General features: G+C 39.5%; 5 protein-coding genes and 1 pseudogene across 5 annotated transcripts; 4 read left to right on the top strand and 2 right to left on the bottom strand.

The window, feature by feature from the left end:
- The first annotated feature begins 14,799 nt into the window (after positions 1–14,799).
- On the top strand, positions 14,800–17,522 carry LOC143888711 (uncharacterized). Its single transcript, XM_077393135.1, has 6 exons — positions 14,800–15,277; positions 15,359–15,776; positions 15,998–16,640; positions 16,906–16,956; positions 17,080–17,160; positions 17,244–17,522. The coding sequence occupies exons 1-6, from the start codon at positions 14,800–14,802 to the stop codon at positions 17,520–17,522; spliced, it is 1,950 nt and encodes a 649-aa protein (XP_077249250.1).
- Positions 17,523–28,236: 10,714 nt separating this feature from the next.
- LOC143887816 (junctophilin-like protein) lies at positions 28,237–39,563 on the top strand. Its single transcript, XM_077392009.1, has 7 exons — positions 28,237–28,426; positions 28,539–28,570; positions 32,430–32,527; positions 32,857–32,939; positions 38,127–38,204; positions 38,289–38,396; positions 39,061–39,563. The coding sequence occupies exons 1-7, from the start codon at positions 28,343–28,345 to the stop codon at positions 39,358–39,360; spliced, it is 783 nt and encodes a 260-aa protein (XP_077248124.1). The 5' UTR covers positions 28,237–28,342; the 3' UTR covers positions 39,361–39,563.
- A 5,582-nt stretch (positions 39,564–45,145) lies between these two features.
- LOC143887177 (uncharacterized) lies at positions 45,146–48,316 on the top strand. The gene is made up of 4 exons (XM_077391278.1): positions 45,146–45,703; positions 45,803–45,876; positions 46,144–46,992; positions 47,489–48,316. Exons 1-4 carry the CDS (start codon positions 45,523–45,525, stop codon positions 48,176–48,178), a joined length of 1,794 nt encoding a protein of 597 aa, XP_077247393.1. The 5' UTR covers positions 45,146–45,522; the 3' UTR covers positions 48,179–48,316.
- A 9,713-nt stretch (positions 48,317–58,029) lies between these two features.
- LOC143887176 (early nodulin-like protein 18) lies at positions 58,030–58,901 on the bottom strand. The gene is made up of 2 exons (XM_077391277.1): positions 58,676–58,901; positions 58,030–58,599 (listed from the first exon to the last, which is right to left on the bottom strand). Exons 1-2 carry the CDS (start codon positions 58,866–58,868, stop codon positions 58,160–58,162), a joined length of 633 nt encoding a protein of 210 aa, XP_077247392.1. The 5' UTR covers positions 58,869–58,901; the 3' UTR covers positions 58,030–58,159.
- A 4,005-nt stretch (positions 58,902–62,906) lies between these two features.
- Positions 62,907–64,139, bottom strand: LOC143888709 (uncharacterized). Its single transcript, XM_077393134.1, has 2 exons — positions 63,467–64,139; positions 62,907–63,379 (listed from the first exon to the last, which is right to left on the bottom strand). Exons 1-2 carry the CDS (start codon positions 64,137–64,139, stop codon positions 62,907–62,909), a joined length of 1,146 nt encoding a protein of 381 aa, XP_077249249.1.
- A 4,563-nt stretch (positions 64,140–68,702) lies between these two features.
- On the top strand, positions 68,703–69,393 carry LOC143888708 (putative E3 ubiquitin ligase SUD1 pseudogene; annotated as a pseudogene).
- Positions 69,394–72,089: the final 2,696 nt, after the last annotated feature.

Raw genomic sequence — 72,089 nt, 5'->3', positions numbered from 1 at the left:
AAGAAGATGAAAAAGTGATTGGGAGCATTGAAAAAAATGTGAAGCAACGTCGAAGGAAGTTACAACCTAGTAGAGCAGTCAGTTCACCGTATGTCATAAGCAACCAGAAAAGCATGTATGCTCTTCGCAATATCATCGGGCCTGCAGCGATGAAGGTGGATGCATTGGCAGCGCTAGAACCTAGGTAAATTTTCGTACAACCTACATTGTTTTGGAATTCTAATTTCTTCGATTAATTTCATACATAGGTTGATTCAGTACAATTATATGACCAAAGGTTCATAGAGGTAGGTGACTTTTTACTCGATTTGCAGTGAGAGAGTCATTCACAGTGATTGGTACCACATGTGTAAAGAAGACTTGCTTATACTAACCGATCGTAGAGGGTGGATATCATCTTCGGTAAGATGTTATATGGTTCAGTTAGTAACGTAAAGCGTGAATAATGCGTTGGTACACATATCTTCTTAAATTCCTTCTCGTTGTCCTATGCTCTGTTCTGTAGATTGTTAATGTATATACGGATTACTTAAACTTGCGGGACGAATGTTTGTGAACAACAGAAAAGGGATCATGCATTTGCCTTGCTACCCATCTACCTGTGAGATTAAATTCACTTATAAGTAATGGTTTTTGTTTTTGAAGCTGCGGGCAATTCTAACATTTCTTTTTCTGGTTGCAGCAACATATTCTTGACGAAAGATGTGAACGTCCCGATGCATGTTCCAGATTCGTAACTCGTGTAGAGAACACCCCTCTTCAAGAGATACGAAAAGTACTCATTCCAATTAACATTGATATGGTTCATTGGGTACTTCTCGTGTTGGATATGGGGCATCGTACCTTCCTTCTTTACGATTCTTTTTACAGTCGCACGGATTCTAGGAAGGTGCAACCCCTTGTGAGTACTACTCTTTACTTGATTCGTATGACAATTATTAATTAATTTTTTGTTACTAGTGCCCTAACGTGCGGAATTCTTGATTTATAGGTCGATTACCTTGTTAAATGGTTCAGAATGGTCAAAGACATTGATATAAGTGCATTCCCCATTGATGTAGTGGTCGATCGGCCCCTACAAGGTAACAGGTATGTTACGTGCAATTACTTCAGTTTAGGATACCTCCGTAAACGATTAATTCTTCTTCTCGGTTTTGCTTCATATTTTGCTGCCACGACTGTGGGCTGTTCGTTTTGAAAGAGATGGAATACATTACCTGTGACGCTAGCCTCGATTTCACCCAGAAAGATATTACGGCTATGCGAGCTTCCCTATTTTCGGAAATGTTGAATGGGGTCTATGGGAAAGTATCCCTATAAGTTGTTCACATTCTTACCTGGGAGTCATTGTTGTTGGTTGTACATGCATTAGACTTCAATTGCTTGGCGGCTGATCCGATACTTGGTCTCCTCGTTCCTGAAGTAGATGGGGGAAATCAACCTGCTAGGGTGAGTGGATATTTTGCAAACAATTGGGAAACATCAAAATGTTCTAGTTATTCATTATGATAATTGTGCTTGTTTGCAGGTAAGGCTTGTTCCAAATCCTGGCTCTCTTCAGCGTTAGTGCCAACTTGAAGAAGTCGTGGATGAGGAATGGCTTCAACATCTGCTCCTTCAATAGCATGCTTCTAAGTGACCAGGATCGGGAGAAGCGGAAGAAGTTGCAGGAAGAATGGGGGAGATGGGAGAAGCACTGGAGACAGTTGCATGAGATGGCGAAGGTAGTGATGAAGAGGAAGAATATGAAGCCAAAGAAGTGGAAGTTGAAGAAGTCGTGGATGTTACAGAAGAGATTGTCTCATATGATTTTTTAGTAGTAGTACTCATTGTTGACACTGAAATTTTTTTTCCTTTTAACTTCTACATGTTGATTGTATCTTTATTTTGAACCCATAACTGACACAGCTGGGACTTTTTGTTTCAGTCCCTATGTTCAATGAAAGCAAGAGGCAGGTGCTAATTTCCCCCCCGCCATTGGTCTCTCATGGGTCCATAAATGTAATCTGCAATTTATTATTTTCGCTGATATTGGCAGTACAATGTTTTGATATTAGGGCGAACTCCTCTTAAAAGTTTCATTTTCTATAAGGTAGTCCGACACAAAAGATATGTGCTTTTAAGATTAAGTTGTTCACATCACGAGTTTACCACCCAAATGATCATCATTAATATGTATTACACTTATGATCTTGGGCCACAAATGATGTACACATGTGATGAAGACCATTGAATTGGTAGATCCTCGTGAAATAACCTACATGAACCCGGTCGTACACCACATGCACACTCGGCCTTGTATATGATCAACTCCCACAAAAATATTAGGGCGAATTCCACCATATTCGATGTTATGGTGGACTTTCTTCGGAAGTTCGAACCTTCGTTCGGATGTCCGACTCAGAAATCCGACCAACCGTCCGGAAATCCGAAGGAACTCCAGTGTAGTTTCCATGGTACTGGACTTCCTTCGGAATGCCGAACTAAAATTCGGAGACGGAATTCCGAACATAGTTTCGGTCTTCCGAAATAAGTCCAGAACAATGTCAACTCTACTGGACTTCCGTCGGAAGTCCGGACGTTGGTTCGGATTTTTGAGTCGGAATTCCGAATTTTAGTTCGAAATTTCGAAGGAAGCCCAGTACCATGGCAACTATACTGGAGTTCCTTCGGATTTCCGGACGGTTGGTCGGATTTCCGAGTCGGACATCCGAACAAAGGTTCGGACTTCCGAAGAAAGTCCAGAACAATGTGTGCTTTCATTTGTCTCTCGTCGGACGTCCGAACACGTTATCGGACTTCCGACTGGAGACAAGTGATATTGCACTTCCGCTCTCATCATTCGGAAGTCCGACGCTGGGTTCGGACTTTCGAGTAATCGTACGTACACTTTGTTCGTCCACAGATGGAAGGATTACGATGATTCAATGGACCTGATTATTTGAGCACACCCTATATATGTGACGGCGCATCAAATGAACGATTTAGAGGATCCAAACAATGTGGGCCGACTGACGTTTCGGTAGTGAGTAAAAACCAATGATATTGCCAACACCAATGATACATTAATGATCACTTTTACAACAGTCACGGTCAGCTGTACAACCAATGTAATACTATAAGTCTATAATAACGTTTAATTTATACAAATTCTGTGTCAGTAAATATTTATGTGCAGTATGAAGAGTCCCAAAATCAATGTCACTTTGTACAAACAAACCAACAACTCCATCCCTAAACAAAGAAAGGAGGTGCGAATGAGACACCGGACCTACAAGAAAAACATGCAACAATCAATAAAATTATGGGTTTGATAGAGAAATCATATCGAGTGAGTAATAATGGAACATACGTATTTTCTGTAGGTGCGGATGGACCGATGGACGTCATATTTAACTTAAGATTTACAAGGGGGGATTTTTGCACGTTCTTTTGTTGTGTCCAGGTTCCCCACTTTTCTTTAGGAATCTCAGATATCTATTTCTCTGCTTTTGCGTTCTTCGCTTTAATACATTCTATCGTCTCCTTATAGTCTCTCTCCCTTAAAGCATATGCGGCTCTGGAAAAAAGTTTGCAAAGTATTTGGCTCTTAAAGGTCTTCAGGAAATTGGCATTGAGGTGACGAATACAGTAGCTATGATATGATCCCGGCAATGCTTCGTCTATAGCTCTAGGCAAACCCTTCATCCTATCAGAGGAAATAGTGAATTCGTTGTTGTTTTTTTCTGCTGGTATCACCCTTTGGCGGAGTAAACGAAGAAACCATAGCCAGCTCTCATACATCTCATTCTCAACCACTGCATATGCTAACGGAAATAATCCACCGTCACCATCTACTGCAGTGACAGCTAATAAAATTCCTTTATACTTGCCTCGCAAATGTGTCTCATCAATTAGTATCAGTGGTCTAATTATTCGACTGAAGGCGCGAATGCTAGGGCCGAATGACCAAAATAAATGACAAAATGTATTATCTCCACCCGTCCATAGCTGACGACTTCGATATACACACATAATGGTGCCAGGATTGCATCTCTCCATCTCTTCAGCATATGCAGGAAGGATGCGGTAAGACGCTTCGGCATTTCCACACATTTTTTCGTGTATAATGACCTTCGCATTGAAAGCTTTGACATAGCTTATGGTTATACCCCACTTATCCTTGATGTATGCTCTTATCAAAGTAGGCCTCACGTCTCCTGGGCAGGGAAATAACCCAAGACAGGTGTCTGCTGCCCAAGCTGCTGTGACAAGGGGATGGTCATTACCCCTCATAGTACCTGAGCATGTATGCTCTGGCACAAACTGTTTTACCATAACATGATCCAAACAAATTATCCCACTGATTCTGAAGGGGCAACTTTTATCCTTGCATCTAACAGCATACTTTGTAGGCTTTAAATCTACTGGGACGAATACAAACTTCCGTTCAATTGCGTACTCTTTCACTTTGTTCTTAAATACTTTCAAATTCGGGAAGATTCCCCCCACCTTCATCTCCTCAAGTCCTATACGTCCCTCATTTAATTCATCTACAACCATCTCATCTACTTCTAACCGCTCCCTTCTATATGTATTACACAACGGGTCGCCCACAACGTTCTGTAGACCAACGAGGGGGCGTACAGCTTCGCACTCATCTTCCTTACCAAAGTCACCTTCGCTTTCACTGTCCTCAACGAAGTCATCATCACCAAATGAATCATCACCCTTTATACTGTTACCATCCTCGCATTCAATGGCATCACTAACATGCATATCACTATGGAAATCCCTGCTGAACTCTACATCGTGCCTGCACAGTAGGGAGTACGTTACAATGCATATTGTATGAGAGAAACATAGAACTAGCAAAGTAAATGTAATTAGTAATTACAAGATTACATGGCAGTGCTCATATGTTGAGTTGTATTTTCCTCTGTCACATTAAAAATAGGGTCCTCATAGTCTTGGTTCAAGTCCACTGAATATCTTTTTGGATTTCGAGGAATATTGGTATCTTCTCGGTTTCTGCCCAATATTTGTATGTTCTTCGGAGCACCAACGTCATTTCGATTAGGTGTTGCTGACGCTGCACGGATGGATTTATTTAAGAGGTTCAATGGCGGTTCAAGAGGAGGAGAAGAAGGTTCACAAATATTTCCATCTAAAATAGGATCTTCATAATGTTGAATTCGATCCCTCATATTCCTGAGCAATGACAAATTTCACATCACCTAATAGTGTAATGGAATGAGAGTTCAAAGAATGAAAATTTCCACCTTACTGAATATTTTACCTCCGGATGGGGATCGGTGCAGAACTAATTCCTCCTACTCTGTAGTCTTTGGTTATGTACAGGCTCATACAATTGAAGAGGCTATTCTCAAAAAGCATCATCACCATAGCTAGGTCATCGTCATTTCGAATGTCGTACAACACGATTTGATATGGATCCACGACATATTGACATTTTATAGATTGTGAGATACCGGTTGCTGTGGTATGAATTTTTTGGTGAACTAGAGACTCAAATTCTGTAAATTTTATATTCCGATTCACAATTAAAGACATCTTCGTCCCGCCAATATACTCAAATGATACTTTATCCTTCAAGTACCCATCAACGTGTAACATAAAAGAAGCCCTTCTTTCCACCATTTTCGCAAACCCTATTAGGATAAGAACCAATATTAAACCCTCATAAAATTAGAATACAAAGTAATATATGAACAACCATTTACAATGATACAACCACAATTGGAACAATAAGTTACACTCTTGGAAGCACATTTTATTCCTTCGAACCACAGTGGATCCACATTTTATACCTCGGAACCACATTTTATACCCCGGGAACCATTTTGGATTCACATTTTATACCTCCGAACCACTACGGAACCACATTTTATACCCCACAACCACTATGGAACCACATTTTATACCACGTAACCAGTACGGGATCACATTTTCTACCCCACAACCACTCCGGAACCACATTTTATACCTCGGAACCACTACGGAACCACATTTTCTACCCCGGAACCTCTAGGGAACCACATTTTCAACCCTGGAACCACTTCGGGACCACATTTTATACTCTGGAACCACTAGGGAACCACATTTCATACCCCAGAACCACTAGGGATCCATATTCTCTACCCTGGAACCACTACGGAACCACATTTTATACCTCGAAACCACATTTTATACCTCCGAACCAGTAGGGAACCACATTTTATACCCCACAACCACTATGGAACCACATTTTATACCTCGGAACCATTAGAGAACCACATTTTCTACCCCGGAACCACTAGGGATCCATATTCTCTACCCTGGAACCACTACGGAACCACATTTTATACACCGGAACCACTTGGGAACCACATCTTATTTCCCGGAACCACTTCAAAACAACATTTTATACGCCGGAACCACTAGGGCACCACATTTCATACACCGGAACCACTAGGGAACCATATTTTATACCCCGGAACAACTACGGCACCACATTTTATACCTCAGAACCACTACGGAACCACATTTTCTACCTCGGAACCACTACGGAACCACATTTTCTACCCCGGAACCACTACGAAACCACATTTCATACACAAGAACCACTAGGGAACCACATTTTCTACCCCGGAACCACTAGGGAACCACATTTCATACACCGGAACCACTAGGGAACCACATTTTACAACCCGCAACCACTACGGAACCACATTTTATACCTCGGAACCACTACGAAGCACATTTTCTACCCCGGAACCACTACGGAATCACATTTCATACACAAGAACGACTAGGGAACCACATTTTATAACCCGCAACCACTACGGAACCACATTTTATAGCTCAGAACCACTAGGGAACCACATTTTCTACCCCGGAACCACTAGGGATCTATATTCTCTACCCTGGAACCACTACGGAACCACATTTTATATACCGGAACCACTTGGGAACCACATCTTATTTCCCGGAACCACTTCAAAACAACATTTTATACGTCGGAACCACTAGGGCACCACATTTCATACACCGGAACCACTAGGGAACCATATTTTACACCCCGAAACGACTACGGCGCCACATTTTATACCTCAGAACCACTACGGAACCACATTTTCTACCCCGGAACCACTACGGAACCACATTTCATAAACCGGAACCACTAGGGAACCACATTTTACAACCCGCAACCACCACGGAACCACATTTTATACCTCGGAACCACTAGGGAACCACATTTTATACCCCGCAACCACTACAGAACCACATTTTATACATCGGAACCACATTTTCTACCCCGGAAGCACTACAGAACCACATTCTATACCTCGGACCCACTGCGGAACCACATTTTCTACCCCGGAACCACATTTCATACACAAGAACGACTAGGGAAGCACATTTTATAACCCGCAACCACTACGGAACCACATTTTATACCTCAGAACCACTAGGGAACCACATTTTCTACCCCGGAACCACTAGTGATCCATATTCTCTACGCTGGAACCACTACGGAACCACATTTTATACACCGGAACCACTTGGGAACCACATCTTATTTCCCAGAACCACTTCAAAACAACATTTTATACGCCGGAACCACTAGGGCACCACATTTCATACACCGGAACCACTAGGGAACCATATTTTATACCCCGGAACGACTACGGCACCACATTTTATACCTCAGAACCACTACGGAACCACATTTTCTACCCCGGAACCACTACGGAACCACATTTCATACACCAGAACCACTAGGGAACCACATTTTACAACCCGCAACCACCACGGAACCACATGTTATACCTCGGAACCTCTAGGGAACCACATTTTATACCCCGCAACCACTACAGAACCACATTTTATACATCGGAACCACTACGGAACTACATTTTCTACCCCGGAAGTACTAGGGAACCACATTTCATACACCGGAACCACTAGGGAACCACATTTTATAACCCGCAACCACTTCGGAACCACATTTTTTACCCCATGACCACTCGGGAACCACATTTTATACCCCGGAACCACTACGGAAAAACATTTTATACCTCGGAACCACTAGGGAACCATATTTTCTACCCTGGACCCACAACGAAACCACATTTTATACATCGGGACCACTAGGGAACCACATTTTATACCCCGCAACCACTACGGAACCACATTTTATACCTCGGAACCACTAGGAAACCACATTTTCTACCCCGCAACCAGTAGGGAACCACATTTTTTACCCCATGACCACTCGGGAACCACATTTTATACCCAGGAACGACTAGGGAAACACATTTTATACCTCAGAAGCACTACGGAACCATATTTTCTACCCTGGAAGAACTACGGAACCACATTTTATACACCGGAACCACTACGGAACCACATCTTATACCCCAGAACCACTAGGGAACCTAATTTTATACCCCAGAACCACTGCGGAACCACATTTTATACCTCAAAACCACTAGGGAAAAACATTTTCTACCCCAGAACCACTACGGAACCACATTTTTAACCCATCACCACTCGGGAACCACATTTTTTACCCCGCAACCACTACGGAAACACATTTTATACCTCGGAACCACTAGGGAACCATATTTCTACCCTCGAACCACTACGGAACCACATTTTATACACCGGAACCACTACAGAACCACATCTTATACCCCTCAACCACTACGGAACCACATTTTATACCCGGGAATAACTACGAAACCACATTTTATACCCCACAACCACTACGGAAACACATTTTATACTTCGGAACCACTACGGAACCATATTCTCTACCCTGGAACCACTAGGGAACCACATTTTTACCCCGGGACCACTCGGGAACCACACTTTATACCCCGGAACCACTACGAAAACACATTTTATACCCCGCAACCACTCCGGAACCACATTTTCTACCACGAACCACTAGGGAACCACATTTTCTACCGCGGAACCACTACGGAACCACAATTCATACCCAGGAACCACTAGGGAACCACATTCCATACCCCGCAACCACTACGGAACCACATTTTATACGTCACAACCAGTAGGGAACCACATTTTCTACCCCGGAACCACTAGGGAACCACATGTTTGACCCCGTCACCACTCGGGAACCACATTTTATACCCCGGAACCACTAGGGAAACACATTTTATACCCCGGAACCACTACGAAACCATATTTTATACCCCTGAACCACATTTTATACCACGGAACCACTAGGGAACCACATTTTATACCCCGGAACCACTAGGGAACCATATTTTATACCCCGCAACCACTACGGAACCACATTTCATACCTCATAACCACTAGGGAACCAAATTTTATACCCTAAAACCTCTACGGAACCACATTTTCAACCCCGGAACCACTTGGGAACCACATTTTATACGCCGGAACCACTAGGGAACCACATTTCATAGCCCATAACCACTACGGAACCACATTTTATACCCTAAAACTTACTACGGAACCAAATTTTATACCTCCGAACCACTGAGGAACCACATTTTATACGCCGGACCCAGTACAGAGCGACATTTTCTACCCCGGAACCGGTACGAACCAAATTGGGTAGAAACAAGTAATGGTATTTTTCCAACAGAGAATATGGTGGTTCTAACTTTCTTTTAAAACCCAACAAAACAATGGAAACAATTATACAACCAACATAGAACAACTTGGGTAATTTCTCTCTTTTTTCCAACACAAAACAATGAAAACCTTCATAAAATGTTCAAACCCAACAAAACTGAAAACCTCCATAAAATGTAAAATCCCAACAAAATATGAAAACCTTCATAAATTGTTAAACCCTATCGAAGTAGAGGAGCATGGACCTACTTGGAGCTATGTTTATCACCGACGTTCAAATTTCTCACAAGTAATGGTGTTTTTTTTTAACAAAATACAATGGGATTAGAGCTTCCAAAGGATAGGGATTGGCTGCACTGGTATTTTTCACGTTGCCTGGGTGAGGTGAGGAAGAAGAAAGAAAAACGTGGGGATTAGAGCTTCCAACGGATGGGAATGGCTGCACTGGTATTTTTCACGTTGGCTGTAACACCATCTTAGAACGGGGTCTCGGTTATGGTGAAACATTGGAAAAAAAATAAAAAACAAAAACAGTTACAAATCAAATCAACGAATTAAAAAAAAATCAAATTAAAGAATGTAAAAAAGAAAAAGAAGAAGAAGAAGAGAAGGAAGCAAATAAAAAAAAGATACAAAACAGCTACAGAAACATGCATGCTTTTCAAAGTTCTTGACGTTCTTTGTTCTTACACTTTTTCGGCCAGATCACAAAAGAATCATGGTTAACAACGTTCTTGACCAGACATTGCAAATTTCTCAGACGGCAATCCAGGAAGAATCATTTTTCAGTTTTTTTGTAAAGAGCTGAGCTATCTAAGCATATTTTTTTAATCTCGACCCTAAAGTGAAGGCCGAGTTGTTACACAACCTCACAAAATTTATAACTGTTACCAAAATGAGTTCCTAATCTTTTTTTCAATAACCTCTCTCCTATCCTGTTTCTAGTAACAGCTATCTTCCTCTCCTCTACTGTTTCTTATTTCTAGCAGTGAATTATTAAAATCATATATGAGAATATCAAATTGTATTTGAGCAAATAAACTCATAATACCCATATACTTACCGATGCTAATATAAGTATAGGTCTTTGGGCTTTTTCAGTTTCCGCTAATATCAAGTCTTCAAGGAACTCTTAGCATGTAAAATTCCTTTCAAAAGAAATAAAATAGAAGATTAAAAAGCAATGCTAGAAAAAATTGCTTATTGAATTATAAAAACGTTAAAGATGATACCTCTTCCTCTTGCACTCGCAAAATCTGAGGAGGTGAGGAAGAAGAAAGAAAAACGTGGGGACTAGAGCTTCCAAAGGATGACAATGGCTGCACTGGTATTTTTCACCTTGGCTGGGTGAGGAGAGGAAGAATAAAGAAAAACGTGGGGATTAGACCTTCCAAAGGATGGGAATGGCTCTGCTATTTTTGACGTTCCCCGGGTAAGGTGAGGAAGAAGAAAGAAAAAGAGCTTAAGAAATGGTGGGAAAATGAATGAAAGTGAGGGTATATTTGTCATAAAACTGATACTCTCTCACCTGACAGCCCTTTTTTAATAATTTTTAAATATCTACCCTTTATTAACAATTTAGCATAATATTTGCATTTTTTTAATCATTTGCCCTTAAAAAAATGCAAAGATTATGCTAAATTGTTAATAAAGGGTAGATATTTAAAAATTATTAAAAAAGGGCTGTCAGGTGAGAGAGTATCAGTTTTATGACAAATATACCCTAACTTTCATTCATTTTTCCACCATTTCTTAAGCTCTTTTTCTTTCTTCTTCCTCACCTTACCCAGGGAACGTCAAAAATAGCAGAGCCATTCCCATCCTTTGGAAGGTCTAATCCCCACGTTTTTCTTTCTTCTTCCTCTCCTCACCCAGCCAAGGTGAAAAATACCAGTGCAGCCATTGTCATCCTTTGGAAGCTCTAGTCCCCACGTTTTTCTTTCTTCTTCCTCACCTCCTCAGATTTTGCGAGTGCAAGAGGAAGAGGAATCATCATTAACGTTTTAAAAAAGAGTAATTTATAATTCAATAAGCAATTTTTTCTAGCATTGCTTTTTAATCTTCTATTTTATTTCTTTACAAAGGAATTTTACATGCTAAGAGTTCCTTGAAGACTTGATATTAGCGGAAACTGAAAAAGCCCAAAGACCTATACTTATATTAGCATCGGTAAGTATATGGGTATTATGAGTTTATTTGCTCAAATACAATTTGATATTCTCATATATGATTTTAATAATTCACTGCTAGAAATAAGAAACAGTAGAGGAGAGCAAGATAGCTGTTACTAGAAACAGGATAGGAGAGAGGTTATTGAAAAAAAGATTAGGAACTCATTTTGGTAACAGTTATAAATTTTGTGAGGTTGTATAACAACTCGGCCTTCACTTTAGGGTCGAGATTAAAAAAATATGCTTAGATAGCTCAGCTCTTTACAAAAAAACTGAAAAATGATTCTTCCTAGATTGCCGTCTGAGAAATTTGCAATGTCCGGTCAAGAACGTTGTTAACCATGATTCTTTTGTGATCTGGCCGAAGAAGTGTAAGAACTAAGAACATCAAGAACTTTGAAAAGCATGCATGTTTCTGTAGCTGTTTTGTATCTTTTTTTGATTTGCTTCCTTCTCTTCTTCTTCTTCCTTTTCTTTTTTACATTCTTTAATTTGATTTTTTTTAATTCGTTGATTTGATTTGTAACTATTTTTGTTTTTTATTTTTTTTTCCAATGTTTCACCATAATCGAGACCCCGTTCTAAGATGGTGTTACAGCCAACGTGAAAAATACCAGTGCAGCCATTCCCATCCGTTGGAAGCTCTAATCCCCACGTTTTTCTTTCTTCTTCCTCACCTCACCCAGGCAACGTGAAAAATACCAATGCAGCCAATCCCTATCCTTTGGAAGCTCTAATCCCATTGTATTTTGTTAAAAAAAAACACCATTACTTGTGAGAAATTTGAACGTCGGTGATAAACATAGCTCCAAGTAGGTCCATGCTCCTCTACTTCGATAGGGTTTAACAATTTATGAAGGTTTTCATATTTTGTTGGGATTTTACATTTTATGGAGGTTTTCAGTTTTGTTGGGTTTGAACATTTTATGAAGGTTTTCATTGTTCCATAGTGGTTGCAGGTTATAAAATGTGGTTCCCTAGTCGTTCTTGTGTATGAAATGTGGTTCCGTAGTGGTTCCGGGGTAGAAAATGTGGTTCCGCAGTGGGTCCGAGGTATAGAATGTGGTTCCGTAGTGCTTCCGGGGTAGAAAATGTGATTCCGTAGTGGTTCCGATGTATAAAATGTGGTTCTGTAGTGGTTGCTGGGTATAAAATATGGTTCCCTAGTGGTTCCGAGGTATAAAATGTGGTTCCGTGGTGGTTGCGGGTTGTAAAATGTGGTTCCCTAGTGGTTCCGATTTATGAAATGTGGTTCCGTAGTGGTTCCGGGGTAGAAAATGTGGTTCCGTATTGGTTCTGAGGTATAAAATGTGGTGTCGTAGTCGTTCCGGGGTGTAAAATATGGTTCCCTAGTGGTTCCGGTGTATGAAATGTGGTGCCCTAGTGGTTCCGGTGTATAAAATGTTGTTTTGAAGTGGTTCCGGGAAATAAGATGTGGTTCCCAAGTGGTTCCGGTGTATAAAATGTGGTTCCGTAGTGGTTCCAGGGTAGAGAATATTGATCCCTAGTGGTTCCGGGGTAGAAAATGTGGTTCCCTAGTGGTTCTGAGGTATAAAATGTGGTTCCGTAGTGGTTGCGGGTTATAAAATGTGGTTCCCTAGTCGTTCTTGTGTATGAAATGTGGTTCCGTAGTGGTTTCGGGGTAGAAAATGTGCTTCCGTAGTGGTTCCGAGGTATAAAATGTGGTTCCGTAGTGGTTGCGGGTTGTAAAATGTGGTTCCCTAGTGGTTCCGGTGTATGAAATGTGATTCCTTAGTGGTCCGGGGTAGAAAATGTGGTTCCCTAGTGGTTCTTGTGTATAAAATGTGGTTCCGTAGTGGTTCTTGTGTATAAAATGTGGTTCCGTAGTGGTTCCGGGGTAGAAAATGTGGTTCCGTAGTGGTTCCGAGGTAGAAAATGTGGTTCCGTAGTGGTTCTGAGGTATAAAATGTGGTGCCGTAGTCGTTCCGGGGTATAAAATATGGTTCTCTAGTGGTTTCGGTGTATGAAATGTGGTGCCCTAGTTGTTCCGGCGTATAAAATGTTGTTTTGAAGTGGTTTCGGGAAATAAGATGTGGTTCCCAAGTGGTTCCGGTGTATAAAATGTGGTTCCGTAGTGGTTCCAGGGTAGAGAATATGGATCCCTAGTGGTTCCGGGGTAGAAAATGTGGTTCCCTAGTGGTTCCGAGGTATAAAATGTGGTTTCATAGTGATTGTAGGGTATAAAATGTGGTTCCCTACTAGTTCGGAGGTATAAAATGTGGTTCCGAGGTATAAAATGTGATTCCGTAGTGGTTCCAGGGTAGAGAATATGGATCCCTAGTGGTTCTGGGGTATGAAATGTGGTTCCCTAGTGGTTCCAGAGTATAAAATGTGGTCCCGAAGTGGTTCCAGGGTTGAAAATGTGGTTCCCTAGAGGTTCCGGGGTAGAAAATGTGGTTCCGTAGTGGTTCCGAGGTATAAAATGTGGTTCCGGAGTAGTTGCGGGGTAGAAAATGTGATCCCGTACTGGTTACGTGGTATAAAATGTGGTTCCATAGTGGTTGTGGGGTATAAAATGTGGTTCGTAGTGGTTCGGAGGTATAAAATGTGAATCCGAAATGGTTCCCGTGGTATAAAATGTGAATCCGAAATGGTTCCCGTGGTATAAAATGTGGTTCCGAGGTATAAAATGTGGATCCGCTGTGGTTCGAAGGAATAAAATGTGCTTCCAAGAGTGTAACTTATTGTTCCAATTGTAGTTGTATCATTGTAAATGGTTGTTCATATATTACTTTGTATTCTAATTTTATGAGGGTTTAATATTGGTTCTTATCCTAATAGGGTTTTCAGTGGACTTGAACCAAGACTATGAGGACCCTATTTTTAATGTGACAGAGGAAAATACAACTCAACATATGAGCACTGCCATGTAATCTTCTAATTACTAATTACATTTACTTCGCTAGTTCTATGTTTCTCTCATACAATATGCATTGTAACGTACTCCCTACTGTGCAGGCACGATGCAGAGTTCAGCAGGGATTTCCATAGTGATATGCATGTTAGTGATGCCATTGAATGCGAGGATGGTAACAGTATAAAGGGTGATGATTCATTTGGTGATGATGACTTCGTTGAGGACAGTGAAAGCGAAGGTGACTTTGGTAAGGAAGATGAGTGCGAAGCTGTACGCCCCCTCGTTGGTCTACAGAACGTTGTGGGCGACCCGTTGTGTAATACATATAGAAGGGAGCGGTTGGAAGTAGATGAGATGGTTGTAGATGAATTAAATGAGGGACGTATAGGACTTGAGGAGATGAAGGTGGGGGGAATCTTTCTGAATTTGAAAGTATTTAAGAACAAAGTGAAAGAGTACGCAATTGAACGGAAGTTTGTATTCGTCCTAGTAGATTCAAAGCCTACAAAGTATGCTGTTAGATGCAAGGATAAAAGTTGCCCCTTCAGAATCAGTGGGAGAATTTGTTTGGATCATGTTATGGTAAAACGGTTTGTGCCAGTGCATACATGCTCAGGTACTATGAGGGGTAATGACCATCCCCTTGTCACAGCAGCTTGGGCAGCAGACACCTGTCTTGGGTGATTTCCCTGCCCAGGAGACGTGAGGCCTACTTTGATAAGAGCATACATCAAGGATAAGTGGGGTATAACCATAAGCTATGTCAAGGCTTTCAATGCGAAGGTCATTATACACGAAAAAATGTGTGGAAATGCCGAAGCGTCTTACCGCATCCTTCCTGCATATGCTGAAGAGATGGAGAGATGCAATCCTGGCACCATTATGTGTGTATATCGAAGTCGTCAGCTATGGACGGGTGGAGATAATACATTTTGTCGTTTATTTTGGTCATTCGGCCCAAGCATTCGCGCCTTCAGTCGAACAATTAGACTACTGATACTAATTGATGGGACACATTTGCGAGGCAAGTATAAAGGAATTTTATTAGCTGTCACTGCAGTAGATGGTGACGGTGGATTATTTCCGTTAGCATATGCAGTGGTTGAGAATGAGATGTATGAGAGCTGGCTATGGTTTCTTCGTTTACTCCGCCAAAGGGTGATACCAGCAGAAAAAAACAACAACGAATTCACTATTTCCTCTGATAGGATGAAGGGTTTGCCTAGAGCTATAGACGAAGCATTGCCGGGATCATATCATGGCTACTGTATTCGTCACCTCAATGCCAATTTCCTGAAGACCTTTAAGAGCCAAATACTTGCAAACTTTTTTCCAGAGCTGCATATGCTTTAAGGGAGAGAGACTATAAGGAGACGATAGAATGTATTAAAGCGAAGAACGCAAAAGCAGAGAAATGGATATCTGAGATTCCTAAAGAAAAGTGGGCTAATGTATACTTTAAAGGGTCTAGGTGGACTATGTTGACAACTAATGCAGCGGAGTCCTTCAACAACGTATTAAAGGGTGCACGAGAGTTACCGATCGCGGCTCTAGTCGATCACACTAGATGGAAAGTAGAAGAGTACTTCCACCTTCGCTGCAAGGCTGCTTCTGAATGGAAAACGCATTTGACCCATAATGCAGAAAAATGGTTAGCCAGATCAAGTCTGTATGGCAGTAAGTTTACACCCCGGCCGTGTAGTTGGAATGAATATGAAGTGATATCGTCAACTAATACGGATCGTGTGGACTTAGAGCAGAGAACGTGTACGTGTGGTCTTTTCCAAATTATGGGATTGCCGTGTGGGCATGCCATAGCAGCCATGGGAGTCAACAAGCTGGACAAATATAGGTACTGCCAGGATTGGTTTTTGGCTTTAACTTATCGGACTACATATGACGACGTGATTCACCCTACTTTAGATCGCACACAATGGCCGGAGCCATCCCATGTTTTAGAAGTAGTGTTGCCACCACGAGTAAGAAGACAGTCTGGACGACCCAAAAAAGTACGAATGGAAAGAGGGCTACAATTTGGACAACATCACAACTGCAAATCATGTGGGGAACCTGGACACAACAAAAGAACGTGCAAAAATCCCCCCTTGTAAATCTTAAGTTAAATATGACGCCCATCGGTCCATCCGCACCTACAGAAAATACGTATGTTCCATTATTACTCACTCGATATGATTTCTCTATCAAACCCATAATTTTATTGATTGTTGCATGTTTTTCTTGTAGGTCCGGTGTCTCATTCGCACCTCCTTTCTTTGCTTAGGGATGGAGTTGTTGGTTTGTTTGTACAAAGTGACATTGATTTTGGGACTCTTCATACTGCACATAAATATTTACTGACACAGAATTTGTATAAATTAAACGTTATTATAGACTTATAGTATTACATTGGTTGTACAGCTGACCGTGACTGTTGTAAAAGTGATCATTAATGTATCATTGGTGTTGGCAATATCATTGGTTTTTACTCACTACCGAAACGTCAGTCGGCCCACATTGTTTGGATCCTCTAAATCGTTCATTTGATGCGTTGTCACATATATAGGGTGTGCTCAAATAATCAGGTCCATCGAATCATCGTAATCCTTCCATCTGTGGACGAACAAAGTGTACGTACGATTACTCGAAAGTCCGAACCCAGCGTCGGACTTCCGAATGATGAGAGCGGAAGTGCAATATCACTTGTCTCCCGTCGGAAGTCCGATAACGTGTTCGGACGTCCGACGGGAGACAATGAAAGCACACATTGTTCTGGACTTTCTTCGGAAGTCCGAAACTTTGTTCGGATGTCCGACTCGGAAATCCGACCAACCGTCCAGAAATCCGAAGGAACTCCAGTATAGTTGCCACGGTACTGGGCTTCCTTCGAAATTCCGAACTAAAATTCGGAATTCCGACTCGGAAATTCGAACCAACGTCCGGACTTCCGACGGAAGTCCAGTAGAGTTGACATTGTTCTGGACTTATTTCGGAAGACCGAAACTATGTTCGGAATTCCGAATTTTAGTTCGGCATTTCGAAGGAAGTCCAGTACCATGGCAACTACACTGGAGTTCTTTCGGATTTCCGGACGGTTGGTCAGATTTCCGAGTCGGACATCCGAACAAAGGTTCGGAATTCCGAAGAAAGTCCACTACAACAGCGAATATGGTGGAATTCGCCCTAATATTTTTGTGGGAGTTGATCATATACAAGGCCGAGTGTGCATGTGGTGTACGACCGGTTTCATGTAGGTTATTTCACGAGGATCTACCAATTCAATGGTCTTCATCACATGTGTACATCATTTGTGGCCCAAGATCATAAGTGTAATACATATTAATGATGATCATTTGGGTGGTAAACTCGTGATGTGAAGAACTTAATCTTAAAAGCACATATCTTTTGTGTCGGACTACCTTATAGAAAATGAAACTTTTAAGAGGAGTTCGCCCTAATATCAAAACATTGTACTGCCAATATCAGCGAAAATAATAAATTGCAGATTACATTTATGGACCCATGAGAGACCAATGGCGGGGGGAAAAATTAGCACCTGCCTCTTGCTTTCATTGAACATAGGGACTGAAACAAAAAGTCCCAGCTCTGTCAGTTATGGGTTCAAAATAAAGATACAATCAACATGTAGAAGTTAAAAGGGAAAAAAAAATTTCAGTGTCAACAATGAGTACTACTACTAAAAAATCATATGAGACAATCTCTTCTGTAACATCCACGACTTCTTCAACTTCCACTTCTTTGGCTTCATATTCTTCCTCTTCATCACTACCTTCGCCATCTCATGCAACTGTCTCCAGTGCTTTTCCCATCTCCCCCATTCTTCCTGCAATTTGTTCCGCTTCTCCCGATCCTGGTCACTTAGAAGCTTGCAATTGAAGGAGCAGATGTTGAAGCCATTCCTCATCCACGACTTCTTCAAGTTGGCACTAACGCTGAAGAGAGCCAGGATTTGGAACAAGCCTTACCTGCAAACAAGCACAATTATCATAATGAATAACTAGAACATTTTGATGTTTCCCAATTGTTTGCAAAATATCCACTCACCCTAGCAGGTTGATTTCCCCCACCTACTTCAGGAACGAGGAGACCAAGTATCGGATCAGCCGCCAAGCAATTGAAGTCTAATGCATGTACAACCAACAACAATGACTCCCAGGTAAGAATGTGAACAACTTATAGGGATACTTTCCCATAGACCCCATTCAACATTTTCGAAAGTAGGGAAGCTCGCATAGCCGCAATATCTTTCTGGGTGAAATCGAGGCTAGCGTCACGGGTAATGTATTCCATCTCTTTCAAAACGAACAGCCCACAGTCGTGGCAGCAAAATATGAAGCAAAACCGAGAAGAAGAATTAATCGTTTACGGAGGTATCGTAAACTGAAGTAATTGCACGTAACATACCTGTTACCTTGTAGGGGCCGATCGACCACTACATCAATGGGGAATGCACTTATATCAATGTCTTTGACCATTCTGAACCATTTAACAAGGTAATCGACCTACAAATCAAGAATTTCGTACGTTAGAGCAGTAGTAACAAAAAATTAATTAATAATTGTCATACGAATAAAGTAAAGAGTAGTACTCACAAGGGGTTGCACCTTCCTAGAATCCGTGCGACTGTAAAAAGAATCGTAAAGAAGGAAGGTACAATGCCCCATATCCAACACGAGAAGTACCCAATGAACCATATCAATGTTAATTGGAATGAGTACTTTTCGTATCTCTTGAAGAGGGGTGTTCTCTACACGAGTTACGAATCTGGAACATGCATCGGGACGTTCACATCTTTCGTCAAGAATATGTTGCTGCAACCAGAAAAAGAAATGTTAGAATTGCCCGCAGCTTCAAAAACAAAAACCATTACTTATAAGTGCATTTAATCTCACAGGTAGATGGGTAGCAAGGCAAATGCATGATCCCTTTTCTGTTGTTCGCAAACATTCGTCCCGCAAGTTTAAGTAATCCGTATATACATTAACAATCTACCGAACAGAGCATAGGTCAACGAGAAGGAATTTAAGAAGATATGAGTACCAACGCATTATTCACGCTTTACGTTACTAACTGAACCATATAACATCTTACCGGAGATGATATCCACCCTCTACGATCGGTTAGTATAAGCAAGTCTTCTTTACACATGTGGTACCCATCACTGTGAATGACTCTCTCACTGCAAATCGAGTAAAAAGTCACCTACCTCTATGAACCTTTGGTCATATAATTGTACTGAATCAACTTATGTATGAAATTAATCGAAGAAATTAGAATTCCAAAACAATGTAGGTTGTACGAAAATTTACCTAGGTTCTAGCGCTGCCAATGCATCCACCTTCATCGTTGCAGGCCCGGTGATATTGCGAAGAGCATACATGCTTTTCCGGTTGCTTATGACATACGGTGAACTGACTGCTCTACTAGGTTGTAACTTCCTTCGACGTTGCTTCACATTTTTTTCAATGCTCCCAATCACTTTTTCATCTTCTTTCTTATTTGATTTCTTACTCTTACTGAGGTTCAAATCAGGACTGTCAAGCAAGATAACCATTTTAGCCGTAGCATCCCTGACATCCCTTGTAATTAGGCTATCAATAGAGATATGTTCTACGCTATCATCAACTATGTGTTTCCCCATATCATCTACAAAAACACCATCCCCTACTTCCCCCTTCGCAGTCACTATCTCGGTTTCCCCATCCATATTGTCGGCCTCTCGTTCCCTCTTTCTCGTTATTTTCGTTGGGATATTATTCCCTGACTCCAAACCTTCCCTCTTTCTGGAATCTCTCCCGAACAAATGAGTTTTTACCTCCCTCATTTCACGTTCAACTCTGGTTAACCTCTCCAACAATGAACTCTTTGTAACAGATTCATCTACTTTGGACTTCTCATGTGCCCAACTTCCTCTGCTACTCGTCCTCCTTCTTTCCATCCCCTGCTCTGCTGCAGTTGGCGCCATTGAATCCCCCACTACACGCACAATTGGACCCATGCCATCCCCCACTGACCTCTTTGTAACGGAGTCATGTACCTCAGACTTCCCATGTTCCCCTCTTCCTCTCCTACTTCTCCTCCTTCGTTCCCTCCTCTGATATGTCGCAATTGGCCTCTTTGGATCCCTCAGTACAGGCAGAGTTTGACCCATGCAATCCCCTACTGCGACCACAATTGAACCGACTGAATCGCAAGGAATACTACCATCGTCGTGTTGATCATCGAGTCGAAGTAGAGATTCTTCCCTTGCCGTAGCTTCGACCCTCCTAACCACCTGGAATACATTCCATATTATTAATTACAAATACGACTGTAAAAATAACACGAAATACATACAACGACCAACATGAATTATACTCTCACCTCTGAGGCTTTCACCGTCCCATGAAGAATACAGTTAATCAACTGTTGATGCTCCATCTTCTTCGTATTCATCTGAGCGGTCCACTTAAATAGACGCGGATATGCATGAGGAGAATTAGGTGCCCATAACGTGGTATGCTCAAATAGCCATACCTGATATGAAACTAGATTAGATCCGCATAAGATAGAAAGAAAAAACTATATGCAATGAATGGAAAATTACCTGTAAAAGGATAGAGCAACCCAATATATGTCCCTTTCCACGGAGTGCAGCATGTGAATCTAATGATCTGACCAAGAACTCATGAACGGGATAAGCCCATGCAACATTTCCTATAGTCTGCAGATCAATATACAGGAAGAGGCAAGAACATGTCTTCTGGTCCCTTTGCGCAAACAAGACAGTGCTGCAGAATAACAATATCAAATGCTTCACAGTCGACTTCACGAAGTCTTCTTCGTCTGAATCCATATCGGCATGAATAACCTTGACCACCTCGTCAAAGGTGGCGGTTGGACCCCCAAACCTCCAACCATCCACAGTATCCCTGCTAGACCAATCAAATTGCGGCATTTCCCGAATAATACTTAAATCTAATATTTTCGCTACATCACTAACTAGAAATGGGAGTACGATGCCGCCCAAACAAAAAGCTTTCCGTTTGGGATCCCATTTATTTACCATTGTCGTCAAAATCTTCTTCCGCAACTCGACATCTTCGAGGCCCTCATGCAGAATCAAATCTGTAAATGGGGTATCCTTTATGAAATCCCTATGCACATCCCGTAACCGAATATTTTGTAAGGACTCGTGAAAGCGTGACGGACAGCATCTAGATAAGACATATTTCGCCTGCAAAAAATGGCACTATTAAATAGTTGAGCTAGAAACAGGAGGAGATGCAGACGGAAAATGATCTGGGGTTACTCACCATGACGAAGATGGAAAGAATTGATGGAAAAGATCAACAATTTTGTTAACTTCGTCTGTATCTGTCGAAAGCAGCAACAATCACTTGAAACACAATATTAGTCTATTCAAACACAGTATTACTCCATTGAAACAACAAGGATAGAGAAACCATATGTAATCACTTTAAACAACACAGGGCTCCCCAAGTAACTTGAAACAACTAGACGTAAAGATCATCAACACCATATATGACAACCGTAGCTAATCCCTTCAAATTTAAACAATCAAACATCGGTTCAAACAACATATGGCTCCCCAACTAATAGCAACCATAACAAACCGTACGAGACTGAAGCTAAACCATTCAAACTTAAACCACCAAAAAATCACTTAAAACAACCATAGCTATATTGATACTTGAATCAAATTCATAAGAACCATCAGAAACATACCATGCAAGCAAGACACAGAAATATAACGATAATAGCATTTCATCCATCCATCCATAATAACATATGAAATCCGTATATAACATAACATCCATCAACCATTTATAATAATAATAAAAAAAAAACATAACATCCATCTATCCATAAATCAACCACAGCAACGGTCTAATGATCTGGGGGCAACAGACGGCGGACCAAGTTGGTGAGTGAAGAAACATGCTCCGTGAGTGAGATGACCGCTGTGCCGAAGTCCTGGCGGAGGGTGGAGACCTCGGTGCGTACCCCAGTCAAAGCTTGCTGAGTCGCCAATTGCTCCTGATGATGGGATTGTAGAAGCTGATGAACTGCGGTAAACTGCCCGTCAAGGTACTGACGATGCGCACGAAGCTCCTGCGCAACAAACTCCTGTGATGCAAAACGCTGAGCCGGCTGACGAGGAGGGGGAACAGGGCCCTGTATATCAAGCCGCATGGCCTTTATAGTTTTAGCATTGAACACAGTAGAGGGACTAAGGCGTTCTTCACCACCTTGTATCAACTTCTCATGGTTGAAGACATGCGTGAGAAGCATCCCGAATGGTAGACTAGCCAAGGCCTTCGTCCTCGTGTCCTCCATGAACCTAAGGAGGATATAGCCAAGGTGAAGGGGCATGCCGCGAAGAAGTCGGTGCATAATAAAAGCCTCAAAAGGCCGGACCATGTCAGCATTGCCTCCGCGAGGCATGATATTGCTCGTCAGAATCTTATGTAGGACTTTGCACATAGGGCTGAGGGAATTGTAGGATACGTTGGTTGACCCGTCAGTAGGTGGGCCTTCGCAACCAAGGTCCCCATAGGCGGCGACCGGATCATGTATACAGGCACTAATGTCATCCATGGTTCCGGGCCAAAAGTAGATTTCGTCGCCTGTGGTGGGAAGAGAGACAACTTCACAAAACTTTTGAACTGTCATATGGATGGTTTTATTGTTTACTCTGGATTGGAACACCTTCAAATCTCTGTCGAATCTGTAATTGGCATAGAATTGCTTGACGAGAGTCGGGTACGAGTCACAGTGAATTTCGAGAAAATTGACCCATCCAAAGGCCAGAAATAAGGGTTTCACATTAAAAACTTCGACATCTTTAAAAATGACTTTCCTACCTCGGAGTATGCCCTTCCTTTCTATACGACCGAGGGACCCAACCTCTACATCTGCATCCTCATTGCCCATATCCTCGTCAGAGGCAGGAGGACTAGGGGAGGGCTCACGGATAGCCTTCCCACGCCGTTTGCGGGTGGAAGACCCTTCATCTACATTCACATTCTTCTTTCTTTGCTTCGCGCGCTGCATGACTATAGGGGTTTTGGGTTAGGTCCCTAGTGGGATTCACAAAGTAAAAGGGGAGCCGCTTCCGGTCCTTATCTGCAGAAACCAGGAGAATAAACTTGGAGGGGAAGATACTTCAAGTATAAGATAGTTGAAAAGTTGAAATTAAAGATACTTCGAAGAAAACCATGTTTCAGAAAGTTCGTACAAAACACACTATTTAGAGACTTCGAACCACTTGAAACCAATGTTAGGATAGAGGAACTACGGAACCACATATTAGAAAGTTCACAAATACGATTAGTGGAACCACATTAGAAAGTTCAAACCACAATAACTGGATAGAGGAAGTACGGAACCACAAATTACACAGTTTGAACCAGTAATACTGGATACAGGGTCCATGGAATACTGGTTCCAACTTGGGCAGAATATGTGGTTTCATGGATCCAACTTCAATGGAATAACAGTTCTAACTTTCAAACCCCTAATTGAAACCCTTCAAACAAATTCAAAACAATACAACCATTGAAAAGCATTGAAAACCATGGAAACCCCAAATGAAACCCTTGCAAGCTTAACAACTTCAAGGGAAACTTAAGAGAGAAGCTTCAAGGGTGAAGGCTTAAGGGATAACAAGTGTAGACATCTTTTGTAAGTTGTTTTCATATATATAAAGAGTTCTTATTTTGGTGTTACATTTCTTGTTTTTCGTGGAGCTCTACACGTCCCCTTTGCCCATGTATCTCCAAGCCCCCTTACCTTTCTCTTTTGACCTCAACACAATATAATCGATCCATGTTTATTGGGGCCAACAAGTGGTACAAGAGCATAGGGCGTGTTATCGTCAATCGGAATTTCCTGCAAAGAGTTATTGTCAAAAGAGCACACATATGTGAAAGTTGACTGTTGTTCAAGATCTGAATGTTCCTTCAAGTGTTTGGGTTGAAAGGATTATGGTCCATTTAAAGGTTTAACGAGGAGGTTTTGTTTAAGGTTATTTTTTTTTGTTACAATAGAGAACGACTCTCTTCTCTATATCTATTTGTGGTATTTTCATTTCATTGGGTGGTGCAAAATTTATGGTGTGAGAAAGAGAACGATACTCTTCTCTTATTCTCAAGATTGGAAGGAGAAGTGTCCTCTTTTCTGTTCCGGGAAAGAGAACGATTTTCTCTTATTGGCCCGATGAGTGTTGGGAAAAGAACAATTTTCTTCTTTATACCGTTGGTGTTGCAAAAAGGCAACGGTTATGATGTTTGATGCCCCATGATGGAAACCATTATTGTGCAAGTTTTGTTCAAAGCATTTCTAATGGAACCTTCAGAAAAGTTTAAGTTAAAACCTCCCATTTACAGTGTTTGGAAAGAAGGAGCGGACCTCAAACTTTTTTTTTCAAAGTCTCGGTTGAAGTTGAAGAAAGAGATCGTGTGGCGGATTTGAAGAATCGGATGAAGTTGCTTGATGGCGAAATTGTTATGTTCAAAATGAAGATTTCATCAAGCTCAGATGAAGATCATGTTGATGAAGACTAGAAACATTTTGGGATTTTCATTTAAGGAGGGGTGTTGGAAATAGTAAATCAAAATTAATATTAGTATGGTTTTGTGGAAAGTCTATGTAGTGTTCTAGGTTATTTATTATGCATGGAAAATGTAAGTCTTTTTGTGTAGCTAATTTATCATAGAGACAAATGTGGATTTCCTATGTAGTTGCTTACACTTCCTAGATGAGTCATGGGAACTACAACTATGGTTTAATGTATTTTCTATTTTTAGGAGTCTTTTCAGTCTACAAATATGGAGTAGTGTTGTAGAGATTGCAAGCTTAAGAACTTCAAGGGAAAGTTAAGAGAGGAACTTCAAGGGAAAGTTAAGAGAGAAGCTTCAAGGGTGAAGACTTAAGGGAGAACAAGTGTAGAAATCTTTTGTAACTTGTTTTGATATATATAAAGAGTTCTTATTTTGGTGTTACATTTCTTGTTTTTTGTGGAGTTAAGAGAGAAGCCTGTGGTTTGGCTATTTTCCACTTTTAACCTCGTGCTTTGGAAGTTACCAACGACACCCTCTCAACTTTCCATGGGTTTTTTTAACGTGACTGAGTGGATGGAGAGGGGGAAATGGCTATACTGCCCCCATCTTCCCCAACTAAAAATTAGGGTTTTCAACTCATTTATTTATCAACACAAACCCTCGATTTAGGGGTTTTATTTCTCTTCATTCACATCATTATCATGATTTGCACAAAAACCCTAATATTTTAGGGCTTTTTTTGTTTTGATCAATGTTTTTTTTCTTAAAATGTGGGTTTAATGTACCCATGGGGTGGGGTTTCATTGTCTGTGGTGGAGGTGACGGCGGTGGCCGGAGATGGCGAAGGTGGCGGTGGAAGGAGGTGGCGGTGGGAAATGGCGTAACCCTAATCCCTCTACTAAAAAATCTCATAAAGTTGAGGGGGTGTCATTGGTAACTTCCAAACCACGGGGTTAAAAGTGGAAAATGGTCAAACCACAAGGGGTGTATCTGTATTTTTCCCTTTAAAAAAAAAATACATTAACTACATGAAAGTTTCATTATAGATGTTGAAGAACAAAAGGGACAAGAAATATTCATCACAATGGCAATTAGAACTTCAAATCATCAAGTTTGTTCGAGGCTAGCATTTCCTTAACCAACAAAAAGAAATTCAAGAACAGGAGGGAATCTTAAAAGGGAAAAAATACAGGCAAAATTGCTCCATGATTAGCAGGTTGTTCTGTAACTCAGTATGGATCAGTTTTTCAAAATGCCGATGGGGTGAAAATGCAGCGAAAGTGAATCCTAGTCGACTTGGTTGATGCGGCTGAGTACTTGGTTGATGCGACTGAGTAATTGGTTGACGGGGTCATAAATCAGGAGAATCAGAGGAGCTTTGATGGACTTTGTAGGACAAAATGCGGACTCGGACAAGAACACAGCCAAGTTAAAAAGAGTTGGCTTGGGTGAGTCCATGATGATGTGGGAGAGTTTTGAAACTATGGCATGGATTAAACATTTTATGGAATTGAAGGAGGTAATACAGAACAAGTTTGAGAGGGTGTAATATAGAACAAGTTTCATATGGTTCTTGTCTACTTCAGTTTCCATTTGCTAGAGTGCTAAATTGTTGCATAGGTTGTCATAAGTTTCAGATGGAAAATATTCCTTTTTTTCTTATATTTACTTGAAGGGTAAGCTAATCTTGGAACTGATATTAAGTGAAGACATCTCTCTCAAGAAAGTTTTGGTAAATGCTTCTAAAAGTAAGTAGGTCTGGGAAAGTTGTATTGACTTATAAATCCCTACAATAAAATATTTTCATGATTTAACATTTAAAAAAAAACATTTCCAATATGAAACTCTAAAAGCAAAATTTTTTTTGCATGTATGTGCTTGTGTACAAAACCTTAAACCATCCCAACTTACAGAAGATCAGATAGCAACTGGGTATAAATAATAGAAAAATCAGAACCCATTGATATCAAGAAACAACATTCTCTGTAATATTACTCCTAAATTCCTAATACACATACATATCTGTGTATTTGCATGTAGGTGCTTTGTAGATAACTAGTGTTGAGTTCATTCAGCAAAAGAGAAGGAACATACAAGGACACAGATTCAAAATGCAATTGCTTCTAAAAAATACTCCCAAATCGTTAGCGAAGGAAAAATGGCGGAAGATTGGCAATGCCCCTTGGGATTTAGATCTCCTCTGATTTTCCTACTCATTATTCCCATTTAAAGCCCTCAACGAAACCCTTTTAAACACAAAATCAAAGCCCGACCATTCAAACCGTATAAACCCTATATCAAAATATTTTCTTTCTAACAATTAATGGTTCCACCCCATTAAAACCCAAAAATTTCTAAATCCATACAAATGAAACCCCTTGCAAAGCATTTCAAATGCTTCAAAACTACATACTCATGCAAATCCCTCTCATAAACTACCAAAGAGGTACTTACAACAGCTTCAGATACGTGAGATCCAACCCATCACGAAAAAAACCCAAATTTAACAAAACCCTACATGAAATGTTTCAAAATTACCTTTGAATAGTTGACGGAGCAGATTTCCGGCGAGAGGTGATGCTTTCCGGCGAGTAGGTGATGCGTCACCGAGATTCACGCGGACGTACGACGTTGACAACGGCCGTTTCTCCACCGGCGGTGAGAGCTCTCGTCGGAGAAGACGAAGGTAAAAAAAAGTGTGAAAAGTTAAAAACGAAAGTAATATAACAGTTAAAATGTTAAAACCTAGACTAAGGGTATTTTTGTCTTTATACATTTTTTCTCTCACCTCACACCCCTTTTTAATAATTTCCAGATTACTACCCTTTAATAACAATTTCGAATAAAGTTCGCATTTTTTTCATCATTTGCCCAATATTTTTAATTATTTGCCCTATAATAAAAATATAAAATCTCTTAAATAAGTGGAGTGCCATTATAGAAACTGGGGAATGCGGATATTAATTTCCTTTGCTTATTTTCTTCACTGAGTCACTGTCTCTTTGGATCTGAAGATAACCGTTCCTCTCTCTCTCTCTCTCTCTCTCTCTCTACATTGTGATGATGATATCAAGGGAGTGACCGTAGATTCGTATCCAATGGCCGGGCATCCATCTCTGATTTCCGAAATCGGACCAGATGGTCTCGTCAAAGAATCCCCCATTATCGCTTACACCGAGAAGGTCACTCTAACATTCCCTTTCTCTCTTTCATTTTTTCATTTTATATTCTCCTTTTGTCCACACGATTGATTTATTGATTTTTCTGCTACGTCTATTATTCTGACAATTTTAGGTAATTGAAGAAGAGCAGCTTCAATTAAAGAAGTATGTATCTTTACCATTTGGCCCGATTTTCATTTTCTTAATCCAATTGCCAGATTTGTCATTTAGTTCCTTTGGTTTCTTTAATTCTGATCTATATAAATCTGGGTTTGTCGATTTGATGTTATTTCTGTGATGCAAACCATTTTTACAGCTTTTGTTTTTTGTAATCATGGCCACTGTGGTAGGGTTTTTTTCCTAGGTTTTTGGTTCATGCTAGTTACAAATTTATAAGCTATTATTACATAATTGTATTTCATGATAAAAACCCTAATAAGTTTGAAATTATCTTTTGTTAATTCTGTGCTTAATTTATCTTTTTGCCATTTGAAAAAAAAAGAAGTTTGAAATTACATATTATAAGTGTTCTCTTTCAATGGAGGTAAGGATGCCCATTTTGGTTATAATTTTGTAGACCAAGTAAAAACACACTTAAATCTTACAAGTGCTTGTAGTTGTGCAAGCGTATTCAAGGGCATTGCGACTATAGTGATATTTTCGTTTATTGGTTGGCGAAACACAGAAGATTATGAAGTATTATTTGTCATCATGTAAGTACTTTGATTGTTTAGAGTAAATGGAAAAAAGGAAAAAAGTAAAAAGAAAAAAGAAAAAAAGGAAGTGCTCTCTTCACTTGGATCTTTATCTAAGACAGGGTTTTTGTCCAGAGTTTTGGAACTTGTTGCTCTTGCCTGTTCTGCATAAGATGTTTATTGACAAGTCAGGTTAGCTGTGTCATTCATCATGCTGTTAGAATCTCCGATATAGTGTGTCACTATCCCTCTCCTCCTTTCCTACCTATATGGCTACTGTGTCTAATTTTAAAGAGATTGACTGGATTATTTTGACTTCATGTTCTGTCTATCACTTATTGATTGAGAAAGTAGCTTGAATGCAGATGGGAAATTTCAGTGTTGGAAGTGGAGGACTCATGATGTGGAGTAATTGTATGTGATGTATATATTTCACATCATCATTGGGCATTCTATTTATACTTCTTCTTTTTTCTTGATGGGTAAGCTGGGTTTTGGCGGGGAACCCTACCGGTTTATTAGATAAAGAGAAAGATGATACAATATAGCCAAAAAACCATAACTAACTTGGAACTTGCGAGAGAAGGGGAACCAAGGCTCAACACATACGAGCGACAAACATTAAGCCTAAGAGATCTAAATGCTCGATAAGGGCGGCTCAGTGCACGAGGGTAGGGTCCCGCCATTGCGAGGTCTGGGGAGGGTTAAATGCTCAATACTTGTGAATTACATAATCATCTAATTTGGTATCGGTATATTGGGCTCTTTGTGAGCGTCTTGGCCAATTTTTGTTGTGAACTTCTAGCCATGATTCATTTGATTTCTCGAGATTCTCTTCTTCACAACTATCCTCTTGCTCGTTTGGGATCAGGTGCACTAGATTACATTCATCCACTCAGGAGACCTTTTTTTCATGGGAATCCATGATTCCCCCAAGACCACGCCAACTAGTGAACAATATATTTCAATTATTGGATTTGTGTAGCTGATAAACACATCCTTGAAACATATACCAATGTCAGCAAATAAGAAGATAGATGAACTAACAAGAAACGGTGTGGAAAGATTGGAGCTTGTAATTGGACTCATTTGTTAAGGTAGTGTTGGACTCGAAATTTTATAAAAAAGGGGATGATAGTAAAATCCCTTAGTAAATAAGAAGAGAGAGAAAAGGCGTGGTTACGCATCACGTTATTCCCTAAAATAAAAAAAAAGGATAAGCATAAAGTTAAAGTATTTTAATAAAAAAGAAAACAAAAAAAGGAGCCACGACTAAAGGATCGAATCTTTTGGGGAGAAAAAAACTACCCGAAAGGAGAAAAAGAAAAAAGAGAATAGAGAAAGGTGAGAAAGATCACGGGCTAAGTGTTTTTCCTTTTTTCTTCTTTCTTTCCTGGGGAAGAAGACCTTTCTCTTTTATGAGAAGGATGAAGAAATTTTGTTACCTTTTGTGTTTGTTGGATCGTCTTCCTTTTCTTAGGTGGATTCTGAAGAGGAGGAAACCTCTTCAGGGTTGGAGTAGTCCTCTGATTCAGTGTCCTCCTCACTCTCTATTCCTTCTTTTTCGGGTATAGCATAGCCATCATCTTTTGAGCTTTGAGGGTCAACATTGTCTATCTTGATAGTGTGCCCATTATCAGCACTCGGAAAATCGAACACTGGATCTTGTTATTGCTCAATATTCTCTAGTATGCTTACCATTCACAAAAAAAAAGGTTCTCTAGTATGCTAAAGTTGTCGAACATAGTAATATTTTTCCCCATTTGAATCTTCTCCTTTATGTTTGTTTCTTCAAACTCCCTTTTCCTTGCTAAGACATGAGCTTACCTGACCGTCTTCATTGACTTTTCCTTTTTGAATCCATTTTTGTCTAGCTTGGGTTATCTTTGGCTGTTGGGGAATTGTGTTTATCGAGCATCTATCTGAGGAATGGCTGAAATCTTTACATGCCTTGCACGCCGATGGCTTCCAATCATATTCAACAGGTTGGTAAACAATACCTGATGTGGTTTGGATTCGGATATTGCTTCGGAGTTCTCTTCCTGTATTTACTTCAACACAAGCTATGGCATAGCTTAATCGAGTCGCATCTGTTGTTTGGGAGTCCATGTAGAGGGCCTTCCGATTACACTGGCTATCTTGCTAATGCCTTTGGTAGTCCAGAAATTCATATGAAGGCCTGGAAATCTGACCCAGATTGGGATGATGGATAGCTTGAAACGTTCCGTGCACATTCAGGAGTCCATTTTGAAGGATAAGGGGTCTTCCACCATATGTGTTAGAGTTGGATTCTAGGATGTGGACATGATCCTTCTCGTTTGAAAATTTAAATAGGAAGAATCCATTTGCTAGTGTGAACATTTGGAAATCTCCCTTCAGACTCCACTTCCTGAGAAGGTAGCTTCTGAACGCCAAAAATACGGGTTTTCCCCCCATGAGATATCCAACTAGGCAGTCAGACCATTTTTCCTTGGCATCTTTCACAGCCTCATCCTCGATCATAGCTGTGGGTTCATCTTCCCCCGAGCTTGCTGCTTCATAGTAATACAGAGTTCCAGACTGGTGTTTGCGTTACTTGTTTTTGGATTGGAGAACAGATTGTTCCAATTTCCTAATGGTTGCTCAACTTTTGAGTTTTTTGGAACTGGGGCCGGCTTTGTTGCTATTGCTGGAGGAGAGACCAGTTAGATTGCGCCTGCTGATGTGGGCATAGGGGGAAGCCTTGTGAGTCTTGAGGAGGAGGAGCCTACCCAGGGGGAGGCTCCTCAGCAGATGCCATCGAAACTCTCTAGTTCATTTCAACAAACACCTTGTGGGCCAGTTGGTAGCACTTGGATCTTCATCCCCACCAAGTTGAAAAGAGGATATGAGTCTTTCCCGGCCGGGTGGATGGGAATGATTCAAACATGGAGTCTCATTCAATCACCAGCTGGGTTCCTGGAAAATCAATCTCTGGAAACACTCAGTTTGTGGAGAATGCTTTTCAACTTCATATGAATCAGGTTTGTTTTGGTTAGGATTCACTAGTTCATTTTTTTTTTTTTTGGATCGACATGGTTTAAGAGAGAGACTTAGGTTTCATAAATGACATTCTTCTTTAGTCTATTCACCTCCTTTTGATTTTGTGGTTGACTTTGTTTATGGCTTGAGAGAGGGAGAGACATTAAACCGAACGCCTCTCTTAATAATTGTCACGCTAAGAATTGTTTTTTGCTTTTTTTTTTTTTTCTTTTGAGTTGTTTTGAATTAATGTGGACAGTATTGCTTATTGGTTCTGGGCGCTAGATGGGCTTTGTTATCCTTCTAATGTGCATTCATGAATTACTCAGATATATCGAAGAAAACTATTCTAAAATCCGTGATGTTGAAAGAGAACTAGCAAATCTTACATTTGAGTTGAAACTCACAGCTGGACCCAAAAAGGCTGGTTGGTTAACTTTTCACTCTAGCTTCAGTTATGCACTGTTGAATCATGCTTATATATATATATATATATATATATGAGGAAACTGTTGGTGAGCTTAACCAAACTTATGGTGAGCTAGCTTGCCCAATCACATGGGTCCCACATTTTGGGGGAGTGATCCAAACCATTCATTTGCAAGGCCTTATCATAGATAGGGGGTGTACCAAAAATCAGCTCCATAGGATCATCCTAACCCCACCTCATATATATATTTTATGGATTTTCTCTGTATAAATCTTGTTAACCAACTATTGTTTTTTCTCTTTTTCTTGTGTGGCATGAACAATAAGCACTTGAGCACTTGCGTAAAAAGATAGAATTATCAACAGAGAGAATACGTGTTGCTAAGCTGAAGGAAGATGAAGCACGGAAGGTTTGTTCTGCTCGCTCTGGAGTTAAATGTGCTTGCTTTGTTGGAATAGTTTTTGTTTCCCCCACAAATGAACCCTGTTAAATGAAATCGAAAGTCTCTATCTTCCCTGCAACACTTTTGCAGATGAGACTGTTGTAGTTCTAGTAATATTCGTTTGCACACGGGCACTTTTTCTCTCGTATGTTAGAATAACTTCGTCATTTGCATTTTGTTAAGGGAATTTGTCTAATTTTAAAGGAGATAGTCTAATTAAGTAAAAGAGGAGTTACGGGGTGTGTGTTTCCTATTCCTTTGTACAAGAGTATTTTTTTCGCTCTCTCGTATGTTAGAATACCTTGGTCACTTGCATTTCTATCAGGGAATTTGTATAATTTTTGAAGACGAGAGTTTAATGTGAGTAATTAAGGATTGTATTGCATCAATTTTGTGCCAAAATGTGCTAAATGAATTTTTTTTCATGAATCACCTTTGCTTATTGAGCTCTATCCTTCTGCCATAATTTGTGAAGAAGTCTATATCCATTATCAACAATCAACACTCTTGCAGAACCAACTTTCTTCAATTTCTTAGTTTTGACTTGTTACTTCTGTATTTTATTTCTTACTTCTTCTTACAGTCTACTTGTTGCACTAAGTGGGTTCAACAATTACTATATTTCAAATACACCAAACTTCTGAAGAGTCAGAAACTAAAAGATGTATTATAAATTCTCAAGTTACTTAATGTACACCTTACTTCAACACAATCACAAATATTTGGAGTCTCAAATTGTCATAGTTGGTAATTATGAAATGTAAGAGAACATGTGTGTGTGTGTGTGTGTGTGTGTGTGTGTGTGTGTGTGTGTGTGTGTGTGTGTGTGTGATTATTTATATTCCATATTTTACCTTAATTTTTTCTTTGATTTTTGAATAGAAGATTAGAACTTAACAATGTACTGATCAATATGTATTTGTGTTGAGTCAAATAATTTAAGTTCTTGAATGTCTGTAGGGAGGACCATATGACACTAGGGGATGTACCCCTTTTCTGTTGGTTATACTTGCTATCATGTGGGGAATGTGGAAAGATATAACTGAAAGAAGCTTTAATTCAACCATTTAAAACCAACACAACAAATCAAGAGGTTAATGATATTTTGAATTTGGAGAGGAAGGAGTTCGCTGAAGGTGGGTGAAAGTATGTAGGGTGAGAAAAGATGCTCCTTCTAGTGCCTCTTTAGAAGGCTCAGTTAAGCTTAAATTTGACGTTTGCGGATTAGGTAATCTAGAGCCAGCTGGTATAGGGGGAGGGCGTAGAATTTAATCGAGAAATTAAAGTAGCATCTTAAGGTTCTGTGGGCTTCAATGATTCAAATGAAGCTGAACCTTGTGCGATGTTGGAGGGATTAGTGTTATATTGTAGGAATCAGAGTGGCAACTTGGAGTTGGAAGAATCTCATATGGTGAAAGGAGATTTGTCATCTTCCACTCAACATGTTTATAAGCCTTTTCCATATCAATTTTACAAGCCACACCTGAAACCTTTTCTTTGTTCCAAGAATCCAAGCATTCGTTCACAACAAGAACACCGTCCAAGATTTGCCTGCACTGCCTTCAACAAAAGCTCCTTGAAAAGGGGAAATGATTGAATCCATCACCTTCCTGAAGTGGTCTGCAAGGGTTTTGGCTAGTATTTTGTAGACTGTTGATAAGGCTAATAGGTCTGAAATCCATAACCTCTTTCGATCCGTTCACCCTAAGAGCCAAAGCAATAAGGGTGGCTTTAAGACAATTGTTAATTTGGCATTAAGACTATCGTTAATGTTTCCTCTTTTGTAAAATTCTTTCATCACTTTCATAATGTTATCTTTAATCTATCCCCACATCTCCTGATAGAAAGCCATAACGAAATCATCCGGTTCACAGGCTTTGTCAAGATCCATAGAAAAGCCACCCATTGAACTTATGTGAAAAGAAGGTATTCCTATCCCCTTCTTTAAGCCATAAATTAGAGCTGATCCGTCCTCTGATCTGCTTCTGATCATGTGATTCCTAATTCCAGTAGTACTATTTCTGGGAAGACCATTATTAAGTGATCAGTTCAAGCCTTTGGGAAAGAAAGGGGTGGACAGTCAGTGGGGTGAAGTAACATCTACCTCTAATCCAAGGAAGAATCGGTTGAGCAACCAAGGTGGTAATATAGTGTGTTTGCCTTCTGAGGATGATCGTTGCCTTTTAACAAAGATGGGCAACCATAATCCAGATTCTTCCTCATTGTCAGATATAGATTTAAAGAATTGGATGACGGGGATTATTGACAACCATATAGAGCTGTTGGATGATGAGGTCGAGAGGGATAGGGATTACTCAGCAGATAGGGATTTCAAATGGGGGATAGAGAGGCATAGGCCCTCATTCTCTTTAAAAAGGCAAAAAGAGAGAAGCTTTGAATAATCTGAAACTTAGAGGCTAGCTAGAGAGAATTGTAATCTGAATGACTCGCGAAGCTCACCAATTCTTAATCCTATCAAAGGGAACAAATTGGCCATTATGGAAGGTTCTAAAATTGGTTTCAAATGAAGATGAAAATTATGTCTTGGAACGTAGGGGGGACGCTCTGAATTCTTGTTTAAAAGTGAGGTATGTCATAAATTTGAGAACCTTCAAAAGTTTGGAGGTCTTGTGTTTGCAAGAAACAAAGGAGTTTTTCTCTCATCGGATGGTGCAGAATTTGTGGGGACCTGGGAACTTAGACCTGATCTTTTTTTTGAAGGTAAACTTTTTACCATTCAAGCCATTAAAAAAAAAAACTTTAGTACCATTAAAAAAAAAGGGTAACTTTATTAGATATCCACAGATTACAAAACTGGTGAAGGTGACGAGTTGTCGCCCAACATTTTACAGTCTGATAAACCCAGTGTATACTGTATACAATCCTGAAACCCTCAGTCACAGCTCATTACAGAGTGACCAGCACCTCCATCACCGCTTCGTCCAGCCCCTCTTTAGCAAGCTTGTCTGTATCCTCTTTTGCAGAGCAGAGTTTATGAGAAAATTGAGGGCATATCGACCTGCAACAGTCCCTGATTTCTGCAATTATTCTGGATAGTTTCCAAGGACCCGGAACTGAATTTTTCTTGCCCAAGCTATTACGAACTTAGATTGGATCTTCCTCCGGGGGTATGATTATTGTTTGGGATTTGGAGCTTTTGGCTCAGGAAAATCACATAGTAGACAAATTCTTGCTTTCAATTTGTTTCTGCTCACTGCAGGACGATTTCTGGTGGAACTTCTCATCTCTTTTTTTTTTTAATTGCTCTCTATGATCCTAACGATCCGAAGTTCCATACGGATCTTTTGTCTGAGACTGTTAGCACGACACGCCTCCATCTTGGGGTGTATCTGCAGGGATTTTAATACTATCTGTTTTGGGATAAGCATGTCGAGTTTCAATCTTCTTACCAACCATTTTTCATTTGTTGGAACCTCCTTTGGAAGGACTCAAATTCACTTGGACCAATAATCAGCCTGCTTTAGCTATGGCTCATCTTGATAGTTTTATATTTTCTTTGGATTGGGAGGATCATTTCCTAAATGTTATTCAAGAGGCCTATCCCAGACCAGTTTCTGATTACTCACCAATCTATGTCGGGCAAAGCGTTCCTAGTTGATCTCCCCCTCCTTTCAGATTTGTTAATGTTTGGCTCAAGGTTCCAGAATTTAAAGACTTGAGGCTTAGTGGGTTGCTAGCAAAACTCAGGGATGTAAGGATTTTGAAGTCGCCAAGTGACTTAAATTTATCAAAAAGGAAAGACCAAGGAATGGAAAAGAGGTACTTTTGGGTCTGTTGAGAAGGAAGATATTGTTGCCAAAGTCAGGGTCATTGGTGAGGCCTCGGAGCAAAGGAATGTTGGATTTATCTTCTATTGCTCAAAGGGCCATTTTAGATGGGTAACTTGACAAAATTCTCCTTTGGGAAGAACTTCAGTGGATATAATACATTATTTTGATTATTGGAAAACTACAGAATCTCCTTCACACAAATTTTCTCCTCTCTTCCTTTTTCCCATGATATATGATTATCAAAGTTCTTAGTCAATTTTTAGGCCATTAAAAAAATACAGTCAATTTGCATTTTTCGTTGTTGTCCTCTCCAATGACTTGCATATCCATTGCATGACAGTTGTACTATCTTTCGATTATATTTAATGGAAAATCTGTTTAAGTTTGGAATGATAGTTCAGAGGGAGAAACCATTCTCCTACTCCACTTTGATCTATATTATGAGGGGTCTGCTCGAAGTTGCTTGTTCATGAGTCAAAATGCTGCTGTTTTTTTCCTTCTTCAGCTGGGTGCTTTAGCAGAGATAATTCAAGAAAAGAGTGCACAGGTATTTTAGGAGTAAGGTGTGGCAAAATCATTAAATGCTTTCTGTAGTCTCTTTTTTTATGACATAGGGTATCCCTACCCCAATTTTAGGGCGGGACTATCCCTGGGTTGCGCGCAATCACCCGTAAACTACGTGCATTGGGTAAGCCCGGGGGATTCGAACTCGCGTCAATGGGGAGCATAAACATGACTTTAAGCCAAAGAGCCAAACCCGTACGGGGTTAACAAAATTTATTTCCGTTGCTGGGACTGGAACCACACTTTCTGTAGTCTCTTTGGTCAATAGACATCTGCAGTAGCCAGTAGGGATAGTTTTTTTTTGGTACTTTCTTTTAATAATTGTTCCATGATGGAAGGAAAAAAAAAGTGATTTTCTGTATGAAAATAGGTAGCTTACTCTAGATGCATGATGCAAAACATCATTTGGTCAAGATGATGGATACTCTGAACAGCATGAAACTTAGAAGGAAGATAAAAAGGAAAACAAAAATTGGAAAATCAGTGTCAGTTTTGATTCACTTTTTATTTGTGGATTCATTTTTAAATACTATTTGTTTTCCTGCCAAATTTCAGCCTTCTTGTATTTAGTGTATCTTGAATATATTTAGCAAGTGCTTGGAAGTTGTTCTATTATGGGTTTCAAAAGAATTATCACATTTTAACTTCTCATCTGGTTTCTGGTGAAATTGAAAGTTAAAAGAGCTTTCTAGCTTATATTATCACGTTCGGTTCTCGTCCCTTCATTTGGTTGTGCATATGTTGCATTCATCATTTTCGGCCTACGAGGAATCTTAATGGATAAATTAATGCATTTCAGGCATGGGAAGCAGCCTCAAAAGTTGTGAAGGATGAGGAAGAAGTCAAGCAGAAGCTATGTGAGGATTTGAACAGGCTGGTAATTGTCTATTTATTTCTCGGAATGTAGGTCTGATCAAAGTGAGTCAATTATAAATCATGTTGTGGTCGTTGCCTTGAGTAGGTTCAAGAAAGCGCAAGCACTCAATTTTCAAGATTGGAGGAACTGAAAAGGCGACTTGAAGCTTTAAACCCAAGCAGGGCTTCTACATCTGATATTCCTCTCAGTGAGGTATTTCTCGTTTTGTGTATCACATTTTTTTGAGAAATAAGGCTATAATTGTTTTGTATATCACATTGTCATCTATTTATTTATGAGTGCTGCTATGGAGACTGACTGCCTAACCGAGAGTGGAGCCGAACAAATCCCTGGATGCCCACATGGCACAGGGAGGGTTAGTTTTGCCATTTTGAGAAAAAAGAGAGGAAAAACACGAGGAATTTATTGTTAATGTGTGAAGGCTATTTGTTCGTTTCCATTCTCAGTTCCCAACTCGGTTAACATATCATATTCTTGCAAAGGAAGTTGCTGTTAACATGTGAAGAGGCTATTTGTTCGTTCCATTCTCAGTTCCAAACTCGGTTACCATATCATTATTCTTTATTTACACAAATTGCATTATTTTTTAAGCCACTGATATTCACACTACCATGTTTTGATAATTGCACAAACTCATCTTGTCTTTTATTATTTAAACAGCTATCAAAGGTTATTAAAGTTCTCAAAAAGCACTTATGAGCCAATTTTTTTTTTTTAAAAGACAAGCTGAGTTTGTGAAGTTATTAAAACATGGTAGTGCCAGTGTTAGTAACCATTCTTTATTGGTCAAGCTATACAAATTGCATAATTTGTTGGTGTTGATTGAAAGTTTGCTAGTCTTTGTTTTATGCATTAGGATGTGAAACTAGTGCAAAAAGCACAGATCAACACAGTGGCTCTGAACAATACCTCCCATCCTCTCACATCTGATTCAGCTGGTCAGTTGCCTGAAAATGCACGCCGTCCTGGAAATAATGGCGATGTATCTGTTGTGAATGGTCACAATCAATTGCCAATTGCTGATGGTGATGGGAGGGGAAAGAAAAGAAGCGCGAATCTTGGAAGAGGGAAAGGAAACATGGTTCTGTCAAAGGGAAGAGGTTCTCTCGAACCGGGCTGGACAGGGGCTGGGTTCGATGTGGATAGTAGGACATGAGCTAGGGTCCACTTTTGGATTTCTATGTGGTGGGGGAGAAAAGTCTTGATCTTTGAAAGCTTGGTCACTTTTCCTAGTAGGCCTTAGAAACTACAGGCCATATCAGTGTTCATTTGTCAATTTCCTACAATCAGTGTACGTCTCTGAATCCTTACATCATTCTTTTATCTGTTTCTGTTTATGCAAGAAGATGATTTCTAATCTGTCTTTGCTGCTTCATAGTTCATTCAGATATTATGCTTTGTAGTTACCATTTTACATTTATAAATAGATATAAAACATTTACTACAATGGATTGGAAAATAGGAGTTTCCCTTATCATTTCTTAAGATGAGTAATTCTAAACTGAAGGTTGCCCTTGCTGAAACCCATCTTCAAGGGCGCCCCATTCGATTCTCGTCACACAACTGCATTTTAGGGGCACAACGAATGAAAAATGGAAGGAATGATAAATATGGTTTGGTGATGTGATCCATTGGGGCATCCTTGTGGCTGGGTTTTTTTTTGCTAGGGTGCTCTTTAGTTTAGCATTCCTGTCATAATATTTACTGGAGGAAAAGGGTACCCTTGCAAAAATCAGCCACATGGGTGCCTTTATTGGATCCACGTCATCAAAGTGCGTTTATTATTCTTTTACTTCTATTTTTCAGTGCTATTATAAATTGGTGATGTGGATACAACATGGCTGCCCTTGCACCTGGTTTTTGCAATGACTACCTACAGTTTAACATTCTTCTATTTAGTCATGTTTACTTCTAACATGAAAAACACCCATATAAAACTCATCCATCTCATAAAAGTGCTTCCACCCTATCTTGTATGTTCTAGATAACCAAAGTGGGCCCACACATGCAGTTTCAAATGGTGAGAGCCCCCCCAACCCCCCCCTACTAAACTATATATTGGGCAATGATATATTCGTCCCTTTTTCTTCGTTGGTCCACCCCGTTGTGGCGTAAAAGGTTGTCATAACTCATAAATACACTAGAGGTGGCTGGCCCATGGAAGAAAAGAGGGCAAATATATCAGTTCAATATCTCATATAATAATAGATTTAAGGGATTTGCTAGGGACCATGGCTGAAGGCATTTCGTGCTGTTGCATGAGAGAGCAGCCAGACAGGATGAATTAAATGAATAAGACAAAATCTGTTGAATAGTGAGCCTATGTGGAGGGCAAATAAATCAGTTCAATGTCTCATATAATAATAAATTTATGCTAGGGACCATGGCAGAAGGCATTTAGCGCTCTTGCATAAGAGAGCAGCCACATAGGATAAATTAAATGAATAAGACAAATCTGTTGAAAAGTGAGCCTATGTGGCTGCTCTCTCTTGCAACAGCCAGCCTGCGAAATGCCGTCTGCCATGGTCCCTAGGAAATCTCTAAATTTAATAGGCCCCTTGTATTTCCTTACTCCAAATGGCCATCCTAATTTTGTCCATGTTTGTTTGGATTTTGAGAACTGATTGTGATTCCAAAACTGATTATTCCATTTTAAATTAAATGTGATTTCGAGTCTAATAATCAGTTTTAGACTCAAAACCAATTCTCAAAATCCAAAATGAACAGGCCATTTACCCTTGTTTCCTTTGGATTTTAAGAACCAATTGAGTCCAATAATCAGTTTTGGAGACACAATCTGTTCTCAAAATCCAAAACACACCCTATGTAGGGCCTGTTTATTTAAGATTATGACAACCAATTGTAGAGTTCCTGACCGATTGTTGGACTCAAATTTAGTGCAATTTTCGGTCCAATAATTGGTTGGGAAATCTCCACAATCAGTTGTCATAATCTAAAACAAACTGGAAATAATTTCCAAAAGAAAAGAAAAAGACAAATATATATCATGAGTAAATTTTGAAACAAATAGGCAGCTTTTTCGAAAATTTAACTCTTAAATAAGGGCAATTATGGTATTATATTCATTGAACTGCGTTTTATGCTCTGTTTGGTTGCCGGGTTTTTTTTGTTCCTGAGAGTTTTGTGGGAGAGTAAGTTAAATTTCGGTCCCATCCCATGTTTGGTTGCCTTTTAGCATTAGGTTTATTTTAATCCCACTCTTGTAATGATTACTTGTGGGGTGAATTTTTTAATCCCACTTTTGTAATGATTGCCTTTTCATCCCATCCCAAGATAACCCCAGGAACAAAAATAAACTCAGTAACCAAAAATAAGCTTGAGAAGAATTTTTTTCTACCCAACAGTTCAAGCAACCAAACAAAGGTTTTTTTTTTCCCACCATATCTCCCAGGGTATTTTTTTCTCCCACATAACCAAACATGGGATTTTTATTTTACCAGATACTTCCAGGACTTTTTTTTTCCCACCTATCTCCCGGGGTATTTTTTTTTTCTCCCACATAACTCCCGGGGACAAAAAAAACCTGACAATCATACAGAGCATTAAAGATTTTAGAAAGATACAACCGATGTCATTCGGATAATGGCCCTGCTGCATACCCTACACCAATGAGCAATGAAGAGAGAGGAGCTTGACCACACTATCATTATTAGTTTTGACCTTATCTTCTCGAAAAAAGGCTCCAACCTCCCGTGGAAAGGGAGAGAAAGTAAAAGAAAGAAAAGGAAAGTGAAGTAATGATGGTGTTAAACTAGTAATCTTAAAAGTGTTTTGATAGTTACTCTTCATAGATAGTAGTAAGATGAGTAAAAAAAAAATCAACCAAATGATTGCAGAGTGGAATTGTTTCTTCTTCTGTTTTTTCATCTCATGTACTCAACTACCACCATCTACCTTTCTCTCTCTAATACAATATGTCTTATTTTTTTGGATTTTCGATATGTGGAAAGTTTGGAAAGGCAGGAAGTGTTTCTGTTTAGAAAACAAAGAAAACCCATATGAACAGATAGTCAGATAGATACAAGGAACCACAGACTATTACAGACGCTCCTTTACTTCTTTTTTCTTTGTTTGTTTGATTGATTCTTGATTTTTCTGATTGATTGGTGAAAGAGTGGTTAGGGTTGGCAGGCTCCCATTCCTTACTCTCTTTGTCGCCTTCTCTAACTACTGAACAGCCCAAAAAAATTCCTGGTCTTTTGTACGTGTATCTTGATATGATCATCTTAACCAAAGAGCTGCTAATATATACTTCCTAAAGTTAGCTCTACTTTTGAAATTTGAAAAGCTACCTTTTTTCTTGTGGAGGGTGTTTTCTTTTTTTGAAAGAAGGGTTCTTTGATTGATGGGTGAAATTGAAAAAGAAGGTTGGGAATGAGCTGTGAGAGGACTAGTGTACTAGGTGGGCCCACACCACAACTGATGGGCCATCTTAAAAACAATTGCATTAATATAATGTTCTTAACTGTTTGATCGAAGGGTCAAAAGATTATAAGCTTAATACTTAGAGATACAAAAATTACTAATAATAGGCAATCTTGTTACTAATTCTCAAAACCGCTGTCGATTGTATTAGTGGGATTTTTGAATCAATTTGGTTTTCATCATGGTATACAATTATTAAAGGAAAAATTACATTTACACCTCCTCTAGTTTCTGACACATCCACTTCTACCCCTATAGTTTAAAACCTGACAACTACATCTCCTGTAGTTTCAATTTGTACAAGGTAGGCCACCTCAGCTGACGGTTCATCCACAGATTGAAGGGTTAGGATGATCCGGTGGAGCTAATTTTTTGGGCACACCCTACCTATGTCAGGGCCCATCAAATGAACGTTTTGGATCATCCAAACAATGTGGGCCCATACCCGAATCCAAACACTACAAAAAACACAGTAGGCCCAAATCGTTTGGATGATCCAAAGCGTTCATTTGATGGGTCCTGACATAGATAGGGTGTGCCAAAAAAATCAGCTCCATCGGATCATCCTAACCCTTCAATCTGTGGACGAATCGTTAACTGAGGGGGCCTACCTTATACAAATTGAAACTGGAGGAGTTGTAGTTGTCACGTTTTAAACTATAGGGGTAGAAGTGGATGTGTCAGAAACTAGATAGGGTGTAAATGTAATTTTTCCATTATTAAATGAATGAAATGGGCACAATTCCCTATGGAAAGGGAGAAGATCCTATTGGTCCAAGGTTAGTTTGTACTGTGGGACCGGCTAGCTGAGCGATCTTAATGAATTGGATGTACGGGGGAGATTGAGGTGAGGTCACAATTTGGCGTGCACTTTTAAGTCAAACGACTGGTCGTCATCCAATGTCTATCATCTAAAATATGACCACATAAACCTTTGTAAGGCATCAAAGAAGAGACGTGACATGGTACCGGGGTTTTAAATATTGCAATATACAGGCCTATATGCAAATAATATGAGGTAGGTCCTACATCCGAATATATTGAGAATATTCAGAAATACTTTAGAAAATTCTCAATATATGAAAGGGCTGAAAATGCAAAGTGAGTCCCACCTCCTTGAAAGGAAAGTGGAAGGTCTCAGTGTCCCCCCCATGTTTCTCCCTAGAAGATAAGAAGAGTTTTTCCTTGTTTGGATTGCCAGATTCAGGAATAGAAGTTGGTGTCACATTCCGATTCCCATTCAATTCCTCCCTTAAACGGAAGAAGAAAAAAAAATAAAAAATAAAAAATAAAATTCAAATTCAAGAAAATTCTAATAAAAACTCCATTTTCCGATTGGGACGGAATCAGAATACCACCTTTTGGGGGAAGAAAACAAATTCCGTCATTTTTTCTCCATTTAATTCCGCCCCTGCTGATACCATTGTTTTTTTTAAAACAAAAATGCCGGAATTAGGCAGAAATATTCGAATCAGATCCCAATTCCATTCCGGCAATCTAATAGATCACACAAGAGATGATGGTAAGGAATGTACCAAAACTGTCATCAACCACCTTGTTTTATACCTATTTTGTAAAATAATTTTGAAATTCTAAATGACTTTTATTCTTAAATTAAAGAAAAAAAAACCCAACAATACCTTTAAGTCATTGCCATTAAAAAAAAATAAAAAATCAATAATCCCTTCTATGGGACTGTTTCCCGCCAATGGCCAACCATTACCATATGTAGCAAGGAGTATATTTCAGTATTAGGGTGGGTACAAAACCAAAAAAGAGAAAATGAATGAAAATTCCACTCTCTTCATCTCAGATTGTATCCCACACATGGTTTTAAATTTCGACCGAAATCCAAAATTTCGGATTTCGGTGGGGACTGAAACCGAAATTCGCTGAAATTCCAAATTTCGTCTGAAATTTCATTTTAATGGCATTAAAAAAAAAAATTGTTAAAAAATTTCGGCCGAAATTTCGTATTTCGGTGGGGTCCGAAAAACCGAAATTTTAAACCTTGATCCCACAATATTTATCTGGGACTGTCCTTATGTTGTGTCACAAAAAACTAGAGGAATCAGATGACATTTTTGTGTTTGGTCACCAAAACAAGACCAAGCATTACTAAATTCAAAATCACGTGCTGGGTTTAATTGATAGTCCTCAAACCGTATTCCTCTACCTCATAGTACTCATCCATTAGATGAATTTTCCCTCCTCTATTTACTGCACAAAACATTGAAAAAAAAAAACAGGCCTCATTTAAGAAACCCCTAAGCCCGTTTTTGCGGTTCCATTTCCGTTTCTTTGTAATTTGAATTGGCTGATGGAAAGTGACGACACATGTCAGTTACACTCTACAGTCTACTAAAAGAAATACATTATTTAAATCAATCAAAACAGTAGTTTTAGTGTTAAATAAGTTCTAAGGGGGACACAAACATCATATTTTAAAAAGATGATAGGCATTTCGGGATGAGAAATGATTTATAATACAAGGGTTTTTCCGTTTTTGTAGCGTTGGGGATCGAGCATGGCCCTTTCGTCATCTTCTCTGTTGATTTTACTCATGGATTTCAATTCCCAATAAGAGATTTGTGATGGGTTTTTCATGTTTGTGTGTGTAGATAACAGTTTGAGATTGTAGTCCTTCATTTAACGTTCGTTTTGTTCTAAATGTTCTCTCCTGAGGTCTCGATCGATCCGCTTTTTACGCTCCAATAAGAATATTTCCTTTCTTTTTTGATATCTCCACACCCTTCTCTTTTTATCTACTGACTTGGTTCTGATAGTCCGGAGTTGAAGGAGGGGGTCTTTTTTGTACAAGGAAGCTTTTATTTTCTATCTTTTTTTCTTTTTTTTTCTTTTCACTTTTGCAATGGGTAGAGAATGGTACTGGAGCAGATCAATGAGGAGAGGGGATAGAGAGAGTCCAGGGTGCATGAGTGGGGTTTTAAACCTCTTTGATTTTCATCAATCTCAGTGCATTTCTCAGCAGGAGGGACAGAGAAGTGGTAGTAAAACTGATGACTCATTTCTATTGGAACCCATTGTAAAAGGTTAGATTTTATTTACTGCCTTTTTCTCCTTTTGATTGATATGGGGTTTTTGTTCTAAGAGTTGTTTTTAAATTTGGAGATGTGGGTTTGATAATTTAGGTGTTGAAGCACCAAGAAACAGCTTGGAGTTACAAAATGATCCTTCTTCATCAGTCATAGAAGTTGGTATACCAGTAAGTAAATTTAGATTCTTCACTATGCCTATAAAAATTCAGATACATTGCTCTGAATGCTTATGTAAACCTTGTAGTTTTCCTTGCATGTCTATGGGATTAGACCCCATAAATATGCTACATTGTCATGTCAACCTTTGCTATCTTTAATTGCCCATAAAAAAAAACCTTTGTTAACTTTTCTGGGTTTGTTTTGATGATTTTATTTCTTTCCATGTAAAAGTTCATGTCATGTTTGATCTAAAATTTGCTATTTTTTTTTACTAGATTGGGGTTCGACTCGTCCCAAGAACAGAAGTAGAAGAAAGTAGTAGTAGCTCACAAGGGTCAAGAACACCCAATCTCCTTGCCCGTTTGATGGGTCTTGATATCCTTCCTGACGAGTCAACTCGTCTTTCTCCTTCCCCAGTCAAAGCTCGCCAACCTCTGAAAGACATCAATTTCGTTGAGTCGACTCGGTACGAGTCCGGCTCTCGCTCTTTACCGGACACGCCGAGAATATCGTCGGCGAGAAGGTCAGATGTAGATCCAAGGCTCTCTCTCCAACTGAATAAAGAGAACATGGAGATATCAGAATTCAATTATTCTAGAAAAGCAAGAAAGAAAGATGGGAAATACTATTACGAAGAGAACAAAAGTCCCAGCAAGTATGCAAGAGAGATTGTGAAGCAGGTGAAGGAAAACATTGGCAGAAAAGTGGGTGTCGATATCACAAACGTGAGTAGAAAGAAGGGTAACACTGAAAGTGAAACTAAGCGAGTCTCAACCAGACACAAGGATGAATCGACCCATTCGACTCAGTCATGTTCTCCTCGCATTCGAATTTTAGAATCCAAAGCCAGATTTTCAGTACCAGAAGAACCCATCTCAAACTCGCCCAAATTCACGTCCAAAGCACAACAAATGCCCTTGAAGGATTCAACAAAGGCAAGCTCTCAACAGCCACTTGGACGGACGTTCAAATGCAAAAAAGCCAACTCGGAGAGATTCACAGGGCGACTCAAGAAACCACCCTTGAATGAAGAAACCTTTGTAGTGCCAAAATCAACTCTTTCCAAGAAGAAATGCAAGGAAACATCTTCAACTCCAATCCATCCACCTTCAACTCAAAAGCCGGTAATAGGTTTTTCCTATTTTTATTGCCGTTCATGTTCTCTTTAACCTCTGTCATTGACTCGTTCGACTCGGCATTGACTCGGGCGAGTCAATAACGAAACTCGGGTTTGGTACATTCATATTTACGAGTTTTTATTTGTTGGGTAGCCGATAGTCTAGTATTTTTCAATAAGTATAGTAAAGCCCACCCTATAGGATGATCCAAACCGTCCAATTTATAGAGGAACTGCATATTATGGAAACCCTCTTTAGATCGGAGGGCCAGGATCATCCTATGGAAATGATTTTAGTGTAAAAACCTATTTACCTTGTGTTCTATCACAACCCGGACGGTTTAGGTCATCCTATGATGTGGTCCATTTTTGAAAAATAAGGGACTATAAGCCCTTACCCCATATAAAATCTCCTTATTTACTTACAGTCTTTGGCTTTTGCCATGTCTTCTTGAAATTAAAAGCATTATGGTTCTTTGCTTTGTTGTTACGTTTGTGTCCAGATAGAACAACAACAGCAACAACAAGGTGGTGTTCCATCAAAACCGACTCCACCGTTACCTAATTCCTCGCGCCCTTTGTACGACCCTCTACTCTTCAACCGAGACGACCGAACCGGTCCGGAATTCCGGTACGTTACACTAATACTTGAACGTACTGGGGTCCACACCAAAACCCCTATTTCAATCACCCCCTGGTTTTCCCCTTCCCACCCCCTAAACCCCTCCCTTTTCCACCTCCTTGAACGTAGTGGGGCCCACAACAACGACCTCCCTAAACCCAACAGAAAACTCCTCTTCCAACTCGTCGACCAACTCCTCGTAAAAATCCTCAAACCATATCTAAACCTAAAGCCCTGGGTCCCACTCTGGGTCCGCACTCCGCCACGTCAGCTAACTGGGGCCCACCTACTAGACCTTATTTGGGCCCACATCACAAGTTTCCCATCCGCTAATTGTCAGACCCTCCAAGACATAGACGCCCTCGTGGGACACGACTTGCTAGAATGCGCCGACTCGGCTAACGTGCGCACCCGAACATGCTGCTCCGGTTTTTATGATGAGCGGGAGGAGATTGTGGTCGAGATTGAACGGGATATTTTAGATGCGCTCTTGCGTGAAGTTTTTATGGGTTCAGTCGCGAGTGACGGTAGCATGGGAATTTTTATGATGAGGGGGTCTGTGGGGATCTAGTGTCAGACGCTCACATGGGACTTCACGTGACAAGATGCTATTCGTCTGTTGGATTCCATAGGGGGAAGAGCTTTTAGGTGAGCTAGGTGAGCTACCCACGTGTACTATCTTGACAGGGACTCTGAAAATACTTTACCTTTTGTTGAGTCTGTGAAAATTTTCCTAGAGAGGTATTTTATTTTCCTCGTTCTGTAAAAAAACAAAGAACTGGAAAAAGGGTAATCCTTTTTTTACTTTTTATCCCGTCTGAGAACTTGTCAGGAAAGTTACAGAAGAGAAATCATTTTCCATGGAAAGAGAAACGGGTCAGACGAAGGAAAGTGATGGTTTACTAACTTACAGGCGTCATGGACAATTTAATACGGATAAGAAATAAATGAGAACGCTCTCTCTTCCATCTTCCCTTCTTCTCTTTTTATGATTTTCTGTGTTTTCAGTTACTGATTTCTGTTTGTATTGTACATTTTTGTACCATAGTTTTGTGCTTTTAGACTTTTAGTAGTAAGTAGTAAGAAGATGGGAAAGGTGGTGGGGTTGTTGTCACATTCTCTAACGTTTATGTTATGCTGCTATATTAGATAGAGAGATAGAGAGAAAGAGAGAGAATATTGAGCGGGAAATTCAAATCAATCTTCTTTTGTTAGATTTTTTCTCGATCGTAGTACAACAAACCCATATGCTATGCTATGAATTCATCAATGTTAGAAACTCTAGAAATGACAATTGATAGTCAGTATATGGGCACACTGTTTATTTAAAGAGCTTGTTTTACCTCGCTTTTTATGGGCGCACTCTTTATTTAAAGAGCTTGTTTCATTAAACAACGTATTATGATGTTGAGACATAAGACCAAAGTTGTAATTAGATGCCCAATATCACCACGATATCTGGCGGGTGGTATTTGATTTCATAAAAGGTTTATCTGGGGGGTGGTGGTGGTATTTGATAATAGTAGGGATTTGCTAGGGACAATTGCAAAAGGCATTTCGTGGACTGGTTGTTGCGTGAGAGAGCAGCCACATAGGCTCCCTTTTCAGTAGATTTTGTCTTTTTATGAGGTGGCTGCTCTCTAATGCAACAGCTATCTCACGAACTGGATTCGGTGACGGTCCCAAGCAAATCCCATAAAAATAACATATATAATTTAAAAGGGATTTGCTAGCATCCATCGCAGAAGGCATTTCGCGATTCGTCTGCTCTCACATGTATCAGGTCATCTGCAAACAGGGGCGGAGGCACATATAGCGTGGCCACCAAAATGACTTGCAAAATCCTTTTTATAGTGTAAATTAGTCCGTCCCCCAAAGTGTAAATTAGTGTAATTATCTTAGTCCCCCCCCCCCCACCCCAGTGTAAAAATGCTTCTGCCATGGACGCTAGCAAATCCCAATTTAAAAATATAATTAAAAAGATTTAAAGGGGTCCAATTAATGTGATATTGTGAACTATCAATATATGAATTTTGCGGTCCAGGTCAAGACAGCAATTTTATCTATTCAGCGTGGCTCACATTTATTATTGCAGGGTGGAGGAAGATTTTGGTGGAAGTTTATATTTAGTAAAATGATATTTTTCAATCATTTTACACACTTTTTGATAAAAATACTCATAATCTGTGACTATTATTATCAAAACATGTGTAAAATACCATTTTCAATGCACCTTAACAAGTGACCTTAGGGCACTCGTTAGCAAAACCCTAAAGAACCCAAACCTAATACAACCTCTTTAGAAAATAGAAACCCTCTAGTATATATACTTAAGTGGACAAATATTCCAAGGGCCATCATCTTCAGTAATTTTAGAAGAAGAGAAAGAGGTGTGGCAAATGCTATGCATGAGTGTAAAATGATGGACCTCACCCATCAAAATATGAGTAAAATAGAGGGCCCCAACCTATGCATGGGTTTTGTTGAAGATGGTGGGACCCGCCATCAAAACATGAGGTTTGATTTGGTGGCCCCACCCCAAAAAAGAATATGGTGTGAAATGGTGGGCCCTACCCCATGAATGATTTGTGAAGGATATGGTGGGCTCCACTACATCAAAAATTGGTGCAAAAATAGTTGGCTCCACCCTATTGCATGGGTTTGGATGGATATGGTGGCATTGCCCATCAAATTCTGAGGTGTAAAATGGGGGCCAATCCCATAAAATGAATTACAAATGGTTGCCCCTACCCTATGCATGGTTTGGGTGAAGATGATGGCATAGAAGTGGTTGCAGAGCGCCAAAGCCCATTGGAGTCGTTAGGATTCAGCTGATATCATATTCGCTCTTAGATTTAGGTTATATTTTATTTGTACCTTCCATGAGAAGGAATCTTGTTTCCCTCTCTAGAATTATTCTATCTGTATATTTATTTGATTTGTCTGCAGTTGTTGTGGTGCTGGAAATGGTTGTTTGGTTGATGGATTATGTAGATTGAATGTTGTTCAATAACATCTAATCTTGAATATTGAAAATTGTGTTGTGACCAAATGAGCACTATCAAATGAAGGTTCACATGTGCTATGCTACAAATGTTTAGACTACATTTTAAAAGAAAGAATTGAGCGATTGGGAAGAGATGGAATCCTCAACCAACTAGATTTTGATACCTATAATGCATTCACTAATAGCATAAAGGGTAAAATGAAAAGGACTATAAAGATTGTGCAAACCGTAGTAAAAAACTTCAAGAGATTATCCATTCAGAAGTTCGTGGTCCTATTTGAAATATAACTCTTACCGGTCATTGTTATTTCGTAGCCATCTTGGTTGAACTAAGAATTTTCTTGGTATGGTTACATCTTCTTGATCCATGAAAAATCCAATATTCGAAATTTCTTTAAACTAGTCATGGCTGAGGTTAAAATTGTCAAAGCTAAGATTGTAAGGTCTGATCGAGGTGGGGAATGGTAGATGTGTCAGGCCAGATTTTGGGTCATTTCACAAATTTCCTTTAATACATCGTGCTGAGTTAACTAGAATAGTGATGCCCCGGATAGACAATGTTAATCGACTCGCCCTTTCTTGAATCATTGTGAGGAGAGACTCTTGAAATAATTGTCTATATCTTGAATATGCTTCCTAGCAAATTAGTCCCAAAAGTACCTTTTCAGTTCTGGATTGGGAGTAAAAGCCTTGTCTAAGGCATCTTCATGTTTGGGGTTGTCCAGCTCAAGCTAAGCTCTATAACTTGCATGAACAGAAATTAAACCCCAAAACTATAAGTTGTTATTTAATAGGGTACCTAGAAAGGCCAAAGGACTATAGATTCTATTGTCTCAGTCAAGGCACTAGAGTCATGAAACCAAGTAGATCCAAGTTCATTATGTTAATTTAAAACATTACTTTATGATCCCTTTGGATCTTTGGCAATGAAAAACAAAGAAAAAATCGAATTCAAACAAGATGGGTTAGAAGTACCTTTCTCCATAGTCGTACCTTTGGAGCTTGTAATCCAATGCAGACGTTCGCTTTTCTGAGCACGGAATCGGCCTAGAAACGCCCCTTGTTCTTCTCTTCTTCATTCCCATCACTAGGCTTATGGGAAACCTCACTTTTGATGTGTTTTCTTGTGAAGGAGATGGAACACTTGATGGATGGGAGGAAGATGGACAAAGAGTCTCCTTTTATAAGCAATGAAGCTCCCATAGAACTTCCAAAGATAGCAGAAATTCGTTTGGCTTCTTTAGCACAAGATTATCATGTTTCTTTAGTACTAACTTGCCTTTTAAGAAGTTTCCAAATATGTTGATTAGTTTCCTTTATGCAAAGGATTGCCTAATGCAAGGCCACAAACAAGGTTAGAATGTTTCAACGATAGAAATTTCTAATAGTCTCCCACTTGGCCTGCATGGGCCTTACACCTTTTGCAACACTTACTAATCATGAAAAACTTTTCCTTACATTCCATTCAATAAGTGTACTAACAACTGATCATGTAATCATTGGACTATTAAATTGTCCAATGACCTCCCCATGGTAACAAAGCTAGCAAACTTATCAACATGAATTAAGACATGGTCCACTTTATATCATTACCGACATTCTGCTTTCAAAATATCCATTCAATGTGCACAATACAAATAATGGAATAAGCAGATAACTTTAATTATCTGAATCAAGATCTCAACAGTGATCACATTACAATGTCTAAAAACTTTATGCAGACTTCCACCAATCAACATAATCGGCCTTACCCACCAATCTTATGCGCGTGATATGGTCATTAACGACATCAAGTGGTAAGCCTTTCGTTATTGGATCTGCTAACATAAGTGCGATACTCATGTACTCAATAGACATTAATTGATCCCGAATTATCTTCCTCACGACAACATGTCAACACATTGACTCCTTACTTTATTTGTCGTTATTGGAAAAGTAAAACCGCAACGCAATCATCACAACATGTACTCAATAACTTGTCGATTATCAACAAGGTAACACCCTAAGATAAAATTCCACAACTACAAAGAATAGCTTAAGGCCTTATAATACACCATAAACTCCAAACCCAAGGTGGAAGGAACTAATGGTGTATATCTTACGTTCTTCCATGATTCAAGAATTTCTGCTAAAATACCCTTAAGCAGAATTCTAGGTGTCCGACAATTACGAAGTCAAAATAAGATCAACCAATTTTGTTAGGGTCATTTGATATACTGTATGTCAGCCTTCAGTCCCTTACACACTACCTTCTTGGTAGCTTCCCAACGATCCACTCATAAGATAACATTGGTACCTTCTAAGCTTGCTTACCACATAGGTTATGCCGAAACAGGTGCAAACTCAAGCATTTATGAGATTCCCAATTGCGGAACTATAAGGGATTCTCTTTATATGCTCATGTTCGATCCTGTGACCTACAAACTTAACTGAATATACCATCACTAACAATAAGGGGAACCACTACTGGGGCAATTATCCATGTTGATAATTCAAGGACCTTTGTCATTATACGATTCTGACATATTCTCAATAATCCTTTAAGTCTTAATTAGGTGAACATGGACTAAAATATTCCACCTAGATCTTTTATACCAAGTTTCCTTCCAAGACACAGTCAACATGACACTAGAGCAATTTTTCACCTTTGGGTGGAAGAATTACTCAGGGCAGGATCTTGCGCTTGCTTGGTTTCAATACAACATGGACAAAATAATACTACTTGAGAGTAGTGCACCATTAACTCACAAATACTAAAGTGACAGTATCCCTCCCATTGTCCCCAAGATATATTTATTTATCTATGACATCTTTATTGAACTCAAATCCTATTATTAATATGTGAAAACTTTAAGTATCACTACCGAGACATCTGGTGCGACTCTAGAACAAAAGGAGCCACCAAAGACATGCTTTTCCATAGAGAGTCTTTCTTTGAAATTGGAGAGAAAGTCTCTTCGTAGTCTATCTCCCTTCTCAGTGTAGCCTTTTGCAATGAGTCTTACTTTATGCATCTCAATGCCATCTGTGGAGTCAAACATTGGTCTTAAAAGATCCATCTACAGCCAACTGGCTTGACTCTATTTGACAACTCACCGAGTTTCCAAATTTATTTTCTTTCTATTGAGAGCAGCTCTTCCTTCATGGTGTCAAGCCACCGAGCCAACTGATCACCCATTATGGCTTCATGGGATGAGATGGGATCATGATGCTCCCACTAAGGTCGCTATTATTGCAAGCTCGACGTATCTAATCTTCAAGATACAAGTACTATCTGTAGGACAAGAAAACCAAAACCCTTAAGATAATCACTTAAATATCAGCTCCTTGTTTTAGGGTCCAACTTTCCTTATTTGGTGATTGTAGACTATAGCCTCGGTCAATAAATCATCATATGTGCAAATACACCAACACCGATTTTCTATTGAGACTAAAGTGGTCTCAAGTGTAACTATACTAGGAAATCTGAGTTGGGATTTGCGCCGCCGTTTTTAATGCATCTCCCATCAAGTAAAGATGATTTACACGACATGCTCATCATCTTGTCCATAAGAGTACAGTCTTACTTTTCAGCAATACTGTTCTCTTACAGATATAAGTCCAAAATCGTCAGACTACAACTTCTAGCCTTCATTTAAAGAGATAAACAACAATTGCTGGAAAAATTAAACTATAAGGGTCAGAGATTAATGATCTCTTTCACTAACCTTCAGAGTTAGAAAAAGTCTACTGATCTTATCACAAATGATTTTTAGTGGACCGATACTCTAAGTGACACCCTTAAACCCTTACCTTTATATGTTTTCCTTTAATGTACTCCATGCAAATACTGGAATCAGTTGAATCAAATGAATTGAGAACTTTCCTTTCAACCAATCCATCAAGCAGATATATGGCTTAATGTTTGAGTCACTCATTGATAAGTTCTTATCCATTAAATTTGCTTATCTCCAATATCGCTGATTATCTTATTCTCATGTGAGGTAATTCAATAATTATCATAAAAAGAAATCAATCAGAATCTTTATGGATTGTCTTGATAAAGAATCACTTACATACTGAATGAGAAAGAAAAATAAGAAAGAACTCGCCATGCTTCCGAACTATGATTTATAGCTGAAAGAACCAAGTTTTATGAAGTAAAGTTTCTGAACTAATGAAACTCATATTCAGAAATTAACAAAAACGATAATGATCTCAATCTTTACTTTATTCTCATCCCCTAATGTATTGATCAAATTTCCCTCTACTTAGAATCTACTCATAAGAATTCTCACATGAAACTTAAATATGGATAGTATAATCCGAATCTATCCATCATTTATTTCTATGAGTACTTGGAAAAATAGGGTCTTAACACACTTTTACAGCCATACCAAACTCAAGGTATAGATACATAATGTGTCATCCATCCACCACAAGACGACACTTAATACCAAATCTTAGTTCTTACCAATTGACCCTGCTAGGTCACTATATCTCCCAGACTCGATATGTTGCTTTTAAAATGACCTCTGAGTGAGCATTATCAAGAGTACAAATTTCAAGAGTTAAAAAAAATGCTCATAAAGGCCTCTTTGGTCAACTCACTTTAAGGTTATCCAATCTTATCTTAAGGGTACTCACGAATGTCTTGAACGACCATCTAAAAAGTTCGTTGGCTACATTCATAACCTCCTTTGCATTCATAATTATCTTGGATTGCACATAAAATGGAGTTCTTAGATTAACACTATTAGTGCACTCCCACTATTCACAAGTTTTCGCCATTTGTGTATTTGGTGGGTGTGTCATCTAGTAATGTATAGTCTATCCATGTAGCCTAGAACATGCAAAAATGTTTAACTTGTGAGGTACCCATGTGAAAGGGTGATAAACTCAATAGAGACCAATGATGTTGAAAAGAAGACTATGAAGAACAAACCGTACGCCTATGTTTTTGGAAGTTTAATATATGCCCAAGTTAGAACCCAACTTGATGTGGCCTTCATAGTAAACATTCTTCAAAAGGTTTCAGCCTAATCCAGTTTTAGAATACTGGATAACTGTAGAGAAAATCTTGTGCTATTTGCAAATAATTTAGAATGGATAAATAATTTAGAATGGACATATAGTTAGGTACTTATGTTAGCTAGAGGTGTTATTTCATGGAAGAGTGTCAAGCAAATAATTACCGCATCATCCACAATACAAGTAGAATGTATAGCATGTTATGAAGCCACCTTGCAAACGACTTAGTCGAGGAATTTTACTATAGGGCTGCAAATTGTAGACATAATTCTGAGATAAATGATGTTTTGTTGTGATAACAGTGCAACGGTCTATATAAGCGGTCATTAGATTCCAAACTTACTAAGGCCCTGTTCGTTTAAGATTATGACTACCGATGGTGGGCCTCCAAACTGATTATTGAACTCAAATTACATTAATTTTAGGTCTAATAATTGGTTTTGGGGGATCACCGTCGGTGATTATAATCTCAAACGAACAGGGCCCAAGATCAAGTACTTGGTTGTGGTAGAAAGATCGAAGGACATACAATAATTGCACATAAAAACTGAAGCAATGATAGTAGAGAAGCTATACTGATTATGGTCTTTAAGAATCATGCCACTAGTATGGGGTTAATAGATATTTTAGATATTTCTCTTACCAAAGTTCGATTGATTATGATATTTAAGGATGGGTTGGTGCATTTTTTTTATGTACTTTGGTAATGCCACTAGTATGGGGTTAATAGATATTTTAGATAATTCTCTTACCAAAGCTCGATTGATTATGATATTTAAGAATGGGTTGGTGGTTTTTTTATGTACTTGGGTAGTGGGAGTTTTGTTTACAAGAACTTCATGTTTGCTTGGCACGATCTCACTCCGAGTACATAGGAAGCTCTTTTAAGTATTAGAAGCACAACCGCTTTAGTTTATGAGTTATTTTCACATTAACTTGTACTGCTATGTGTGCATACATTATCTTTTGAGAATTTTGTAAGTTATAAATAGATGATTTCTAACTGAGGATAACGATATGCTGCCTTTGCCAGATCATGGATAAACTTGCTAAACTTGGAAACAGACTTCTTGCTCTGTTTGGATTGGCAGGCCAAACACTTCTAATGGAAAAAAATTTCTTAGATTCTTCTTCTTCTTCTCCACGATTTATAGGGAAATGATACTGTTGTGGCTTATTTAGAGGAATATGATTATAAATCGAAGGTTCCTCTAATTAATACTTGAACTGCAGTGGTTAAGTTACTTTTTTTCATCTGCAATCAAACAATGGTAAAATAAGAAAGTTTGGTGATCTTTTCTTTTCCAAACTTTTCCTTCAAAATTCTTGCAATCCAAACAAGGCCTTTAGTGAACACGACCAATTGGAAACTCTCCAGCAAAGGCACATTAAATGACTAGCATTGAATCTCTTTCTCATATTCACATGGATCGCCCCAGCAACATCCTAGCAGCTCCACACAATTTCCATACATGTGTTTCTTTTATTTAATGGCTAAAGATCTATAGGGTCTAACCCAATGCACAAAAAGTACAACAAAAACTACTGAGGGAGGAATGCTGGACGGACTTAGAAATGAAGACATTTTCCTAAGCCATACCCATATCCTTACCCCTCTTTTTTTTTTTATGGGTAAGTTGGGGTTAAGAAGGAACTCGACTAGAATTCATTAAAGAGAATAAAAAGATATACATGAGGATTGAAAGCAAACACTATCACAAAGAAGATAGGGCAGACAAAGCAATAAGATGAAAAAAAGAAAAGATCGCCATCGCAAAAACAAACAACAAAACCCATTAGTAAGCTCGCTAGGCTCCGACAATGAAAGGCACTACAATTTTAGCTTACTTATTAACTAGCTCGTCTGCAAGTTTTGATGGCTCTTTCTGCTTACCTCCCCCACTCTTCATTTTCATGGGGTTTGTGAGCAATATGATATATGTGACTTTGAGCTGGAGTTTTACTCAGAGGCATGGATGGTGCAAAAATCTACCCATGATGCTTTTCATTGTGAATTGGATCGGAATCAAGATCCTCCAAGGCTGAGAATCCATTACCATCAGATGTGGAACACAAAGGAGCCACTGTAGAGCCTATGGCATTGCCGTATGAATTACTTCCTAAGGCCATATCATTGCCCTCAAGTGTGGAAATGAAAAAACTTGCCTAAGAAAAAAAAAATCCTCAAGAAATGTTTTTCTTGAGATCCAAACAGGGCCTAATTGAACATATAAATCTTTTATAGGACCAACAAGGTCAATTGTAATTGAACATATAAATCTTTTATAGGACCAACAAGGTCAATTGTGTATCTTAGACCTACACCATTAAGCGGTCACGATAAATAAATAAGTCATGTGTGGTGTGGGCCATGACAGAATTAAAATGTAAACGCGTGCCAGCTATTCGACGAAATGTCAATGAGAGAAAGTTCCTCATTTTCTATTTTTCCAAGTGGGCAAGCTAGAGACTCAAAGTTATTACAGACACTACAAACAGCCAAAAAGCAAAAAAAATGTACCGACCAACCCCACATTACACCACGAATAGAGCAGAGAAAACAAAACCCCAAAAAACTAAACCAAATGGCACCCCATCAAAACCCCTAGAACACCCACTCAGAGAGGGTGCGTTCGTAATTTGGCCCTGGTTATTGGGTGAACTCGAATCGGGAGGTGGCTCGGCATAAGGTGGAGGAGGAGGCTGGTTTAGGCTAGGAGGAAGCCCCAGCCCCTTGCCCACCACGATCTCAAACTTCATCCCGTTCATACACTGGATCCCACCATTTGCATCTGAAAAATAATAATTGGGTCCCACCTCCGTCAAGGGAACCGGAATCACCGCCGGAACTCCGATCTCTTCTCCGGCGGAATACACGAATACGTCGTTACCGGAATCTTCATAGTCTGTGCAGATAGTGTAGGTTGTGTCGTTGTAGGTCTGGATCACTGTTTGGTTTGTTGTTGTGTTGAAAACTGAAAGAAAATGAGAATGGGGTTAGGATTATAAGGGGGTGTGAGAGGGAAAAAGAGGAGGGATAAATATGCTTACTGAGAAAGTCTCCGAGGTTGAATGTTTGAGAAGAGGCCCAGGCGGAGTAATTGGTGGAGGTGGCGTTGGTGTTGGGGTTGAAGAACCATTCGACGGTGTGATTTGTGTAGGCCAGAGATGGAGCGGCAGATGCTGCCGAGGCTGCGAATATCAGGAGGGCGATGGGTACTAGCTTTGCCATGGATAGATCCATGGCTTTTTTTGGCTTGGCAGAGAGAGCATGTACTTGGCTGGGATGACTAATATACAGGCTTAAAGGGAAGTGATATAATTATCCATTTTCCGGTCCACCCCCATTCGAGGATATTTATGACTCCTTTTTTTTTTTTAACACTACAAGGGGGTGGTTAGGGGAGAAAATGGGGTAAATAAACTATGAGGAAGTCTAAACTGAAGGGCGCTCTTCCAAAAATCAGTTGAAAGTGCGCCCCCATTGGTTACTCACCACCAAAGACCAAAGTGCATTTCTTTTTTAGGAAAAGGTTTTTGACCTTGAGCTCAGCCTGAGCTAGAGCTCAGAAACTATATCTCCCATAGTTGTTTGATTCATCCAACCCATTCATTCTATAATTTATGACTAGGATTATGGTTTATGTTTATGGTTAGGATTGTAGGTTATGATTAGGTTTATAATTTGTGGAGGTTTAAAATGGATGGCTAGAAGATGTTCTTCTATAGATTGAATGATTAGGATTATGATATGCAGATGGTTTGTTAGGAACACCCTATCTATGTGAAGTCCTATAGAATGAATGGGTTGGATGAGTCAAACAACTATGGGAGATGGTGTATTATGAGCTCTAGTTTAGCCTGATCTCGAGCTCAGAGACCCTGACCTCTTTCTTTTTACAATTTTAGGTGCTGCCATAAATGCATTTCGGTGATGAGTAACCAATGGGGGCGCCCTTTCATCTGATTTTTGGAATGGCGCCCTTCAATTTAGACTTCCCAATAACTAAACATCTTGTTTTCCCTTTTAAATTTATACAATTTAAGGGAGTGATATCCTCAGCCATTATTTTGATAATGGCACTATGTACTTAATTGGCAGTTGATAACTAATTGAGAAGGTAAATGCTAAATGAATGCTGACTTAACACACTCTGTGGGCCCACCTGTACCACGTCTACGTGATGGGATCCTTTGGTCCGATCGGGGCCCACTATTCCGGCCAAATGCTCATTAAGAACACCTGTTTGGATGAATCTAGGCCCTTGATTTTTTTTTTGAATGGCTCTAGGCCCTTGATCTATCAAGCCTTTTTTGGGTTCTTTCAACAAAAGCTAAACAGTTGGTTTTGTGGGTATGGTACCTAGACCATGTGTTTCCAAGATCTACGGTCTTGATTGCATGTACATGTCCCAATGTGGAACCCTAGAATTACTCACAAGTAGCTAGAATTTGGACTGGATGAATGGCTGGATTTCTATTTGCCTTCAAGTCAACGAACTCGTTCACGTCCACGTGGGACACATGGTGCTCAAGAAGTGATCATTAATAAATAAATAGCCTAAGGATGATGTTTAGCAATCTTCAATGAAGAAAAGAGTGCCATTATTAAAACAGGGGTGTGTAAATATCATTTTCTTGAATTTTTTAATGGGATTTGGAAAGGGAAAAGCGGAACCTAACCGCCTCTAGCTGGCGCGTCTTCTTTATCAAAAGTCAATAGGAGGACGAAATAACGAGGAAAGAATCTCTCAGACTTCAAGCTGTATTGTACAGGCACAATAATTAAAAGTTGGAATAATGCTAGGGCCACGCGCCAAAAATCACCCTCTTTGCTGCATGAGCGATATGGGTTCCATCGTCTGTGCGATTGATACTAGTATTCATAAACAAAAGGACGAGGTCATTCCATATAATATTCCAACTAGTGGGACAGTTGTCACATTTTTGGTTCGTATCAGTTTTATGTATTATTATCAGAGATTTTATATGCTGAGGTTACGCCTCTCGCTCAAAATGGTAGAGGATTTGGTGATTTTATATGATGTGTGGCCCACGGGCGGAGCCAGGAAATTACGGTTGGGGGGGCCAAATTAATTTACACTTGTCTGCATTGGTCATGGGGGGGCGCATGGCCACTAAACTAGCTTGGCATGCATGGGTAGCCATGCACCATATAAAGGAATTTTGCAAGTCATGGGGGGCCATGGCCCCCTCAAGCTATATGTGCCTCCCCCCTGTGTGTGGCTGTGTGAACCCGTATATTTTAGAAAGTACCCACACCATAGAATGAAATTAGGTAAATATTGGAGTAATTGTGACTTGATGCTCACACACAATGTTCGACCACACCCTACATAATAGGTCGTGCCACAAAAATCATTTTCCATAGGATGATCCTAACCCTGGCTGCATATTATGAAAACTTCTATAGATGAGAGGGTTAGGATCATCATCCTTTGGTGTGGTCTGTACATACTTTGCCACATTTCATATAAAATCATGAGGATTGCCGCAAGTTTGATCCAAAATTAGGGTTTGTTCAGTTGCGTCTAGGAAACGGAAAGGAAAATGAAATGACGTGACAGAAGGAAATGGAAAGGAAAAGAAACTGCTAAGAAAGCAGTAGGAGTGCGCGTTCAGTTGGCAGGAAACGAAAAAAAACAGTAAAGAAACAGCAGGAATGTGCATTCAGTTGCCAGAAAACGGAAAAGAAACAGTGCATAATATGTTCTTTACCACATATAAAGCAAGTTACACCCCCCTAAGCACTACCAAATAGTCCACTAATACAAATAAATACTAAAAAAAACTTAAGAAGCAGATTCTAATAGCAATATAATGGAACCAACAGAAAGTGGGACACCCATGGTACCATCGATGTCGCTGCCTGTGGCACTGCCTCTGCCCTTTCATTTGGAATCTCCTCTACCCTTGCGCTTCCTCAACCTTTTCGCGGCTCAGATATTTGGCTCTCTCCAAATATGTATCTAGCTGTGATTGAGCCTCCGCCAACGTCCCATATGAGCGATAGCATGTTCCGCTAAATTTGTCAACTTGCTCATGGCACTCTGGCTAGGTATAGTAAATCTCAGGCTGTCTGCCATTAAAGACAACATAATACTTCTACTTCCCCATACTCACCTAACAAAAAGACAACATATCACATCCAAAAATGTAAGATAAGAATATGACAGTAGCCATGAAATTCCACCAAGTTTACTACATCCATTAAAAGTAATTAACATCTTGATAAGTTAACTACCACCATCACTTACCTTAATACTACCATAACAAGTTCACTACCACCATCCAAAGGTCAAAGCATCATTACAGATAAAATAAAACAAAAACTTTAAAGTTCATATAACAATAACTACCACCATAACTACCAACATAAAGTTCATATCACCATAACTACCACAAAAAAGTGCTATAAAAGTATTCTTCAATGAAATGAAAAGATGGATTTACGTCGTCCATCGCCACCTCCTCCCTCAACCATCCATCTCCTGCCAGATGAAACGAGTCATCTTCCTTCGGATGTATGACCTCCTCTCGTCCTCCTCGTACATGATGAAAAGATGCGCTTGAGATTGATTTATTGTGAGATACTTTGCGGTCCTCAACAAGATCTCCTGCAAAAAACCGCCAACCCCTCTAACAGCTTCACAAAGTTGTGCATATGGTATTACTATAAGAATATTGTATCTTGAGAGGAAGTGTTTCTTACAGCGACGTAGTCATCGTAGACCTCTTTCTCGCAGGTGACTATTTTCATGTCATCGTCCCAACCAAAACCATTTCTAGTGAGGATGATGCTGACATTCTTGTATGTTTGTTTCATTGTCTTTATGCGGTTCTTTATGTGCTTCTTGTTGAGATTGAGGTTGAAAAAGTTCTTCATTGCAGTGGTCGTAGCTACGTAAGCGGGTTCCTTAAAACCATTTGGAATTTTGTACCTCTCCGTGATTTGAACTATGAGGGTATTTACTAGAACCTTATCCATTTGGTCATTCCAAATAATATTCTTCCCCTTCTTCTGAGAGTTTTGTGGAGCAGTTGTCATTCTGATTCAAAGCACATATATGTTTGTTAGGTGTCATACATCAATATAAGAACCAACATAACCAAAGATAAAAACATAACAAAGTTATACAACCATATATGGAGTCAAAGAGTAAAAGAGTCATACAACCATATAACAACCAGCATAATCAAAGATCAAAACATGACAAAGTTACTCCTACCATATATGGAGTGTTTCTAATTTCCCCTAACATCAATGACGTCCACTGAAATCATTCCACATCTGTGTGGTAATTGTATTTCTAATTTTCTCTCCTGCTCGTTTGACATCATCCCTTGATTGAGGAGGATCTTGTGGTATGTCCTCATCTTCCACAGTTTGTACCATGAATTGTGTAGCTAGAAAGTTGTCCACAACTTCTAATATTGAATCATTAGGCATGAAACGCCGAATATGATTATGGTTGCAACAACATGCCAAGAAGATGTTAACCTGCTTATCGAAATTGTACATCAGTTCTTCATTAAGAATATTGAAACGCTTCTTCAAGACGTCAAATGTGCGCTCGATGACATTTCGACAAGATGAGTCTCTATGATTGAACAATTCATTACTAGTTTTTGGACGTCGCCCTCTCCACTCATTTAGGTGGTATGCTGTCTTACGATGCTGGTTAACGAAATGTCGCAAGAGAGGGTAGCCGCCATCACCGAGGTAAAACTTTCCTACAAGTAAAAATAGATTCTATGTCAGTAACTAGTAATAAGTAGAAACTTGTTTACTACAATGGAACTACGTCATATACAATGTACCTGGAATAAGTGGAATCTTGTCAGCCCTTGTTAATGCATCCGCTAATACTCTCGAGTCGGAAGCCGAACCCTCCCATCCGGCTAGGACATACGTGAATTTTAGGTCAAAGTCACAGGCAGCTAAAATATTTTGAGCTATAAAATGCTTACGACAAAAGTAGCTAGGTTTTTCCTCAACTGAAACTTTAGCACGTATGTATGTCCCGTCTATTGCACCGATGCAATTCTTGAAATATGGCATCCACCTTGGATTCCCCTCAATCTGCGATGGTGTCTCACCTGTCGGCGGTTTGATGAAGAAATCTTGCATACCCAAAATTGCCTTTAGTACTTTATTGAAATATGTCGAAATAGTTGCCCTTGAATGTCTAGGACATGCTCTAATAGTCCGAACCCTCGGATTATGTGCTACAATATGTAAGAAGATTGAAACTTGCTCCTCCACTTTACAATGGATTGTATCTTCCAGGGTTCCCGCCCGTTTAAATATTTCAACAAATTGACGAAAGTAGCTGACGTTCATCCATAGCAAGTTATGACAATGTTCATCTGATTGGATGACAAAAGTAATGATCGTACGATGCGTGAAGTAAGGGCTTTCATAGGAAGCTCTAACAAGATATTGTTCGTAGTATTCTTTACAGAGTACTAACATAGCAGCTGCCCCAGCCATTAATAGTGCGATTGCTTGCCCCACTAGTTCATTCCTACGGTTCAATTCATCTGTTCGCATCAACTTTTTCTTCCTCCTTGTAAGATGACTAGGCATCCTACTCTACATAAGAAGTCATTAATTCAATGTAAAATACAACACAATCACAAACAACAAAATCACAAATCATCCCTTCACAAACCATCCCTCTACAAACCATCCATCCACAAACCATCCCTCCACAAACCACGCCTCCATAAACCATCCATCCACAAACCATCCATCCATCCAATCACATGCAAGCACATCTACCTAAATACATTTATCTACAACTGTGGACCCCGATCCGAGGATGATGAGGAAACGAGTCCCTACATCCTCTAGATCTCCACATGAAAGAGAGCTCTGCCAAGGAACTCTAAAAAATGGATGCCACCCTCATAGCATAGCACGAGTGGCAATAAATGAGATACCTCTTGATCCAAGGATAAATCCCTAAACCCAGAGGTACCTAAAATAAACTCAGAGTTGCCATCCATGGATAGGCCATGGAACCCCAAAATCAAATCCTTTGTGCAATGGATAACTAGAAATATATATGAGTCCGTGCCTGATTACAAATGGAGAAGGTCTGAAGAGCACCCCCAATTCGTCCGAGTGTGAACACTTGGTCTCTTATGCCATTTTTATTAATTTCAAAGAACTTTAGGCAAAATCACGTGAAATGGGAACATATATCTCCGAGAAGACGTCTATCTGATCATGCATGTCTCGGAGATAAAATAGTAATCACGCACAAAATAAATGAAAGAAGTGTCACCTAAGCATTGCTAGGTTATAAGTGACATACCTAATGGGTGTCTAAGTTCTGGTGGACAAACACATCCATGCTACAGCTAAAGGTATAAGGTCTATACAAGAAAGTAATAAAACACAACAAAACATATAATATGACAAAACAACAAATCCTAAGACTCTAAACGATTTAACCCGAGTCTTCGGATGGTCTGATGTTCATCCAAAGAAGCCTACGTATCCCCGCCTCCACAAGAATCAGAGTCACGTAGTTCTTCGCACCTATTCTAAACTATGATGCCTAAGACATCTAGACCTCTATCCTAGACTCGATCTAAAAGACCGGACCAGTTATTAAAGTTTCTTGTACGATTATTTAAATTTTAGTGAATTGTAGATTTTTAAATACCCTATATGCCCTAACTAAATGCAGATTAGCCCTAAGCTAATGCAGGTGGTTCCTACAACGTATGTGTAACTAGGCTGTGTTTCCTAAGAAAACAAAGGGTGGACTAACGTATCTTACTCTAGCCATCACTCGGCGATGTGGATCGCCGACTGACCGGACGGAGGCGTTCCTATAACTCTAGGACAGACCCCTAACTCTAAAAACAAACACACAACAAACAAACAATCAAAGACCCTATCAAAAGAAACTCCTAACTCTAAAACTCTCTATCTAGGAGAAACTCCTAACTCTAGAGGAAGATCTTTTGAAAAACAAGGTTTTAAAGGTTTTTGAAGAAGGTTTAAAATATTATTTACAAAAGTTTGGCTGGACTTGGGATATGGATCCCAAGCTGCACTACGTACCTCGTGGAAGAGGATCAAGCCAACGTAGTTCGAAATGAAACTTCCTAACTACGCCCACGAAAACTTAACTTCTCCAAATGATTTAAGAGTTTTAATATTTTTCAAAATATATTTTTTTATATTTTTAAAGTTTTCAAATGTTTTTGAGTTTCAAATTTCTAATATTTTTAGATTTTAAAATATTCCAATGCTTTTGGATCTTTAGATGTTTTCACTCTTAAAGGAAACACGCAAGTACAACCACAAACTAGGGCAAAGCCCTAAAGCTAAAGGGGAAACCTCGAACAAGCAACTAGCGTCTCAAAGAGACAAACCACAACATGTAAAGAAGTGTCCCAAGAACAGAGAAAACGAATATAAGATCTCAAACGAGCAAAGCTCTAATAAGACTGTGCTAGTCTCTAATAAAGAAGAACGACAACAACTCTAAAGGAGAAACTCCTAGCTAACAACAATAAAGAATGAGTGCAAATGAGTCAATGACTCTAGTAACACTACCAAGAATGGGTAAAAATGAGTCAAAGACTCACTAGAAAAAAGGGTTATTCTAATATGAGGCTAGGTAAGCCTCCTAAAGAGCAAACTCTCTGAATGAGATAAGGCATGCCTCCTAACGTAAACTCTCTGCAAAACCAAAGTAACCCTCCTAAAGGTAGGCTTTAATCGACAAGGCACGTTGTAGACACCCCATTTTGACCGGACCCAAGTTCGCGGTGCTTGAGCAAAACCCCATCCAATCACCAAGCTAGGATCCCGGATTGCACCCTAAGCTAGGTTAGGGTCCCCCATAGGTCCCTGTAAAATTTCGTCGAAATCCGAGTTGGTTTGCCCTGCGAACGGACCGAGTCAGTGTCGTTGTATAAATGCAGAAGGGGGGCAAATTATCCGCACAGGGGGGTGCCTTTTTGTAAAATAGCCGAAGTTTTGCCTTTTGTCTAATAAGACAAAGCGGGAAGGGTGCGATTATTAATTCGCGCGCCCTATCAAAAATAGTAGTGCCATTATCAACAGCCTCCTTTTTATATAAAAAAAAAAATCAGAAAAACAGAGAGCACTGTTCATCTTTCGTTTTTTTTTTTTTAAAACAGAGAGAGAGAACGAGAGCAGAAAATTTGGGTTTTCTTTCCTTTTTCCTCCGTCGCCGATCATCTTCCTCCGATCGTTCGTCGGAGATCCGTCTTCCGATCAAAGCAGAGAGAGAGTCGGAGATAGAGAGAGAGAGAGAGAAATCTGAGAAAAGGGGAAATCCCAAATCTTAAGCTCGGATTTCTCTTCTTCGATTGGAATTTCACCGGATCCCGGCCAAGTCCTAGCCGGAATTTTCGTTTTGATTACCTTATTTTCTTTCCTTCTAAGCTTCTCCGATCATATCTCATCACCGATACCCTCTTCTCCGTCATTACCTTGGTAATTTCTAACCCTAACTCGTTTCTTCTCTATCTCTATTTCTATATCTTAGATCTATTACAACTTATTCGAAAAATCTCTTAGATCTAAGGTATTGGAGAAATTTCCGAAGTTTATAAAGAAGAGTGAGAGAGATCTGAGAAATCTCAGATCTGAGATCTCAAATCTAAAAAGTATATATATATAAAAAAAAAAATGAAAGAGCAGAGAGAGAGAGAGTAGATCTAAACTAGAAACCCTTGTCTGGAACTCTAAATCTCAGTTCTTCTTATTCTCCAATCAGATCTGCCGAATTCCGATCGATTTTCGATTTGGTTAGGATCTAATCATTCTCTGGCCGATCCAAGCAAATTCCGACCAATCTTCCGGTCTCTACATCAGATCTGGTGAATCCTTAATTTACATCAAATTGCAGCCTCATTTGAAGAAGGTACTCTTCATCATAATTCCATATTTCTTTATTGTTTTGATTTTTATATTTATTATCAGTGGTTAGGAATATGTTCTTGTTTTTATTATTATTTCTTTGTGTATGGACTCCCTGTGCAAGTTTTGAGGTTCATAAGATTGACATTTGAATGAAATTTGTTCATTAGTCCATAGAGCTTTGATTAAGAGAAGATAATTAGATTGTCTGAAGCTTTGATTATTATATCTCATGATTAAGAAGCAAAATCCTATCCTCAGTTCTAATTTCATTGGTATCTTTCATATTAAACATTTGGATGAGCATCAGGATAAAGTTTATCTTATATGATTTGAACCTTATGTGGCATGCCCAGAGAAGTAATGAATTATGATAATATTTTGACGCCTGTATCCTTTAGAAATTGTCTGTGTCATGAATTATGACTACCCTATGATCATGCTCATTCTTTGGCATTTCAGCCAATGTAGATTATGTAGTCCTTGGGAAATCAGTTATGTGCCTGTGTCCGAGTGGTGTGTTATGATAAGGTCATGGAGAAATAAGAGATTAACTATGTTCATGTTGAAAGAATGAGGGACCAGAGAATTTTGGTTTGATATTGGAATTTTCCCTCACCCATTCTAAATGGAGATGGGAATTGATTTGTTTTAATTAGATGCTTGTTGTGGTGGAGATTTAGAAGCTTGCTTTTGTTTTTTCCCTTTAATTGCTATCATGTTTGATTAAAAGCTTGAGTGAAGTTTAAGTTCCCTTGTTGCTGGACATATTGGTGCTATTATAGTACTTTTGGGCTTCAACTTTTTAGTCCCTTGTTCATGGCTGAATGCTCCAAGGCATGTTTAGCTGATAATTTTGGCATCAGCCTTTCATTTGTATGAGTTACAGCAACTTATTAATCGCCTGTCATGTTGTTACTTCTTTCAATTTTGAGCTCAATTGTGTAATCTCAACCCAAAAGTTTCCTTTCTCCAGATTAGTGACATGCTGCTTCCGTTTAAAAAAAAAAAAAAAAAAAAAGATTCTCCTTCTTGCTGTCTGTCAGAAAGTGTGGGTACAACTTTAGGAAGGGTTTGGGACTTGGTGACTGAAATCTGGAAATGGTGTGCTATTGTTTTTAAAGGTTCTGCACTGTTGTCGCTATGGATCTTTGTCATCCAGGTTTTTTTTTTTTTTTTGGTTTACTGTTTGAGCTGTTGGTGATTGTGCCAATGCGTGTGCCTGTGGACGAAAGTCCATTTTTCTTCCTGTATCGGGATTGGGCATTGGGACTCATCTTCTTCAAGATCTGGACCAGGCTGGCTATGTTGAATCATATGGCGTCCTTGGTGGATGAAAGTTGGAAAACAAATTTTCAAAGAGTGAGAGGCGATTATCTTCTCACGACTACGGGGGCTGTGGGCTTTGCGTGAGATTGTCATCCCCATCATGGTAAAGCTGCTGACATTCTTGTGTGTGCCCTACATGTTGGCGAAGGGCTTGTTCCCTGCACTGGGCTACCCACTATTAGTTAATTTTGCCGTCTACCGGTTTTCCTGGCTGGGTTGCCTTTTCTTCAGCATTGGCTACTTCTGTGCCAAGAGATTCCATGTCTGGTTCACCAACCTTCACAACTCCATGCGGGATGATCACTATTTGATCAACTGTAGATTACATGACTTTGGAGAGGACACAGTGGAGAAGAGGAACAATGCTAAGATTGTTCTAGAGATGCAAGAAACTAGGGGGGCGGATACTGGCCCGGGCCCACTCTTGCACAAGCAAGAGGCTGATGTTGGGCTGAGATTGATGCATGCCGATGGCCAAAATCACCTACAAGGAGGTGCTGCTTAGCTGGGTTTTGCCATCCTGTGGCCACCGCCCCTTGTGACATCTTATGGGTCCTGTCCAAAATTTAGAGGTTTCTCATTGTTTTGGGTGTGCATATGATACATATAGATGGTCTATAAAAAGAAAGTTTAACACCTACATTCCCACCTGAGATCCCAAGTCATAACCCCATCATTATGTGGCTTGTTCTAGTGAGCTTTGTGGTGTAAACCATAGGATAGAAAAATAATAATCTGTAGTCTATTATATCATGCTCCGACCGCTTTTCATTGTAACTTTATTGGATGTATTACTTGTTGCTGTATCATTTTTCTACCTGTAATGTCATTCTCAGTTAGAAATCATCGTTCTATTTCTATAAGCCTCTAGTACAACTGCGACAAAATTGATGATATGAGAACAATAGTACTCCTTTCTAATTGCTGTTGATGTTGAATATTCCTCGTCATATACTTGCTCACATAAGACAGTTTTTTTTTTATAGAATGCAATGAGTACATTTCATTGAATTTGCATTGAATTTGTTTGGTTTCATAAAGGCAACTGATAATGAAATGTGTTTCTTTTACCCGACTTTGGTATTATATTACTGAAATCAAGTGAGTAGCTAAGTTTGTTAATATTCACATATATCATAGCACTGTCTACTTGCATTGTTTTCAGGTTGCTCCTTAAATCTGCTGATAATTTTTGCCAACTAATACATCTATGTTGTGATGGTGGCATAGTAATAATGAGCCGGTTTACATTTTTTCATTCTCCCTGTTTATCAAGAAATGTGTACTTTGGTGATGTTAGCATTCTTTTGAGGTTAGTATATTATGTATTTGGAAGTTAGCTTAGAAGTCGAAGGACAGAGATAAGCTGGTGGGCTATGATGGCGATAGTCGGAGCCTCCCCTTTAGAGAGACAATTTAGGTCTCTATAGAGCTAACCCAGCTTCTTAGGACTTGCTCAGTCCAAGTAGCGTTCCTCTCATTTGTATAGTAGACTTGCTTAGTCTTTTAGATGCCTCTTAGATATTAGTAGCCCCATTCAGTGATAGGGCGATGAAGGCGACAGCCCAAGCCCATCTTTAGGGGACTCGCTCAATCTAAGTAGCGCTCCCCTCTTTTGTTTAGTGGGCATACTCAACCTTTCAGATATGCCCCCTATTATGCATCAAAATTTATAAAAATCAGAAATATCATTTGTATAATCTATTAAATTTTTTTTTAATATTCTTCTCTTGTACTAAATTTTGAGTTAGGTTCTGAAGATGAATTGACTGTCCAGGTGAGACTATTTTGAAAGTTTATTTTACTTAGGCTACCCAGCGGCTGGTCTGGGCTAATTAATTTTATTTCAATAAATTGTTTAATTGAAGGAGGAAATCAGATGACTACTCTATTCGATATTATCGACATGAGTACTGTCTGATTTCAAGGCGGTTTGTAGGAATATTATCCTGTGTATTTGTGATATCAGATGATTACTTTAGCATCATCTGATTTCACCCCCATATCGGGGCAGTTGTACTTGTGGTTGGGCATAGAAGTGTTTAATGTTGTTTCTTGCTTTATTAGGCTATCCAGCGGCTGGTCTGGACTAATTAATATTGTTTATCATTGTATGATTGCTATTATTACAGATTGTGCACTCTTTAGTTGTAGATCATATTTTGCTGATATTTGATTTGTTTTTATAATAATTGATTGAAATTTGCAATTATCTGGTAGCATTTTCCTCTCTCTTTGATTAGACTAGCACAGTCTTTTAGATTTCTTTAGATATTATAACTTGTACTAGGAGACATACTCTGTCTCGTTAGGCAATTCTCCTTTGGAGGCAGGCCTCATTTGTAGAATCCTCTCTGAGATTGCCTCGATTTTCTCTATGTTAATTAGAGACCAATTTGGTCAATTAGTTGTCTTAGCCTTGCTTCCCCCTTTGCAAGGGCAATGATAAGGTTGCTTAGAGCCCATCTTTGTGTGTTTGGGAGACCCGTCCGGTCTCATTCTCTCGTTAATCCTCTTTGTGTGCTTTTTGGTTTTGGAAGAGCACCCTACTCGGCTTGGCTTCATACCCCTACCCTTATGGGTATTGGGTTGCACATTTGTTGCACCCTGATGGCTAGGTAGCTGTCCGGCCCGGTTGGGTGTTCTACCTTTGCCAAATGTGCACAAGGTCTCTTATTCCTTTTGCTTGTAAGTTTCTCCTTAGTCGATAGTCCATTCGCATAGGAGTCGGCTTTGATTAGAGAGTCTTTGACTCATTCATCCTTTAGATGGTGTTATTAGAGTGCGCCGTTTGGTTTTGGAAGAGCACCCTACTCGGCTTGGCTTCATACCCCTACCCTTATGGGTATTGGGTTGCACATTTGTTGCACCCTAGGGCTAGGTAGCTGTCCGGCCTGGCTGGGTGTTTTACCTTTGCCAAATATGCACAAGGTCTCTTTTTCCTTTTGCTTGTAAGCCTCTCCTTATTCGATAGTCCATTCGCATAGGAGTCAGCCTTGATTAGAGAGTCTTTGACTCATTCACCTTTTAGGTGATGTTATAGGAGAGTCTTTGACTCATTCGCCTTTTAGGCGATGTTTTAGGAGAGTCTTTGACTCATTTGCCTTTTCGGTGGTGTTGTAGGAGAGTCTTTGACTCATTTGTTTGTGTGATGTTGTTATCAGTGGAGTCTTTGACTTGTGTTGTTGTCAATGGAGTCTT

This window comes from Tasmannia lanceolata, unplaced genomic scaffold, assembly GCF_043159265.1.
Source record: "Tasmannia lanceolata isolate RefF3 unplaced genomic scaffold, GAP_Taslan_0.1 ptg000012l, whole genome shotgun sequence".
Lineage (NCBI taxonomy): Eukaryota > Viridiplantae > Streptophyta > Magnoliopsida > Canellales > Winteraceae > Tasmannia > Tasmannia lanceolata.
The sequence above is the reverse complement of the archived record's forward strand: the minus strand, read 5'-3'. Positions and strand labels throughout refer to the sequence as shown.

Bases quoted from the DNA above. Each gene is read 5' to 3' on its own strand.
- LOC143888711 (XM_077393135.1), top strand. From the start codon at position 14,800: ATGCATGTTAGTGATGCCATTGAATGCGAGGATGGTAACAGTATAAAG. The intron at 16,641-16,905 runs GTAAGAAGACAG...TTTTTCTTGTAG, and splicing joins AAGTAGTGTTGCCACCACGA to GTCCGGTGTCTCATTCGCAC. The intron at 16,957-17,079 runs GTTTGTTTGTAC...TTGGTTGTACAG, and splicing joins GCTTAGGGATGGAGTTGTTG to CTGACCGTGACTGTTGTAAA.
- LOC143887816 (XM_077392009.1), top strand. From the start codon at position 28,343: ATGGCCGGGCATCCATCTCTGATTTCCGAAATCGGACCAGATGGTCTC. The intron at 32,940-38,126 runs GTTTGTTCTGCT...AATGCATTTCAG, and splicing joins AGGAAGATGAAGCACGGAAG to GCATGGGAAGCAGCCTCAAA. The intron at 38,205-38,288 runs GTAATTGTCTAT...TGCCTTGAGTAG, and splicing joins GTGAGGATTTGAACAGGCTG to GTTCAAGAAAGCGCAAGCAC.
- LOC143887177 (XM_077391278.1), top strand. From the start codon at position 45,523: ATGGGTAGAGAATGGTACTGGAGCAGATCAATGAGGAGAGGGGATAGA. The intron at 45,704-45,802 runs GTTAGATTTTAT...TTGATAATTTAG, and splicing joins ATTGGAACCCATTGTAAAAG to GTGTTGAAGCACCAAGAAAC. The intron at 46,993-47,488 runs GTAATAGGTTTT...GTTTGTGTCCAG, and splicing joins CACCTTCAACTCAAAAGCCG to ATAGAACAACAACAGCAACA.
- LOC143887176 (XM_077391277.1), bottom strand. From the start codon at position 58,868: ATGGATCTATCCATGGCAAAGCTAGTACCCATCGCCCTCCTGATATTC. The intron at 58,600-58,675 runs GTAAGCATATTT...ATTTTCTTTCAG, and splicing joins CAACCTCGGAGACTTTCTCA to TTTTCAACACAACAACAAAC.
- LOC143888709 (XM_077393134.1), bottom strand. From the start codon at position 64,139: ATGGCTGGGGCAGCTGCTATGTTAGTACTCTGTAAAGAATACTACGAA. The intron at 63,380-63,466 runs GTACATTGTATA...TTTTACTTGTAG, and splicing joins CAAGATTCCACTTATTCCAG to GAAAGTTTTACCTCGGTGAT.